A 69,986-nucleotide genomic window follows, 5' to 3' on the forward strand; every position below is an offset into this window, starting at 1 on the left:
TGGATTTTTCTGCCAGCATATTTTTTTTCTCTGCAACCCACTGCTAAATTGTGCTTCCTAGCTGTTTTTATAAAATCACTGAATCAAATCTAACTCTGATTACATCAGAGAAGGCCAGGTACCCTACACCATAACAGGGGGTTTGAAATTTTGACTTGTCTACTTAAAGATCACCAAAATCTGATAACAAGGTCAATTAGGTCCCTGGGTGGGATTGAACCACCAACCTTTTGGTTAATAGCCGTACATACTAACTGATTGCGCCACAGAGACACTTTGCAAAAGTCCATACTGACAAAGGCTAATAAGCATTCATCTAAAACGTTTCCTAGAAAAACTTTAAAAAGTCAATAATCTGGAGAGTTTTTGTAAGATGTTTCTTCCATCAACCAACGAAGAAACACATTGGTACTTTCCCATGATGAGTGAGTGCTTCAGGATCTCTTGAACTTACATGTGCAGCAGAGTACTGCAATGGAAGCATGCTGGGCTCATAACCGAGAGGTAGGCAGATTGAAACTATCCTCTGCTATATGCATTTTTTTTTTTGTTAAAGTAATCCAAAACTGGGATTGATATTTTGTCTCTTTTATTTTTACTTAAAGTACAATAACGTTTACCATTTTAATTTGTTTTAATAGTATATTGACAGTATTGTTTTCTTTCAAAAATCCACTTCATTTTCTTTACCCTATTATTAAAATGGTAATTGACAAAAACAAACTACATTGTCACCAGAAGAGCAATACAAAATGTACAAGTGATATATTAAAATCATCTTTCCAGCTTGAATTTCAATGTTGCATTGGGTCAACAATTTTGTGAGAAACATCTTCACCCTTAAATAAAGATTTTCTTAATTCCTTACCTGTGTGCTAATTAGATATCACCTTGTTTTCACATTAAACAGACTTCCACATGAGAAAGCAGCAAGGATGCAGTGGCGTTAATGTTTCCTGGTGTCAACTTGTATTATTTCAGTAGACATTGAAATGAGGATGCATCTTGCTGCCTTTCCAATGAAGCAAGTTTAATTTAGTAATAGGTGAAAAACCATCCTTACAAAGGTGTTAATCAGAGACTTGGCTTTGTGGACACTTTTCAGAGAACAAATTTGTTAGCATAAAAATAAAGCCAGAAAATGAAGAGCTGTTTAATCACTCGATTGGATTTTTCTGCCAGCATATTTTTTTTCTCTGCAACCCACTGCTAAATTGTGCTTCCTAGCTGTTTTTTATAAAATCACTGAATCAAATCTAACTCTGATTACATCAGAGAAGGCCATGTACCCTACACCATAAGAGGAGGTTTGAAATTTTGACTTGTCTCCTTAAATATCACCAAAATCTGATCACAAGGTTAATTACATCCCTGGGTGGGATTGAACCACCAACCTTTTGGTTAATAGCCAAACACACTAACCGATTGCGCCACAGAGACACTTTGCAAAAGTCCATACTGACAAAGGCTAATAAGCATTCATCTAAAACGTTTCCTAGAAAAACTTTAAAAAGTCAATAATCTGGAGAGTTTTTGTAAGATGTTTCTTCCATCAACCAACGAAGAAACACATTGGTACTTTCCCATGATGAGTGAGTGCTTCAGGATCTCTTGCACTTACATGTGCAGCAGAGTACTGCAATGGAAGCATGCTGGGCCCATAACCCAGAGGTAGGCAGATTTAAACTATCCTCTGCTATATGCGTTTTTTTTTGTTAATTAAAGTAATCCAAAACTGGGATTGATATTTTGTCTCTTTTATTTTTACTTAAAGTACAATAACTTTTACCATTTTAATTTGTTTTAATAGTATATTGACAGTATTGTTTTCTTTCAAAAATCCACTTCATTTTCTTTTCCCTATTATTAAAATGGTAATTGACAAAAACAAACTACATTGTCACCAGAAGAGCAATACAAAATGTACAAGTGATATATTAAAATCATCTTTCCAGCTTGAATTTCAATGATGCATTGGGGCAACGATTTTGTGAGAAACATCTTCACCCTTAAATAAAGATTTTCTTAATTCCTTACCTGTGTGCTAATTAGATATCACCTTGTTTTCACATTAAACAGACTTCCACATGAGAAAGCAGCAAGGATGCAGTGGCGTTATTGTTTCCAGGTGTCAACCTGTATTATTTCAGTAGACATTGAAATGAGGATGCATCTTGCTGCCTTTCCAATGAAGCAAGTTTAATTTAGTAATAGGTGAAAAACCATCCTTACAAAGGTGTTAATCAGAGACTTGGCTTTGTGGACACTTTTCAGAGAACAAATTTGTTAGCATAAAAATAAAGCCAGAAAATAAAGAGCTGTTTAATCACTCAATTGGATTTTTCTGCCAGCATATTTTTTTTCTCTGCAACCCACTGCTAAATTGTGCTTCCTAGCTGTTTTTATAAAATCACTGAATCAAATCTAACTCTGATTACATCAGAGAAGGCCAGGTACCCTACACCATAACAGGGGGTTTGAAATTTTGACTTGTCTACTTAAAGATCACCAAAATCTGATAACAAGGTCAATTAGGTCCCTGGGTGGGATTGAACCACCAACCTTTTGGTTAATAGCCGTACATACTAACTGATTGCACCACAGAGACACTTTGCAAAAGTCCATACTGACAAAGGCTAATAAGCATTCATCTAAAACGTTTCCTAGAAAAACTTTAAAAAGTCAATAATCTGGAGAGTTTTTGTAAGATGTTTCTTCCATCAACCAACGAAGAAACACATTGGTACTTTCCCATGATGAGTGAGTGCTTCAGGATCTCTTGAACTTACATGTGCAGCAGAGTACTGCAATGGAAGCATGCTGGGCTCATAACCGAGAGGTAGGCAGATTGAAACTATCCTCTGCTATATGCATTTTTTTTTTGTTAATTAAAGTAATCCAAAACTGGGATTGATATTTTGTCTCTTTTATTTTTACTTAAAGTACAATAACTTTTACCATTTTAATTTGTTTTAATAGTATATTGACAGTATTGTTTTCTTTCAAAAATCCACTTCATTTTCTTTACCCTATTATTAAAATGGTAATTGACAAAAACAAACTACATTGTCACCAGAAGAGCAATACAAAATGTACAAGTGATATATTAAAATCATCTTTCCAGCTTGAATTTCAATGTTGCATTGGGTCAACAATTTTGTGAGAAACATCTTCACCCTTAAATAAAGATTTTCTTAATTCCTTACCTGTGTGCTAATTAGATATCACCTTGTTTTCACATTAAACAGACTTCCACATGAGAAAGCAGCAAGGATGCAGTGGCGTTAATGTTTCCTGGTGTCAACTTGTATTATTTCAGTACACATTGAAATGAGGATGCATCTTGCTGCCTTTCCAATGAAGCAAGTTTAATTTAGTAATAGGTGAAAAACCATCCTTACAAAGGTGTTAATCAGAGACTTGGCTTTGTGGACACTTTTCAGAGAACAAATTTGTTAGCATAAAAATAAAGCCAGAAAATGAAGAGCTGTTTAATCACTCAATTGGATTTTTTTGCCAGCATATTTCTTTTTCTCTGCAACCCACTGCTAAATTGTGCTTCCTAGCTGTTTTTTATAAAATCACTGAATCAAATCTAACTCTGATTACATCAGGGAAGGCCATGTACCCTACACCATAAGAGGAGGTTTGAAATTTTGACTTGTCTACTTAAATATCACCAAAATCTGATCACAAGGTTAATTACGTCCCTGGGTGGGATTGAACCACCAACCTTTTGGTTAATAGCCAAACACACTAACCGATTGCGCCACAGAGACACTTTGCAAAAGTCCATACTGACAAAGGCTAATAAGCATTCATCTAAAACGTTTCCTAGAAAAACTTTAAAAAGTCAATAATCTGGAGAGTTTTTGTAAGATGTTTCTTCCATCAACCAACGAAGAAACACATTGGTACTTTCCCATGATGAGTGAGTGCTTCAGGATCTCTTGCACTTACATGTGCAGCAGAGTACTGCAATGGAAGCATGCTGGGCCCATAACCCAGAGGTAGGCAGATTGAAACTATCCTCTGCTATATGCATTTTTTTTGTTAAAGTAATCCAAAACTGGGATTGATATTTTGTCTCTTTTATTTTTACTTAAAGTACAATAACTTTTACCATTTTAATTTGTTTTAATAGTATATTGACAGTATTGTTTTCTTTCAAAAATCCACTTCATTTTCTTTACCCTATTATTAAAATGGTAATTGACAAAAACAAACTACATTGTCACCAGAAGAGCAATACAAAATGTACAAGTGATATATTAAAATCATCTTTCCAGCTTGAATTTCAATGATGCATTGGGTCAACAATTTTGTGAGAAACATCTTCACCCTTAAATAAAGATTTTCTTAATTCCTTACCTGTGTGCTAATTAGATATCACCTTGTTTTCACATTAAACAGACTTCCACATGAGAAAGCAGCTAGGATGCAGTGGCGTTAATGTTTCCTGGTGTCAACCTGTATTATTTCAGTAGACATTGAAATGAGGATACATCTTGCTGCCTTTCCAATGAAGCAAGTTTAATTTAGTAATAGGTGAAAAACCATCCCTACAAAGGTGTTAATCAGAGACTTGGCTTTGTGGACACTTTTCAGAGAACAAATTTGTTAGCATAAAAATAAAGCCAGAAAATGAAGAGCTGTTTAATCACGCAATTTGATTTTTTTGCCAGCATATTTCTTTTTCTCTGCAACCCAATGCTAAATTGTGCTTCCTAGATGTTTTTATAAAATCACTGAATCAAATCTAACTCTGATTACATCAGAGAAGGCCAGGTACCCTACACCATAACAGGGGGTATGAAATTTGACTTGTCTACTTAAAGATCACCAAAATCTGATAACAAGGTCAATTAGGTCCCTGGGTGGGATTGAACCACCAACCTTTTGGTTAATAGCCGTACATACTAACTGATTGCACCACAGAGACACTTTGCAAAAGTCCATACTGACAAAGGCTAATAAGCATTCATCTAAAACGTTTCCTAGAAAAACTTTAAAAAGTCAATAATCTGGAGAGTTTTTGTAAGATGTTTCTTCCATCAACCAACGAAGAAACACATTGGTACTTTCCCATGATGAGTGAGTGCTTCAGGATCTCTTGAACTTACATGTGCAGCAGAGTACTGCAATGGAAGCATGCTGGGCTCATAACCGAGAGGTAGGCAGATTGAAACTATCCTCTGCTATATGCATTTTTTTTTGTTAATTAAAGTAATCCAAAACTGGGATTGATATTTTGTCTCTTTTATTTTTACTTAAAGTACAATAACTTTTACCATTTTAATTTGTTTTAATAGTATATTGACAGTATTGTTTTCTTTCAAAAATCCACTTCATTTTCTTTACCCTATTATTAAAATGGTAATTGACAAAAACAAACTACATTGTCACCAGAAGAGCAATACAAAATGTACAAGTGATATATTAAAATCATCTTTCCAGCTTGAATTTCAATGTTGCATTGGGTCAACAATTTTGTGAGAAACATCTTCACCCTTAAATAAAGATTTTCTTAATTCCTTACCTGTGTGCTAATTAGATATCACCTTGTTTTCACATTAAACAGACTTCCACATGACCACATGAGAAAGCAGCAAGGATGCAGTGGCGTTAATGTTTCCTGGTGTCAACTTGTATTATTTCAGTACACATTGAAATGAGGATGCATCTTGCTGCCTTTCCAATGAAGCAAGTTTAATTTAGTAATAGGTGAAAAACCATCCTTACAAAGGTGTTAATCAGAGACTTGGCTTTGTGGACACTTTTCAGAGAACAAATTTGTTAGCATAAAAATAAAGCCAGAAAATGAAGAGCTGTTTAATCACTCAATTGGATTTTTTTGCCAGCATATTTCTTTTTCTCTGCAACCCACTGCTAAATTGTGCTTCCTAGCTGTTTTTTATAAAATCACTGAATCAAATCTAACTCTGATTACATCAAAGAAGGCCATGTACCCTACACCATAAGAGGAGGTTTGAAATTTTGACTTGTCTACTTAAATATCACCAAAATCTGATCACAAGGTTAATTACGTCCCTGGGTGGGATTGAACCACCAACCTTTTGGTTAATAGCCAAACACACTAATCGATTGCGCCACAGAGACACTTTGCAAAAGTCCATACTGACAAAGGCTAATAAGCATTCATCTAAAACGTTTCCTAGAAAAACTTTAAAAAGTCAATAATCTGGAGAGTTTTTGTAAGATGTTTCTTCCATCAACCAACGAAGAAACACATTGGTACTTTCCCATGATGAGTGAGTGCTTCAGGATCTCTTGCACTTACATGTGCAGCAGAGTACTGCAATGGAAGCATGCTGGGCCCATAACCCAGAGGTAGGCAGATTGAAACTATCCTCTGCTATATGCATTTTTTTTGTTAATTAAAGTAATCCAAAACTGGGATTGATATTTTGTCTCTTTTATTTTTACTTAAAGTACAATAACTTTTACCATTTTAATTTGTTTTAATAGTATATTGACAGTATTGTTTTCTTTCAAAAATCCACTTCATTTTCTTTACCCTATTATTAAAATGGTAATTGATAAAAACAAACTACATTGTCACCAGAAGAGCAATACAAAATGTACAAGTGATATATTAAAATCATCTTTCCAGCTTGAATTTCAATGATGCATTGGGTCAACAATTTTGTGAGAAACATCTTCACCCTTAAATAAAGATTTTCTTAATTCCTTACCTGTGTGCTAATTAGATATCACCTTGTTTTCACATTAAACAGACTTCCACATGAGAAAGCAGCTAGGATGCAGTGGCGTTTATGTTTCCTGGTGTCAACCTGTATTATTTCAGTAGACATTGAAATGAGGATACATCTTGCTGCCTTTCCAATGAAGCAAGTTTAATTTAGTAATAGGTGAAAAACCATCCCTACAAAGGTGTTAATCAGAGACTTGGCTTTGTGGACACTTTTCAGAGAACAAATTTGTTAGCATAAAAATAAAGCCAGAAAATGAAGAGCTGTTTAATCACGCAATTTGATTTTTTTGCCAGCATATTTCTTTTTCTCTGCAACCCAATGCTAAATTGTGCTTCCTAGATGTTTTTATAAAATCACTGAATCAAATCTAACTCTGATTACATCAGAGAAGGCCAGGTACCCTACACCATAACAGGGGGTATGAAATTTGGCTTGTCTACTTAAAGATCACCAAAATCTGATAACAAGGTCAATTAGGTCCCTGGGTGGGATTGAACCACCAACCTTTTGGTTAATAGCCGTACATACTAACTGATTGCACCACAGAGACACTTTGCAAAAGTCCATACTGACAAAGGCTAATAAGCATTCATCTAAAACGTTTCCTAGAAAAACTTTAAAAAGTCAATAATCTGGAGAGTTTTTGTAAGATGTTTCTTCCATCAACCAACGAAGAAACACATTGGTACTTTCCCATGATGAGTGAGTGCTTCAGGATCTCTTGAACTTACATGTGCAGCAGAGTACTGCAATGGAAGCATGCTGGGCTCATAACCGAGAGGTAGGCAGATTGAAACTATCCTCTGCTATATGCATTTTTTTTTGTTAATTAAAGTAATCCAAAACTGGGATTGATATTTTGTCTCTTTTATTTTTACTTAAAGTACAATAACTTTTACCATTTTAATTTGTTTTAATAGTATATTGACAGTATTGTTTTCTTTCAAAAATCCACTTCATTTTCTTTACCCTATTATTAAAATGGTAATTGACAAAAACAAACTACATTGTCACCAGAAGAGCAATACAAAATGTACAAGTGATATATTAAAATCATATTTCCAGCTTGAATTTCAATGATGCATTGGGGCAACGATTTTGTGAGAAACATCTTCACCCTTAAATAAAGATTTTCTTAATTCCTTACCTGTGTGCTAATTAGATATCACCTTGTTTTCACATTAAACAGACTTCCACATGAGAAAGCAGCAAGGATGCAGTGGCGTTAATGTTTCCTGGTGTCAACTTGTATTATTTCAGTAGACATTGAAATGAGGATGCATCTTGCTGCCTTTCCAATGAATCAAGTTTAATTTAGTAATAGGTGAAAAACCATCCTTACAAAGGTGTTAATCAGAGACTTGGCTTTGTGGACACTTTTCAGAGAACAAATTTGTTAGCATAAAAATAAAGCCAGAAAATGAAGAGCTGTTTAATCACTCAATTGGATTTTTCTGCCAGCATATTTTTTTTCTCTGCAACCCACTGCTAAATTGTGCTTCCTAGCTGTTTTTATAAAATCACTGAATCAAATCTAACTCTGATTACATCAGAGAAGGCCAGGTGCCCTACACCATAACAGGGGGTTTGAAATTTTGACTTGTCTACTTAAAGATCACCAAAATCTGATAACAAGGTCAATTAGGTCCCTGGGTGGGATTGAACCACCAACCTTATGGTTAATAGCCGTACATACTAACCGATTGCGCCACAGAGACACTTTGCGAAAGTCCATACTGACAAAGGCTAATAAGCATTCATCTAAAACGTTTCCTAGAAAAACTTTAAAAAGTCAATAATCTGGAGAGTTTTTGTAAGATGTTTCTTCCATCAACCAACGAAGAAACACATTGGTACTTTCCCATGATGAGTGAGTGCTTCAGGATCTCCTGCACTTACATGTGCAGCAGAGTACTGCAATGGAAGCATGCTGGGCCCATAACCCAGAGGTAGGCAGATTGAAACTATCCTCTGCTATATGCATTTTTTTTTGTTAATTAAAGTAATCCAAAACTGGGATTGATATTTTGTCTCTTTTATTTTTACTTAAAGTACAATAACTTTTACTATTTTAATTTGTTTTAATAGTATATTGACAGTATTGTTTTCTTTCAAAAATCCACTTCATTTTCTTTACCCTATTATTAAAATGGTGATTGACAAAAACAAACTACATTGTCACCAGAAGAGCAATACAAAATGTACAAGTGATATATTAAAATCATCTTTCCAGCTTGAATTTCAATGATGCATTGGGGCAACGATTTTGTGAGAAACATCTTCACCCTTAAATAAAGATTTTCTTAATTCCTTACCTGTGTGCTAATTAGATATCACCTTGTTTTCACATTAAACAGACTTCCACATGAGAAAGCAGCAAGGATGCAGTGGCGTTAATGTTTCCTGGTGTCAACCTGTATTATTTCAGTAGACATTGAAATGAGGATACATCTTGCTGCCTTTCCAATGAAGCAAGTTTAATTTAGTAATAGGTGAAAAACCATCCCTACAAAGGTGTTAATCAGAGACTTGGCTTTGTGGACACTTTTCAGAGAACAAATTTGTTAGCATAAAAATAAAGCTAGAAAATGAAGAGCTGTTTAATCACGCAATTTGGTTTTTTTGCCAGCATATTTCTTTTTCTCTGCAACCCACTGCTAAATTGTGCTTCCTAGATGTTTTTATAAAATCACTGAATCAAATCTAACTCTGATTACATCAGAGAAGGCCAGGTACCCTACACCATAACAGGGGGTATGAAATTTGACTTGTCTACTTAAAGATCACCAAAATCTGATAACAATGTCAATTACGTCCCTGGGTGGGATTGAACCACCAACCTTTTGGTTAATAGCCGTACACACTAACTGATTGCGCCACAGAGACACTTTGCAAAAAGTACATACTGACAAATGCTAATAAGCATTCATCTAAAACGTTTCCTAGAAAAACTTAAAAAAGTCAATAATCTGGAGAGTTTTTGTAAGATGTTTCTTCTATCAACCAACGAAGAAACACATTGGTACTTTCCCATGATGAGTGAGTGCTTCAGGATCTCTTGCACTTACATGTGCAGCAGAGTACAGCAATGGAAGCATGCTGGGCCCATAACCCAGAGGTAGGCAGATTGAAACTATCCTCTGCTATATGCATTTTTTTGTTTGTTAATTAAAGTAATCCAAAACTGGGATTGATATTTTGGCTCTTTTATTTTTACTTAAAGTACAATAACTTTTACCATTTTAATTTGTTTTAATAGTATATTGACAGTATTGTTTTCTTTAAAAAATCCACTTAATTTTCTTTACCCTATTATTAAAATGGTAATTGACAAAAACAAACTACATTGTCACCAGAAGAGCAATACAAAATGTTCAAGTGATATATTAAAATCATCTTTCCAGCTTGAATTTCAATGATGCATTGGGGCAACGATTTTGTGAGAAACATCTTCACCCTTAAATAAAGATTTTCTTAATTCCTTACCTGTGTGCTAATTAGATATCACCTTGTTTTCACATTAAACAGACTTCCACATGAGAAAGCAGCAAGGATGCAGTGGCGTTAATGTTTCCTGGTGTCAACCTGTATTATTTCAGTAGACATTGAAATGAGGATGCATCTTGCTGCCTTTCCAATGAAGCAAGTTTAATTTAGTAATAGGTGAAAAACCATCCCTACAAAGGTGTTAATCAGAGACTTGGCTTTGTGGACACTTTTCAGAGAACAAATTTGTTAGCATAAAAATAAAGCCAGAAAATGAAGAGCTGTTTAATCACGCAATTTGATTTTTTTGCCAGCATATTTCTTTTTCTCTGCAACCCACTGCTAAATTGTGCTTCCTAGATGTTTTTATAAAATCACTGAATCAAATCTAACTCTGATTACATCAGAGAAGGCCAGGTACCCTACACCATAACAGGGGGTATGAAATTTGACTTGTCTACTTAAAGATCACCAAAATCTGATAACAAGGTCAATTAGGTCCCTGGGTGGGATTGAACCACCAACCTTTTGGTTAATAGCCATACATACTAACTGATTGCGCCACAGATACACTTTGCAAAAGTTCATACTGACAAAGGCTAATAAGCATTCATCTAAAACGTTTCCTAGAAAAACTTAAAAAAGTCAATAATCTGGAGAGTTTTTGTAAGATGTTTCTTCTATCAACCAACGAAGAAACACATTGGTACTTTCCCATGATGAGTGAGTGCTTCAGGATCTCTTGCACTTACATGTGCAGCAGAGTACAGCAATGGAAGCATGCTGGGCCCATAACCCAGAGGTAGGCAGATTGAAACTATCCTCTGCTATATGCATTTTTTGTTTGTTAATTAAAGTAATCCAAAACTGGGATTGATATTTTGTCTCTTTTATTTTTACTTAAAGTACAATAACTTTTACCATTTTAATTTGTTTTAATAGTATATTGACAGTATTGTTTTCTTTCAAAAATCCACTTCATTTTCTTTACCCTATTATTAAAATGGTAATTGACAAAAACAAACTACATTGTCACCAGAAGAGCAATACAAAATGTACAAGTGATATATTAAAATCATCTTTCCAGCTTGAATTTCAATGATGCATTGGGGCAACGATTTTGTGAGAAACATCTTCACCCTTAAATAAAGATTTTCTTAATTCCTTACCTGTGTGCTAATTAGATATCACCTTGTTTTCACATTAAACAGACTTCCACATGAGAAAGCAGCAAGGATGCAGTGGCGTTAATGTTTCCTGGTGTCAACCTGTATTATTTCAGTAGACATTGAAATGAGGATGCATCTTGCTGCCTTTCCAATGAAGCAAGTTTAATTTAGTAATAGGTGAAAAACCATCCTTACAAAGGTGTTAATCAGAGACTTGGCTTTGTGGACACTTTTCAGAGAACAAATTTGTTAGCATAAAAATAAAGCCAGAAAATGAAGAGCTGTTTAATCACGCAATTTGATTTTTTTGCCAGCATATTTCTTTTTCTCTGCAACCCACTGCTAAATTGTGCTTCCTAGATGTTTTTATAAAATCACTGAATCAAATCTAACTCTGATTACATCAGAGAAGGCCAGGTACCCTACACCATAACAGGGGGTATGAAATTTGACTTGTCTACTTAAAGATCACCAAAATCTGATAACAATGTCAATTACGTCCCTGGGTGGGATTGAACCACCAACCTTTTGGTTAATAGCCGTACACACTAACTGATTGCGCCACAGAGACACTTTGCAAAAAGTACATACTGACAAATGCTAATAAGCATTCATCTAAAACGTTTCCTAGAAAAACTTAAAAAAGTCAATAATCTGGAGAGTTTTTGTAAGATGTTTCTTCCATCAACCAACGAAGAAACACATTGGTACTTTCCCATGATGAGTGAGTGCTTCAGGATCTCTTGCACTTACATGTGCAGCAGAGTACTGCAATGGAAGCATGCTGGGCCAATAACCCAGAGGTAGGCAGATTGAAACTATCCTCTGCTATATGCATTTTTTTTTGTTAATTAAAGTAATCCAAAACTGGGATTGATATTTTGGCTCTTTTATTTTTACTTAAAGTACAATAACTTTTACCATTTTAATTTGTTTTAATAGTATATTGACAGTATTGTTTTCTTTCAAAAATCCACTTCATTTTCTTTACCCTATTATTAAAATGGTAATTGACAAAAACAAACTACATTGTCACCAGAAGAGCAATACAAAATGTACAAGTGATATATTAAAATCATCTTTCCAGCTTGAATTTCAATGATGCATTGGGGCAACGATTTTGTGAGAAACATCTTCACCCTTAAATAAAGATTTTCTTAATTCCTTACCTGTGTGCTAATTAGATATCACCTTGTTTTCACATTAAACAGACTTCCACATGAGAAAGCAGCAAGGATGCAGTGGCGTTAATGTTTCCTGGTGTCAACCTGTATTATTTCAGTAGACATTGAAATGAGGATGCATCTTGCTGCCTTTCCAATGAAGCAAGTTTAATTTAGTAATAGGTGAAAAACCATCCTTACAAAGGTGTTAATCAGAGACTTGGCTTTGTGGACACTTTTCAGAGAACAAATTTGTTAGCATAAAAATAAAGCCAGAAAATAAAGAGCTGTTTAATCACTCAATTGGATTTTTCTGCCAGCATATTTTTTTTTCTCTGCAACCCACTGCTAAATTGTGCTTCCTAGCTGTTTTTATAAAATCACTGAATCAAATCTAACTCTGATTACATCAGAGAAGGCCAGGTACCCTACACCATAACAGGGGATTTGAAATTTTGACTTGTCTACTTAAAGATCACCAAAATCTGATAACAAGGTCAATTAGGTCCCTGGGTGCGATTGAACCACCAACCTTTTGGTTAATAGCCGTACATACTAACTGATTGCGCCACAGAGACACTTTGCGAAAGTCCATACTGACAAAGGCTAATAAGCATTCATCTAAAACGTTTCCTAGAAAAACTTTAAAAAGTCAATAATCTGGAGAGTTTTTGTAAGATGTTTCTTCCATCAACCAACGAAGAAACACATTGGTACTTTCCCATGATGAGTGAGTGCTTCAGGATCTCTTGCACTTACATGTGCAGCAGAGTACTGCAATGGAAGCATGCTGGGCCCATAACCCAGAGGTAGGCAGATTGAAACTATCCTCTGCTATATGCATTTTTTTTTGTTAATTAAAGTAATCCAAAACTGGGATTGATATTTTGTCTCTTTTATTTTTACTTAAAGTACAATAACTTTTACCATTTTAATTTGTTTTAATAGTATATTGACAGTATTGTTTTCTTTCAAAAATCCACTTCATTTTCTTTACCCTATTATTAAAATGGTAATTGACAAAAACAAACTACATTGTCACCAGAAGAGCAATACAAAATGTACAAGTGATATATTAAAATCATCTTTCCAGCTTGAATTTCAATGATGCATTGGGGCAACGATTTTGTGAGAAACATCTTCACCCTTAAATAAAGATTTTCTTAATTCCTTACCTGTGTGCTAATTAGATATCACCTTGTTTTCACATTAAACAGACTTCCACATGAGAAAGCAGCAAGGATGCAGTGGCGTTAATGTTTCCTGGTGTCAACCTGTATTATTTCAGTAGACATTGAAATGAGGATGCATCTTGCTGCCTTTCCAATGAAGCAAGTTTAATTTAGTAATAGGTGAAAAACCATCCTTACAAAGGTGTTAATCAGAGACTTGGCTTTGTGGACACTTTTCAGAGAACAAATTTGTTAGCATAAAAATAAAGCCAGAAAATAAAGAGCTGTTTAATCACTCAATTGGATTTTTCTGCCAGCATATTTTTTTTCTCTGCAACCCACTGCTAAATTGTGCTTCCTAGCTGTTTTTATAAAATCACTGAATCAAATCTAACTCTGATTACATCAGAGAAGGCCAGGTACCCTACACCATAACAGGGGATTTGAAATTTTGACTTGTCTACTTAAAGATCACCAAAATCTGATAACAAGGTCAATTAGGTCCCTGGGTGCGATTGAACCACCAACCTTTTGGTTAATAGCCGTACATACTAACTGATTGCGCCACAGAGACACTTTGCGAAAGTCCATACTGACAAAGGCTAATAAGCATTCATCTAAAACGTTTCCTAGAAAAACTTTAAAAAGTCAATAATCTGGAGAGTTTTTGTAAGATGTTTCTTCCATCAACCAACGAAGAAACACATTGGTACTTTCCCATGATGAGTGAGTGCTTCAGGATCTCTTGCACTTACATGTGCAGCAGAGTACTGCAATGGAAGCATGCTGGGCCCATAACCCAGAGGTAGGCAGATTGAAACTATCCTCTGCTATATGCATTTTTTTTTGTTAATTAAAGTAATCCAAAACTGGGATTGATATTTTGTCTCTTTTATTTTTACTTAAAGTACAATAACTTTTACCATTTTAATTTGTTTTAATAGTATATTGACAGTATTGTTTTCTTTCAAAAATCCACTTCATTTTCTTTACCCTATTATTAAAATGGTAATTGACAAAAACAAACTACATTGTCACCAGAAGAGCAATACAAAATGTACAAGTGATATATTAAAATCATCTTTCCAGCTTGAATTTCAATGATGCATTGGGGCAACGATTTTGTGAGAAACATCTTCACCCTTAAATAAAGATTTTCTTAATTCCTTACCTGTGTGCTAATTAGATATCACCTTGTTTTCACATTAAACAGACTTCCACATGAGAAAGCAGCAAGGATGCAGTGGCGTTAATGTTTCCTGGTGTCAACCTGTATTATTTCAGTAGACATTGAAATGAGGATGCATCTTGCTGCCTTTCCAATGAAGCAAGTTTAATTTAGTAATAGGTGAAAAACCATCCTTACAAAGGTGTTAATCAGAGACTTGGCTTTGTGGACACTTTTCAGAGAACAAATTTGTTAGCATAAAAATAAAGCCAGAAAATGAAGAGCTGTTTAATCACGCAATTTGATTTTTTTGCCAGCATATTTCTTTTTCTCTGCAACCCACTGCTAAATTGTGCTTCCTAGATGTTTTTATAAAATCACTGAATCAAATCTAACTCTGATTACATCAGAGAAGGCCAGGTACCCTACACCATAACAGGGGGTATGAAATTTGACTTGTCTACTTAAAGATCACCAAAATCTGATAACAATGTCAATTACGTCCCTGGGTGGGATTGAACCACCAACCTTTTGGTTAATAGCCGTACACACTAACTGATTGCGCCACAGAGACACTTTGCAAAAAGTACATACTGACAAATGCTAATAAGCATTCATCTAAAACGTTTCCTAGAAAAACTTAAAAAAGTCAATAATCTGGAGAGTTTTTGTAAGATGTTTCTTCCATCAACCAACAAAGAAACACATTGGTACTTTCCCATGATGAGTGAGTGCTTCAGGATCTCTTGCACTTACATGTGCAGCAGAGTACTGCAATGGAAGCATGCTGGGCCAATAACCCAGAGGTAGGCAGATTGAAACTATCCTCTGCTATATGCATTTTTTTTTGTTAATTAAAGTAATCCAAAACTGGGATTGATATTTTGGCTCTTTTATTTTTACTTAAAGTACAATAACTTTTACCATTTTAATTTGTTTTAATAGTATATTGACAGTATTGTTTTCTTTCAAAAATCCACTTCATTTTCTTTACCCTATTATTAAAATGGTAATTGACAAAAACAAACTACATTGTCACCAGAAGAGCAATACAAAATGTACAAGTGATATATTAAAATCATCTTTCCAGCTTGAATTTCAATGATGCATTGGGGCAACGATTTTGTGAGAAACATCTTCACCCTTAAATAAAGATTTTCTTAATTCCTTACCTGTGTGCTAATTAGATATCACCTTGTTTTCACATTAAACAGACTTCCACATGAGAAAGCAGCAAGGATGCAGTGGCGTTAATGTTTCCTGGTGTCAACCTGTATTATTTCAGTAGACATTGAAATGAGGATGCATCTTGCTGCCTTTCCAATGAAGCAAGTTTAATTTAGTAATAGGTGAAAAACCATCCTTACAAAGGTGTTAATCAGAGACTTGGCTTTGTGGACACTTTTCAGAGAACAAATTTGTTAGCATAAAAATAAAGCCAGAAAATAAAGAGCTGTTTAATCACTCAATTGGATTTTTCTGCCAGCATATTTTTTTTCTCTGCAACCCACTGCTAAATTGTGCTTCCTAGCTGTTTTTATAAAATCACTGAATCAAATCTAACTCTGATTACATCAGAGAAGGCCAGGTACCCTACACCATAACAGGGGATTTGAAATTTTGACTTGTCTACTTAAAGATCACCAAAATCTGATAACAAGGTCAATTAGGTCCCTGGGTGCGATTGAACCACCAACCTTTTGGTTAATAGCCGTACATACTAACTGATTGCGCCACAGAGACACTTTGCGAAAGTCCATACTGACAAAGGCTAATAAGCATTCATCTAAAACGTTTCCTAGAAAAACTTTAAAAAGTCAATAATCTGGAGAGTTTTTGTAAGATGTTTCTTCCATCAACCAACGAAGAAACACATTGGTACTTTCCCATGATGAGTGAGTGCTTCAGGATCTCTTGCACTTACATGTGCAGCAGAGTACTGCAATGGAAGCATGCTGGGCCCATAACCCAGAGGTAGGCAGATTGAAACTATCCTCTGCTATATGCATTTTTTTTTGTTAATTAAAGTAATCCAAAACTGGGATTGATATTTTGTCTCTTTTATTTTTACTTAAAGTACAATAACTTTTACCATTTTAATTTGTTTTAATAGTATATTGACAGTATTGTTTTCTTTCAAAAATCCACTTCATTTTCTTTACCCTATTATTAAAATGGTAATTGACAAAAACAAACTACATTGTCACCAGAAGAGCAATACAAAATGTACAAGTGATATATTAAAATCATCTTTCCAGCTTGAATTTCAATGATGCATTGGGGCAACGATTTTGTGAGAAACATCTTCACCCTTAAATAAAGATTTTCTTAATTCCTTACCTGTGTGCTAATTAGATATCACCTTGTTTTCACATTAAACAGACTTCCACATGAGAAAGCAGCAAGGATGCAGTGGCGTTAATGTTTCCTGGTGTCAACCTGTATTATTTCAGTAGACATTGAAATGAGGATGCATCTTGCTGCCTTTCCAATGAAGCAAGTTTAATTTAGTAATAGGTGAAAAACCATCCTTACAAAGGTGTTAATCAGAGACTTGGCTTTGTGGACACTTTTCAGAGAACAAATTTGTTAGCATAAAAATAAAGCCAGAAAATGAAGAGCTGTTTAATCACTCGATTTGATTTTTCTGCCAGCATATTTTTTTTCTCTGCAACCCACTGCTAAATTGTGCTTCCTAGCTGTTTTTTATAAAATCACTGAATCAAATCTAACTCTGATTACATCAGAGAAGGCCATGTACCCTACACCATAAGAGGAGGTTTGACATTTTGACTTGTCTACTTAAATATCACCAAAATCTGATCACAAGGTTAATTACGTCCTTGGGTGGGATTGAACCACCAACCTTTTGGTTAATAGCCAAACACACTAACCGATTGCGCCACAGAGACACTTTGCAAAAAGTACATACTGACAAAGGCTAATAAGCATACATCTAGAACGTTTCCTAGAAAAACATAAAAAAATCAATAATCTGGAGAGTTTTTGTAAGATGTTTCTTCCATCAACCAACGAATAAACACATTGGTACTTTCCCATGATGAGTGAGTGCTTCAGGATCTCTTGCACTTACATGGGCAGCAGAGTACTGCAATGGAAGCATGCTGGACCCATAACCCAGAGGTAGGCAGATTGAAACTATCCTTTGCTATATGCATTTTTTTTGTTAATTTAAGTAATCAAAACTGGGATTGATATTTTTGCTCTTTTATTTTTACTTAAAGTACAATAACTTTTACCATTTTAATTTGTTTTAATAGTATATTGACAGTATAGTTTTCTTTCAAAAATCCACTTAATTTTCTTTACCCTGTTATTAAAATGGTAATTGACAAAAAAACTACATTGTCACCAGAAGAGCAATACAAAATGTACAAGTGATATATTAAAATCATCTTTCCAGCTTGAATTTCAATGATGCATTGGGGCAACAATTTTGTGAGAAACATCTTCACCCTTAAATAAAGATTTTCGTAATTCCTTACCTGTGTGCTAATTAGATATCACCTTGTTTTCACATTAAACAGACTTCCACATGAGAAAGCAGCAAGGATGCAGTGGCGTTAATGTTTCCTGGTGTCAACCTGTATTATTTCAGTAGACATTGAAATGAGGATGCATCTTGCTGCCTTTCCAATGAAGCAAGTTTAATTTAGTAATAGGTGAAAAACCATCCTTACAAAGGTGTTAATCAGAGACTTGGCTTTGTGGACACTTTTCAGAGAACAAATTTGTTAGCATAAAAATAAAGCCAGAAAATGAAGAGCTGTTTAATCACGCAATTTGATTTTTTTGCCAGCATATTTCTTTTTCTCTGCAACCCACTGCTAAATTGTGCTTCCTAGATGTTTTTATAAAATCACTGAATCAAATCTAATTACATCAGAGAAGGCCAGGTACCCTACACCATAACAGGGGGTATGAAATTTGACTTATCTACTTAAAGATCACCAAAATCTGATAACAAGGTCAATTTGGTCCCTGGGTGGGATTGAACCACCAACCTTTTGGTTAATAGCCAAACACACTAACCGATTGCGCCACAGAGACACTTTGCAAAAGTCCATACTGACAAAGGCTAATAAGCATTCATCTAAAACGTTTCCTAGAAAAACTTTAAAAAGTCAATAATCTGGAGAGTTTTTGTAAGATGTTTCTTCCATCAACCAACGAAGAAACACATTGGTACTTTCCCATGATGAGTGAGTGCTTCAGGATCTCTTGCACTTACATGTGCAGCAGAGTACTGCAATGGAAGCATGCTGGGCCCATAACCCAGAGGTAGGCAGATTGAAACTATCCTCTGCTATATGCATTTTTTTTTTGTTAATAAAAGTAATCCAAAACTGGGATTGATATTTTGTCTCTTTTATTTTTACTTAAAGTACAATAACTTTTACCATTTTAATTTGTTTTAATAGTATATTGACAGTATTGTTTTCTTTCAAAAATCCACTTCATTTTCTTTACCCTATTATTAAAATGGTAATTGACAAAAACAAACTACATTGTCACCAGAAGAGCAATACAAAATGTACAAGTGATATATTAAAATCATCTTTCCAGCTTGAATTTCAATGATGCATTGGGTCAACGATTTTGTGAGAAACATCTTCACCCTTAAATAAAGATTTTCTTAATTCCTTACCTGTGTGCTAATTAGATATCACCTTGTTTTCACATTAAACAGACTTCCACATGAGAAAGCAGCAAGGATGCAGTGGCGTTAATGTTTCCTGGTGTCAACCTGTATTATTTCAGTAGACATTGAAATGAGGATGCATCTTGCTGCCTTTCCAATGAAGCAAGTTTAATTTAGTAATAGGTGAAAAACCATCCCTACAAAGGTGTTAATCAGAGACTTGGCTTTGTGGACACTTTTCAGAGAACAAATTTGTTAGCATAAAAACAAAGCCAGAAAATGAAGAGCTGTTTAATCACGCAATTTGATTTTTTTGCCAGCATATTTCTTTTTCTCTGCAACCCACTGCTAAATTGTGCTTCCTAGATGTTTTTATAAAATCACTGAATCAAATCTAACTCTGATTACATCAGAGAAGGCCAGGTACCCTACACCATAACAGGGGGTATGAAATTTGACTTGTCTACTTAAAGATCACCAAAATCTGATAACAAGGTCAATTAGGTCCCTGGGTGGGATTGAACCACCAACCTTTCGGTTAATAGCCATACATACTAACTGATTGCACCACAGAGACACTTTGCAAAAGTTCATACTGACAAAGGCTAATAAGCATTCATCTAAAACGTTTCCTAGAAAAACTTTAAAAAGTCAATAATCTGGAGAGTTTTTGTAAGATGTTTCTTCCATCAACCAACGAAGAAACACATTGGTACTTTCCCATGATGAGTGAGTGCTTCAGGATCTCTTGCACTTACATGTGCAGCAGAGTACAGCAATGGAAGCATGCTGGGCCCATAACCCAGAGGTAGGCAGATTGAAACTATCCTCTGCTATATGCATTTTTTTGTTTGTTAATTAAAGTAATCCAAAACTGGGATTGATATTTTGGCTCTTTTATTTTTACTTAAAGTACAATAACTTTTACCATTTTAATTTGTTTTAATAGTATATTGACAGTATTGTTTTCTTTCAAAAATCCACTTAAATTTCTTTACCCTATTATTAAAATGGTAATTGACAAAAACAAACTACATTGTCACCAGAAGAGCAATACAAAATGTACAAGTGATATATTAAAATCATCTTTCCAGCTTGAATTTCAATGATGCATTGGGGCAACGATTTTGTGAGAAACATCTTCACCCTTAAATAAAGATTTTCTTAATTCCTTACCTGTGTGCTAATTAGATATCACCTTGTTTTCACATTAAACAGACTTCCACATGAGAAAGCAGCAAGGATGCAGTGGCGTTAATGTTTCCTGGTGTCAACCTGTATTATTTCAGTAGACATTGAAATGAGGATGCATCTTGCTGCCTTTCCAATGAAGCAAGTTTAATTTAGTAATAGGTGAAAAACCATCCTTACAAAGGTGTTAATCAGAGACTTGGCTTTGTGGACACTTTTCAGAGAACAAATTTGTTAGCATAAAAATAAAGCCAGAAAATAAAGAGCTGTTTAATCACTCAATTGGATTTTTCTGCCAGCATATTTTTTTTCTCTGCAACCCACTGCTAAATTGTGCTTCCTAGCTGTTTTTATAAAATCACTGAATCAAATCTAACTCTGATTACATCAGAGAAGGCCAGGTACCCTACACCATAACAGGGGGTTTGAAATTTTGACTTGTCTACTTAAAGATCACCAAAATCTGATAACAAGGTCAATTAGGTCCCTGGGTGGGATTGAACCACCAACCTTTTGGTTAATAGCCATACATACTAACTGATTGCGCCACAGAGACACTTTGCAAAATTCCATACTGACAAAGGCTAATAAGCATTCATCTAAAACGTTTCCTAGAAAAACTTTAAAAAGTCAATAATCTGGAGAGTTTTTGTAAGATGTTTCTTCCATCAACCAACGAAGAAACACATTGGTACTTTCCCATGATGAGTGAGTGCTTCAGGATCTCTTGAACTTACATGTGCAGCAGAGTACTGCAATGGAAGCATGCTGGGCCCATAACCCAGAGGTAGGCAGATTGAAACTATCCTCTGCTATATGCATTTTTTTTTTTGTTAATTAAAGTAATCCAAAACTGGGATTGATATTTTGTCTCTTTTATTTTTACTTAAAGTACAATAACTGTTACCATTTTAATTTGTTTTAATAGTATATTGACAGTATTGTTTTCTTTCAAAAATCCACTTCATTTTCTTTACCCTATTATTAAAATGGTAATTGACAAAAACAAACTACATTGTCACCAGAAGAGCAATACAAAATGTACAAGTGATATATTAAAATCATCTTTCCAGCTTGAATTTCAATGATGCATTGGGTCAACAATTTTGTGAGAAACATCTTCACCCTTAAATAAAGATTTTCTTAATTCCTTACCTGTGTGCTAATTAGATATCACCTTGTTTTCACATTAAACAGACTTCCACATGAGAAAGCAGCAAGGATGCAGTGGCGTTTATGTTTCCTGGTGTCAACTTGTATTATTTCAGTAGACATTGAAATGAGGATGCATCTTGCTGCCTTTCCAATGAAGCAAGTTTAATTTAGTAATAGGTGAAAAACCATCCTTACAAAGGTGTTAATCAGAGACTTGGCTTTGTGGACACTTTTCAGAGAACAAATTTGTTAGCATAAAAATAAAGCCAGAAAATGAAGAGCTGTTTAATCACTCGATTGGATTTTTCTGCCAGCATATTTTTTTTCTCTGCAACCCACTGCTAAATTGTGCTTCCTAGCTGTTTTTTATAAAATCACTGAATCAAATCTAACTCTGATTACATCAGAGAAGGCCATGTACCCTACACCATAAGAGGAGGTTTGAAATTTTGACTTGTCTACTTAAATATCACCAAAATCTGATCACAAGGTTAATTACGTCCCTGGGTGGGATTGAACCACCAACCTTTTGGTTAATAACCAAACACACTAACCGATTGCGCCACAGAGACACTTTGCAAAAAGTACATACTGACAAAGGCTAATAAGCATACATCTAGAACGTTTCCTAGAAAAACATTAAAAAATCAATAATCTGGAGAGTTTTTGTAAGATGTTTCTTCCATCAACCAACGAATAAACACATTGGTACTTTCCCATGATGAGTGAGTGCTTCAGGATCTCTTGCACTTACATGTGCAGCAGAGTACTGCAATGGAAGCATGCTGGACCCATAACCCAGAGGTAGGCAGATTGAAACTATCCTTTGCTATATGCATTTTTTTTGTTAATTTAAGTAATCAAAACTGGGATTGATATTTTTGCTCTTTTATTTTTACTTAAAGTACAATAACTTTTACCATTTTAATTTGTTTTAATAGTATATTGACAGTATACTTTTCTTTCAAAAATCCACTTAATTTTCTTTACCCTATTATTAAAATGGTAATTGACAAAAAAAACTACATTGTCACCAGAAGAGCAATACAAAATGTACAAGTGATATATTAAAATCATCTTTCCAGCTTGAATTTCCATGATGCATTGGGGCAACAATTTTGTGAGAAACATCTTCACCCTTAAATAAAGATTTTCGTAATTTCTTACCTGTGTGCTAATTAGATATCACCTTGTTTTCACATTAAACAGACTTCCACATGAGAAAGCAGCAAGGATGCAGTGGCGTTAATGTTTCCTGGTGTCAACCTGTATTATTTCAGTAGACATTGAAATGAGGATGCATCTTGCTGCCTTTCCAATGAAGCAAGTTTAATTTAGTAATAGGTGAAAAACCATCCCTACAAAGGTGTTAATCAGAGACTTGGCTTTGTGGACACTTTTCAGAGAACAAATTTGTTAGCATAAAAATAAAGCCAGAAAATGAAGAGCTGTTTAATCACGCAATTTGATTTTTTTGCCAGCATATTTCTTTTTCTCTGCAACCCACTGCTAAATTGTGCTTCCTAGCTGTTTTTATAAAATCACTGAATCAAATCTAACTCTAATTACATCAGAGAAGGCCAAGTACCCTACACCATAACAGGGGGTTTGAAATTTTGACTTGTCTACTTAAAGATCACCAAAATCTGATAACAAGGTCAATTAGGTCCCTGGGTGGGATTGAACCACCAACCTTTTGGTTAATAGCCGTACATACTAACTGATTGCGCCACAGAGACACTTTGCAAAAGTCCATACTGACAAAGGCTAATAAGCATTCATCTAAAACGTTTCCTAGCAAAACTTTAAAAAGTCAATAAACGGGAGAGTTTTTGTAAGATGTTTCTTCCATCAACCAACGAAGAAACACATTGGTACTTTCCCATGATGAGTGAGTGCTTCAGGATCTCTTGCACTTACATGTGCAGCAGAGTACTGCAATGGAAGCATGCTGGGCCCATAACCCAGAGGTAGGCAGATTGAAACTATCCTCTGCTATATGCATTTTTTTTTGTTAATTAAAGTAATCCAAAACTGGGATTGATATTTTGTCTCTTTTATTTTTACTTAAAGTACAATAACGTTTACCATTTTAATTTGTTTTAATAGTATATTGACAGTATTGTTTTCTTTCAAAAATCCACTTCATTTTCTTTACCCTATTATTAAAATGGTAATTGACAAAAACAAACTACATTGTCACCAGAAGAGCAATACAAAATGTACAAGTGATATATTAAATTCATCTTTCCAGCTTGAATTTCAATGATGCATTGGGTCAACAATTTTGTGAGAAACATCTTCACCCTTAAATAAAGATTTTCTTAATTCCTTACCTGTGTGCTAATTAGATATCACCTTGTTTTCACATTAAACAGACTTCCACATGAGAAAGCAGCAAGGATGCAGTGGCGTTAATGTTTCCTGGTGTCAACTTGTATTATTTCAGTAGACATTGAAATGAGGATGCATCTTGCTGCCTTTCCAATGAAGCAAGTTTAATTTAGTAATAGGTGAAAAACCATCCTTACAAAGGTGTTAATCAGAGACTTGGCTTTGTGGACACTTTTCAGAGAACAAATTTGTTAGCATAAAAATAAAGCCAGAAAATGAGGAGCTGTTTAATCACTCAATTGGATTTTTCTGCCAGCATATTTTTTTTTCTCTGCAACCCACTGCTAAATTGTGCTTCCTAGCTCTTTTTTATAAAATCACTGAATCAAATCTAACTCTGATTACATCAGAGAAGGCCAGGTACCCTACACAATAAGAGGGGGTTTGAAATTTTGACTTGTCTACTTAAATATCACCAAAATCTGATCACAAGGTCAATTACGTCCCTGGGTGGGATTGAACCACCAACCTTTTGGTTAATAGCCGAACACACTAACCGATTGCGCCACAGAGACACTTTGCAAACAGTACATACTGACAAAGGCTAATAAGCATACATCTAGAACGTTTCCTAGAAAAACATTAAAAAATCAATAATCTGGAGAGTTTTTGTAAGATGTTTCTTCCATCAACCAATGAATAAACACATTGGTACTTTCCCATGATGAGTGAGTGCTTCAGGATCTCTTGCACTTACATGTGCAGCAGAGTACTGCAATGGAAGCATGCTGGACCCATAACCCAGAGGTAGGCAGATTGAAACTATCCTTTGCTATATGCATTTTTTTTGTTAATTTAAGTAATCAAAACTGGGATTGATATTTTTGCTCTTTTATTTTTACTTAAAGTACAATAACTTTTACCATTTTAATTTGTTTTAATAGTATATTGACAGTATACTTTTCTTTCAAAAATCCACTTAATTTTCTTTACCCTATTATTAAAATGGTAATTGACAAAAAAAACTACATTGTCACCAGAAGAGCAATACAAAATGTACAAGTGATATATTAAAATCAACTTTCCAGCTTGAATTTCAATGATGCATTGGGGCAACAATTTTGTGAGAAACATCTTCACCCTTAAATAAAGATTTTCGTAATTTCTTACCTGTGTGCTAATTAGATATCACCTTGTTTTCACATTAAACAGACTTCCACATGAGAAAGCAGCAAGGATGCAGTGGCGTTAATGTTTCCTGGTGTCAACCTGTATTATTTCAGTAGACATTGAAATGAGGATGCATCTTGCTGCCTTTCCAATGAAGCAAGTTTAATTTAGTAATAGGTGAAAAACCATCCCTACAAAGGTGTTAATCAGAGACTTGGCTTTGTGGACACTTTTCAGAGAACAAATTTGTTAGCATAAAAATAAAGCCAGAAAATGAAGAGCTGTTTAATCACGCAATTTGATTTTTTTGCCAGCATATTTCTTTTTCTCTGCAACCCACTGCTAAATAGTGCTTCCTACATGTTTTTATAAAATCACTGAATCAAATCTAACTCTGATTACATCAGAGAAGGCCAGGTACCCTACACCATAACAGGGGGTATGAAATTTGACTTGTCTACTTAAAGATCACCAAAATCTGATAACAAGGTCAATTAGGTCCCTGGGTGGGATTGAACCACCAACCTTTTGGTTAATAGCCGTACATACTAACTGATTGCGCCACATAGACCCTTTTACTTGCCTTATAGAGCAGCTCTGGAGCTGTTACAGTGCCCGGCTGCTGCAAGAAATCAGCTTGAATGCTTAAGCGGCTGGGGCATAGCCAACATGAGCCCCACACCGAAGGAGGGTGGAGGTGTTTAATGCGAACTAGGGGTCATCCAAGCGCCGCATAAGGCCGCCATGCCCTGCACGCCCCTTTTCTCTTTTCATATGCAGACGAGGGTTGATGTGATGACATCACCATATGCAAATCCATCTGCTGCAGGCCTTCCCCCAGGAATGCTTGCACTAGTTGTTGCATTTGGTTTGTTGTTTGGGGGTGCTTCAGTATTAGGCAGCCTTCTGCCCTCCCATGTTCATCTGAAAATATGTGTTCTCCCTGCAGTTGTTGTCCCCAGATGAGAGTTCCCTTGTGCTGCCTCAGTTGGATCTCCTTCACTTGACAGGGGGGTACCCGAGCAGCAACCCTCCCCAGCTCTAGCCCAACTCCTACTTACCTGCCAGGTGAGATACTATGATCATGAAGGTGCTTCTCCCAGGGCAAGGCTCACCCATTGCACTCTGGGTGTGCTGCTCCTGCGATTTCCCCAAATGTGGGAAACTTGACTGCATAATTTGTGTTTCCCCTGGTCGGCTCTCGTATAATTCAGATCTCTTTGTCTCAGGTCTCTCTCCAGCCTAGTTTGCTGTCTGTTTCCACTTCTCTTTTCTTGAGCCGCTCCCTTCTATGCCCTTGCGCACTATCCTGACTTCTCCCGTCTGCTTACTTTGTGCTTTCCAATGCACAATGCAAACTACAGGTAGTACTGCAGGGCCCACACCCTTTTACTTGCCTTACAGAGCAGCTCTGGGGCTGTTACAGTGCCCAGCTGCTGCAAGAAATCAGCTTGAATGCTTCAGGGGCTGGGGCATAGCCAACATGAGCCCCACACCGAAGAAGGGTGGAGGTGTTTAATGCGAACTAGGGGTCATCCAAGCGCCGCAAAAGGCCGCCATGCCCTGCACGCCCCTTTTCTCTTTTCATATGCAGACGAGGGTTGAAGCCAACTTTGACCCACTGCTTGGATGGCATTACCATATGCAAATCAATCTGCTGCAGGCCTTCCCCCAGGAATGCTTGTACTAGTTGTTGCATTTGGTTTGTTGTTTGGGGGTGCTTCAGTATTAGGCAGCCTTCTGCCCTCCCATGTTCATCTGAAAATATGTGTTCTCCCTGCAGTTGTTGTCCCCAGATGAGAGTTCCCTTGTGCTGCCTCAGTTGAATCTCCTTTACTTGACAGAGATGTGCCTGAGCAGCGGCCCTCCCCAGCCCTATCTCAAATCATACTTATTTTGCATAGGAGATACCATGGTCATGAAGATTGTTCTCCCAGGGTGAGGTTCATTCATTGCATTCTGGGTATGCTGACCCCTGTGATTTCCCCAAATGTGGGAAACTCGACTGCATTATTTGTGGTAGTGGGGGACTGTGTTTGTGCTTTCCTCTGGTCAGCTCTGGTAAAAGTCAGATTTCTTTGTCTCAGATCTTCCTCTAACCTTGTTCTTCTTTCGAGAGTTCCCTTGTGCTGCCTCAGTTGGATCTCCTTCACTTGACAGGGGGGTGCACGAGCAGCGACCCTCCCCAGCTCTAGCCCAACTCCTATTTACCTGCCAGGTGAGATACTATGATCAGGAAGGTGCTTCTCCCAGGGTAAGGCTCACCCATTGCACTCTGGGTGTGCTGCTCCTGCGATTTCCCCAAATGTGGGACACTTGACTGCATAATTTGTGTTTCTTCTGGTCGGCTCTCATATAATTCAGATCTCTTTGTCTCAGGTCTTTCTCCAGCCTAGTTTGCTGTCTGTTTCCACTTCTCTTTTCTTGAGCCGCTCCCTTCTATGCAGTTGCGCACTATCCTGACCTCTCCCGTCTGCTTACTTTGTGCCTTCCAACGCACAATGCATACTACAGGTAGTGCTGCAGGGCCCACACCCTTTTACATGCTTTACAGAGCAACTCTGGAGCTGTTACAGTTCCCAGCTGCTGCAAGAAATCATCTTGAATGCTTCAGGGGCTGGGGCATAGCCAACATGAGCCCCACACCGAAGGAGGGGTCATCCAAGCGCCACAAAAGGACACCATGCCCTGCACATCCCTTTTTTCTTTTCATATGCAGACGAGGGTTGAAGCCAACTTTGACCCACTGCTTGGATGACATCACCATATACAAATCCATCTGCTGCAGGCCTTCCCCCAGGAATGCTTGCACTAGTTGTTGCATTTGGTTTGTTGTTTGGGGGTGCTTCAGTATTAGGCAGCCTTCTGCCCTCCCATGTTCATCTGAAAATATGTGTTCTCCCTGCAGTTGTTGTCCCCAGATGAGAGTTCCCTTGTGCTGCCTCAGTTGAATCTCCTTTACTTGACAGAGATGTGCCTGAGCAGCGGCCCTCCCCAGCCCTATCCCAAATCATACTTATTTTGCATAGGAGATACCATGGTCATGAAGATTGTTCTCCCAGGGTGAGGTTCATTCATTGCATTCTGGGTATGCTGACCCCTGTGATTTCCCCAAATGTGGGAAACTCGACTGCATTATTTGTGGTAGTGGGGGACTGTGTTTGTGCTTTCTTCTGGTCAACTCTGGTAAAAATCAGATTTCTTTGTCTCAGATCTTCCTCTAGCCTTGTTCCTCTTTCGAGAGTTCCCTTGTGCTGCCTCAGTTGGATCTCCTTCACTTGACAGGGGGGTACCCGAGCAGCGACCCTCCCCAGCTCTAGCCCAACTCCTACTTACCTGCCAGGTGAGATACTATGATCATGTTGGTGCTTCTCCCAGGGCAAGGCTCACCCATTGCACTCTGGGTGTGCTGCCCCTGTGATTTCCCCAAATGTGGGAAACTTGACTGCATAATTTGTGTTTCCCCTGGTCGTCTCTCGTATAATTCAGATCTCTTTGTCTCAGGTCTCTCTCCAGCCTAGTTTGCTGTCTGTTTCCACTTCTCTTTTCTTGAGCCGCTCCCTTCTATGCCCTTGCGCACTATCCTGACTTCTCCCGTCTGCTTACTTTGTGCCTTCCAACACACAATGCAAACTACAGGTAGTGCTGCAGGGCCCACACCCTTTTACTTGCCTCACAGAGCAGCTCTGGAGCTGTTACAGTACCCAGCTGCTGCAAGAAATCAGCTTGAATGCTTCAGGGGCTGGGGCATTGCCAACATGAGCCCCACACCGAAGGAGGGTGGGGGTGTTTAATGCGAACTAAGGGTCACCCAAGCGCCGCAAAAGGCCGCCATGCCCTGCACGCCCCTTTTCTCTTTTCATATGCAGACGAGGGTTGAAGCCAACTTTGACCCACTGCTTGGATGGCATTACCATATGCAAATCAATCTGCTGCAGGCCTTCCCCCAGGAATGCTTGCACTAGTTGTTGCATTTGGTTTGTTGTTTGGGGGTGCTTCAGTATTAGGCAGCCTTCTGCCCTCCCATGTTCATCTGAAAATATGTGTTCTCCCTGCAGTTGTTGTCCCCAGATGAGAGTTCCCTTGTGCTGCCTCAGTTGAATCTCCTTTACTTGACAGAGATGTGCCTGAGCAGCGGCCCTCCCCTGCCCTATCCCAAATCATACTTATTTTGCATAGGAGATACCATGGTCATGAAGATTGTTCTCCCAGGGTGAGGTTCATTCATTGCATTCTGGGTATGCTGACCCCTGTGATTTCCCCAAATGTGGGAAACTCGACTGCATTATTTGTGGTAGTGGGGGACTGTGTTTGTGCTTTCCTCTGCTCAGCTCTGGTAAAAGTCAGATTTCTTTGTCTCAGATCTTCCTCTAGCCTTGTTCTTCTTTCGAGAGTTCCCTTGTGCTGCCTCAGTTGGATCTCCTTCACTTGACAGGGGGGTGCCCGAGCAGCGACCCTCCCCAGCTCTAGCCCAACTCCTACTTACCTGCCAGGTGAGATACTATGATCATGTAGGTGCTTCTCCCAGGGCAAGGCTCACCCATTGCACTCTGGGTGTGCTGCTCCTGCGATTTCCCCCAATGTGGGAAACTTGACTGCATAATTTGTGTTTCCTCTGGTCGGCTTTCGTATAATTCAGATCTCTTTGTCTCAGGTCTTTCTCCAGCCTAGTTTGCTGTCTGTTTCCACTTCTCTTTTCTTGAGCCGCTCCCTTCTATGCCCTTGCGCACTATCCTGACCTCTCCCGTCTGCTTACTTTGTGCCTTCCAACGCACAATGCATACTACAGGTAGTGCTGCAGGGCCCACACCCTTTTACATGCTTTACAGAACAGCTCTGGAGCTGTTACAGTGCCCAGCTGCTGCAAGAAATCATCTTGAATGCTTCAGGGGCTGGGGCATAGCCAACATGAGCCCCACACCGAAGGAGGGTGGAGATGTTTAATGCGAATTAAGGGTCATCCAAGCGCCACAAAAGGACGCCATGCCCTGCACATCCCTTTTTTCTTTTCATATGCAGACGAGGGTTGAAGCCAACTTTGACCCACTGCTTGGATGACATCACCATATGCAAATCCATCTGCTGCAGGCCTTCCCCCAGGAATGCTTGTACTAGTTGTTGCATTTGGTTTGTTGTTTGGGGGTGCTTCAGTATTAGGCAGCCTTCTGCCCTCCCATGTTCATCTGAAAATATGTGTTCTCCCTGCAGTTGTTGTCCCCAGATGAGAGTTCCCTTGTGCTGCCTCAGTTGAATCGCCTTTACTTGACAGAGATGTGCCTGAGCAGCGGCCCTCCCCAGCCCTATCCCAAATCATACTTATTTTGCATAGGAGATATCATGGTCATGAAGATTGTTCTCCCAGGGTGAGGTTCATTCATTGCATTCTGGGTATGATGACCCCTGTGATTTCCCCAAATGTGGGAAACTCGACTGCATTATTTGTGGTAGAGGTGGACTGTGTTTGTGCTTTCCTCTGGTCAGCTCTGGTAAAAGTCAGATTTCTTTGTCTCAGATCTTCCTCTAGCCTTGTTCTTCTTTCGAGAGTTCCCTTGTGCTGCCTCAGTTGGATCTCCTTCACTTGACAGGGGGGTGCCCGAGCAGCGACCCTCCCCAGCTCTAGCTCAACTCCTACTTACCTGCCAGGTGAGATACTATGATCAGGAAGGTGCTTCTCCCAGGGCAAGGCTCACCCATTGCACTCTGGGTGTGCTGCTCCTGCGATTTCCCCAAATGTGGGACACTTGACTGCATAATTTGTGTTTCCTCTGGTCGGCTCTCGTATAATTCAGATCTCTTTGTCTCAGGTCTCTCTCCAGCCTAGTTTGCTGTCTGTTTCCACTTCTCTTTTCTTGAACCGCTCCCTTCTATGCCCTTGCGCACTATCCTGACTTCTCCCGTCTGCTTACTTTGTGCCTTCCAACGCACAATGCGAACTACAGGTAGTGCTGCAGGGCCCACACCCTTTTAGATGCCTTACAGAGCAGCTCTGGAGCTGTTACAGTGCCCAGCTGCTGCAAGAAATCAGCTTGAATGCTTCAGGTACTGGGGCATAGCCAACATGAGCCCCACACCGAAGGAGGGTGGAGGTGTTTAATGCGAATTAGGGGTCATGCAAGCGCCGCAAAAGGCCGCCATGCCCTGCACATCCCTTTTTTCTTTTCATATGCAGACGAGGGTTGAAGCCAACTTTGACCCACTGCTTGGATGACATCACCATATGCAAATCCATCTGCTGCAGGCCTTCCCCCAGGAATGCTTGTACTAGTTGTTGCATTTGGTTTGTTGTTTGGGGGTGCTTCAGTATTAGGCAGCCTTCTGCCCTCCCATGTTCATCTGAAAATATGTGTTCTCCCTGCAGTTGTTGTCCCCAGATGAGAGTTCCCTTGTGCTGCCTCAGTTGAATCGCCTTTACTTGACAGAGATGTGCCTGAGCAGCGGCCCTCCCCAGCCCTATCCCAAATCATACTTATTTTGCATAGGAGATATCATGGTCATGAAGATTGTTCTCCCAGGGTGAGGTTCATTCATTGCATTCTGGGTATGATGACCCCTGTGATTTCCCCAAATGTGGGAAACTCGACTGCATTATTTGTGGTAGAGGGGGACTGTGTTTGTGCTTTCCTCTGGTCAGCTCTGGCAAAAGTCAGATTTCTTTGTCTCAGATCTTCCTCTAGCCTTGTTCTTCTTTCGAGAGTTCCCTTGTGCTGCCTCAGTTGGATCTCCTTCACTTGACAGGGGGGTGCCCGAGCAGCGACCCTCCCCAGCTCTAGCTCAACTCCTACTTACCTGCCAGGTGAGATACTATGATCAGGAAGGTGCTTCTCCCAGGGCAAGGCTCACCCATTGCACTCTGGGTGTGCTGCTCCTGCGATTTCCCCAAATGTGGGACACTTGACTGCATAATTTGTGTTTCCTCTGGTCGGCTCTCGTATAATTCAGATCTCTTTGTCTCAGGTCTCTCTCCAGCCTAGTTTGCTGTCTGTTTCCACTTCTCTTTTCTTGAACCGCTCCCTTCTATGCCCTTGCGCACTATCCTGACTTCTCCCGTCTGCTTACTTTGTGCCTTCCAACGCACAATACGAACTACAGGTAGTGCTGCAGGGCCCACACCCTTTTAGTTGCCTTACAGAGCAGCTCTGGAGCTGTTACAGTGCCCAGCTGCTGCAAGAAATCAGCTTGAATGCTTCAGGTGCTGGGGCATAGCCAACATGAGCCCCACACCAAAGGAGGGTGGAGGTGTTTAATGCGAATTAGGGGTCATGCAAGCGCCGCAAAAGGCCGCCATGCCCTGCACATCCCTTTTTTCTTTTCATATGCAGACGAGGGTTGAAGCCAACTTTGACCCACTGCTTGGATGACATCACCATATGCAAATCCATCTGCTGCAGGCCTTCCCCCAGGAATGCTTGCACTAGTTGTTGCATTTGGTTTGTTGTTTGGGGGTGCTTCAGTATTAGGCAGCCTTCTGCCCTCCCATGTTCATCTGAAAATATGTGTTCTCCCTGCAGTTGTTGTCCCCAGATGAGAGTTCCCTTGTGCTGCCTCAGTTGAATCGCCTTTACTTGACAGAGATGTGCCTGAGCAGCGGCCCTCCCCAGCCCTATCCCAAATCATACTTATTTTGCATAGGAGATTTCATGGTCATGAAGATTGTTCTCCCAGGGTGAGGTTCATTCATTGCATTCTGGGTATGATGACCCCTGTGATTTCCCCAAATGTGGGAAACTCGACTGCATTATTTGTGGTAGTGGGGGACTGTGTTTGTGCTTTCCTCTGGTCAGCTCTGGTAAAAGTCAGATTTCTTTGTCTCAGATCTTCCTCTAGCCTTGTTCTTCTTTCGAGAGTTCCCTTGTGCTGCCTCAGTTGGATCTCCTTCACTTGACAGGGGGGTGCCCAAGCAGCGACCCTCCCCAGCTCTAGCCCAACTCCTACTTACCTGCCAGGTGAGATACTATGATCATGTAGGTGCTTCTCCCAGGGCAAGGCTCACCTATTGCACTCTGGGTGTGCTGCCCCTTTGATTTCCCCAAATGTGGGAAACTTGACTGCATAATTTGTGTTTCCCTTGGTCGGCTCTCATATAATTCAGATCTGTTTGTCTCAGGTCTCTCTCCAGCCTAGTTTGCTGTCTGTTTCCACTTCTCTTTTCTTGAGCCGCTCCCTTCTATGCCCTTGCGCACTATCCTGACTTCTCCCGTCTGCTTACTTTGTGCCTTCCAACGCACAATGCGAACTACAGGTAGTACTGCAGGGCCCACACCCTTTTACTTGCCTTACAGAGCAGCTCTGGAGCTGTTACAGTGCCCAGCTGCTGCAAGAAATCAGCTTGAATGCTTCAGGGGCTGGGGCATAGCCAACATGAGCCCCACACCGAATGAGGGTGGAAGTGTTTAATGCGAACTAGGGGTCATCCAAGCGCCGCAAAAGGCCGCCATGCCCTGCACGCCCCTTTTCTCTTTTCATATGCAGATGAGGGTTGAAGCCAACTTTGACCCACTGCTTGGATGACATCACCCTATACAAATCCATCTGCTGCAGGCCTTCCCCCAGGAATGCTTGTACTAGTTGTTGCATTTGGTTTGTTGTTTGGGGGTGCTTCAGTATTAGGCAGCCTTCTGCCCTCCCATGTTCATCTGAAAATATGTGTTCTCCCTGCAGTTGTTGTCCCCAGATGAGAGTTCCCTTGTGCTGCCTCAGTTGAATCTCCTTTACTTGACAGAGATGTGCCTGAGCAGCGGCCCTCCCCAGCCCTATCCCAAATCATACTTATTTTGCATAGGAGATACCATGGTCATGAAGATTGTTCTCCCAGGGTGAGGTTCATTCATTGCATTCTGGGTATGCTGACCCCTGTGATTTCCCCAAATGTGGGAAACTCGACTGCATTATTTGTGGTAGAGGGGGACTGTGTTTGTGCTTTCCTCTGGTCAGCTCTGGTAAAAGTCAGATTTCTTTGTCTCAGATCTTCCTCTAGCCTTGTTCCTCTTTCAAGAGTTCCCTTGTGCTGCCTCAGTTGGATCTCCTTCACTTGACAGGGGGGTGCCCGAGCAGCGACCCTCCCCAGCTCTAGCCCAACTCCTACTTACCTGCCAGGTGAGATACTATGATCATGAAGGTGCTACTCCCAGGGCAAGGCTCACCCATTGCACTCTGGGTGTGCTGCTCCTGCAATTTCCCCAAATGTGGGACACTTGACTGCATAATTTGTGTTTCCCCTGGTCGGCTCTCGTATAATTCAGATCTCTTTGTCTCAGGTCTCTCTCCAGCCTAGTTTGTTGTCTGTTTCCACTTCTCTTTTCTTGAGCCGCTCCCTTCTATGCCCTTGCGCACTATCCTGACTTCTCCCGTCTGCTTACTTTGTGCCTTCCAATGCACAATGCAAACTACAGGTAGTGCTGCAGGGCCCACACCCTTTTACTTGCCTTACAGAGCAGCTCTTGAGCTGTTACAGTGCCCAGCTGCTGCAAGAAATCAGCTTGAATGCTTCAGGGGCTGGGGCATAGCCAACATGAGCCCCACACCGAAGGAGGGTGGAGGTGTTTAATGCAAACTAGGGGTCATCCAAGCGCCGCAAAAGGCCGCCATGCCCTGCACGCCCCTTTTCTCTTTTTTGATATGCAGACGAGGGTTGAAGCCAACTTTGACCCACTGCTTGGATGGCATTACCATATGCAAATCAATCTGCTGCAGGCCTTCCCCCAGGATTGCTTGCACTAGTTGTTGCATTTGGTTTGTTGTTTGGGGGTGCTTCAGTATTAGGCAGCCTTCTGCCCTCCCATGTTCATCTGAAAATATGTGTTCTCCCTGCAGTTGTTGTCCCCAGATGAGTGTTCCCTTGTGCTGCCTCAGTTGAATCTCCTTTACTTGACAGAGATGTGCCTGAGCAGCGGCCCTCCCCAGCCCTATCCCAAATCATACTTATTTTGCATAGGAGATACCATGGTCATGAAGATTGTTCTCCCAGGGTGAGGTTCATTCATTGCATTCTGGGTATGCTGACCCCTGTGATTTCCCCAAATGTGGGAAACTCAACTGCATTATTTGTGGTAGTGGGGGACTGTGTTTGTGCTTTCCTCTGGTCAGCTCTGGTAAAAGTCAGATTTCTTTGTCTCAGATCTTCCTCTAGCCTTGTTCTTCTTTCGAGAGTTCCCTTGTGCTGCCTCAGTTGGATCTCCTTCACTTGACAGGGGGGTGCACGAGCAGCGACCCTCCCCAGCTCTAGCCCAACTCCTATTTACCTGCCAGGTGAGATACTATGATCAGGAAGGTGCTTCTCCCAGGGCAAGGCTCACCCATTGCACTCTGGGTGTGCTGCTCCTGCGATTTCCCCAAATGTGGGACACTTGACTGCATAATTTGTGTTTCCTCTGGTCGGCTCTCATATAATTCAGATCTCTTTGTCTCAGGTCTTTCTCCAGCCTAGTTTGCTGTCTGTTTCCACTTCTCTTTTCTTGAGCCGCTCCCTTCTATGCCCTTGCGCACTATCCTGACCTCTCCCGTCTGCTTACTTTGTGCCTTCCAACGCACAATGCATACTACAGGTAGTGCTACAGGGCCCACACCCTTTTACATGCTTTACAGAGCAGCTCTGGAGCTGCTACAGTGCCCAGCTGCTGCAAGAAATCATCTTGAATGCTTCAGGGGCTGGGGCATAGCAACCATGAGCCCCACACCGAAGGAGGGTGGAGATGTTTAATGCGAATTAGGGGTCATCCAAGCGCCACAAAAGGACGCCATGCCCTGCACATCCCTTTTTTCTTTTCATATGCAGACGAGGGTTGAAGCCAACTTTGACCCACTGCTTGGATGACATCACCATATGCAAATCCATCTGCTGCAGGCCTTCCCCCAGGAATGCTTGCACTAGTTGTTGCATTTGGTTTGTTGTTTGGGGGTGCTTCAGTATTAGGCAGCCTTCTGCCCTCCCATGTTCATCTGAAAATATGTGTTCTCCCTGCAGTTGTTGTCCCCAGATGAGAGTTCCCTTGTGCTGCCTCAGTTGAATCTCCTTTACTTGACAGAGATGTGCCTGAGCAGCGGCCCTCCCCAGCCCTATCCCAAATCATACTTATTTTGCATAGGAGATACCATGGTCATGAAGATTGTTCTCCCAGGGTGAGGTTCATTCATTGCATTCTGGGTATGCTGACCCCTGTGATTTCCCCAAATGTGGGAAACTCAACTGCATTATTTGTGGTAGTGTGGGACTGTGTTTGTGCTTTCTTCTGGTCAACTCTGGTAAAAATCAGATTTCTTTGTCTCAGATCTTCCTCTAGCCTTGTTCCTCTTTCGAGAGTTCCCTTATGCTGCCTCAGTTGGATCTCCTTCACTTGACAGGGGGGTACCCGAGCAGCGACCCTTCGCAGCTCTAGCCCAACTCCTACTTACCTGCCAGGTGAGATACTATGATCATGTAGGTGCTTCTCCCAGGGCAAGGCTCACCCATTGCACTCTGGGTGTGCTGCCCCTGTGATTTCCCCAAATGTGGGAAACTTGACTGCATAATTTGTGTTTCCTCTGGTCGGCTCTCGTATAATTCAGATCTCTTTGTCTCAGGTCTCTCTCCAGCCTAGTTTGCTGTCTGTTTCCACTTCTCTTTTCTTGAGCCGCTCCCTTCTATGCCCTTGCGCACTATCCTGACTTCTCCCGTCTGCTTACTTTGTGCCTTCCAACACACAATGCAAACTACAGGTAGTGCTGCAGGGCCCACACCCTTTTACTTGCCTCACAGAGCAGCTCTGGAGCTGTTACAGTGCCCAGCTGCTGCAAGAAATCAGCTTGAATGCTTCAGGGGCTGGGGCATTGCCAACATGAGCCCCACACCGAAGGAGGGTGGGGGTGTTTAATGCGAACTAAGGGTCACCCAAGCGCCGCAAAAGGCCACCATGCCCTGCACGCCCCTTTTCTCTTTTCATATGCAGACGAGGGTTGAAGCCAACTTTGACCCACTGCTTGGATGGCATTACCATATGCAAATCAATCTGCTGCAGGCCTTCCCCCAGGAATGCTTGCACTAGTTGTTGCATTTGGTTTGTTGTTTGGGGGTGCTTCAGTATTAGGCAGCCTTCTGCCCTCCCATGTTCATCTGAAAATATGTGTTCTCCCTGCAGTTGTTGTCCCCAGATGAGAGTTCCCTTGTGCTGCCTCAGTTGAATCTCCTTTACTTGACAGAGATGTGCCTGAGCAGCGGCCCTCCCCAGCCCTATCCCAAATCATACTTATTTTGCATAGGAGATACCATGGTCATGAAGATTGTTCTCCCAGGGTGAGGTTCATTCATTGCATTCTGGGTATGCTGACCCCTGTGATTTCCCCAAATGTGGGAAACTCGACTGCATTATTTGTGGTAGTGGGGGACTGTGTTTGTGCTTTCCTCTGCTCAGCTCTGGTAAAAGTCAGATTTCTTTGTCTCAGATCTTCCTCTAGCCTTGTTCTTCTTTCGAGAGTTCCCTTGTGCTGCCTCAGTTGGATCTCCTTCACTTGACAGGGGGGTGCACGAGCAGCGACCCTCCCTAGCTCTAGCCCAACTCCTACTTACCTGCCAGGTGAGATATTATGATCAGGAAGGTGCTTCTCCCAGGGAAAGGCTCACCCATTGCACTCTGGGTGTGCTGCTCCTGCGATTTCCCCAAATGTGGGAAACTTGACTGCATAATTTGTGTTTCCTCTGGTCGGCTCTCGTATAATTCAGATCTCCTTGTCTCAGGTCTTTCTCCAGCCTAGTTTGCTGTCTGTTTCCTTTTCTCTTTTCTTGAGCCGCTCCCTTCTATGCCCTTGCGCACTATCCTGACCTCTCCCGTCTGCTTACTTTGTGCCTTCCAACGCACAATGCATACTACAGGTAGTGCTGCAGGGCCCACACCCTTTTACATGCTTTACAGAACAGCTCTGGAGCTGTTACAGTGCCCAGCTGCTGCAAGAAATCATCTTGAATGCTTCAGGGGCTGGGGCATAGCCAACATGAGCCCCACACCGAAGGAGGGTGGAGATGTTTAATGCGAATTAAGGGTCATCCAAGCGCCACAAAAGGATGCCATGCCCTGCACATCCCTTTTTTCTTTTCATATGCAGACGAGGGTTGAAGCCAACTTTGACCCACTGCTTGGATGACATCACCATATGCAAATCCATCTGCTGCAGGCCTTCCCCCAGGAATGCTTGTACTAGTTGTTGCATTTGGTTTGTTGTTTGGGGGTGCTTCAGTATTAGGCAGCCTTCTGCCCTCCCATGTTCATCTGAAAATATGTGTTCTACCTGCAGTTGTTGTCCCCAGATGAGAGTTCCCTTGTGCTGCCTCAGTTGAATCTCCTTTACTTGACAGAGATGTGCCTGAGCAGCGGCCCTCCCCAGCCCTATCCCAAATCATACTTATTTTGCATAGGAGATACCATGGTCATGAAGATTGTTCTCCCAGGGTGAGGTTCATTCATTGCATTCTGGGTATGCTGACCCCTGTGATTTCCCCAAATGTGGGAAACTCGACTGCATTATTTGTGGTAGTGGGGGACTGTGTTTGTGCTTTCCTCTGGTCAGCTCTGGTAAAAGCCAGATTTCTGTGTCTCAGATCTTCCTCTAGCCTTGTTCTTCTTTCAAGAGTTCTCTTGTGCTGCCTCAGTTGGATCTCCTTCACTTGACAGGGGGTTGCCCGAGCAGCGACCCTCCTCAGCTCTTGCCCAACTCCTACTTACCTGCCAGGTGAGATACTATGATCATGAAGGTGCTTCTCCCAGGGCAAGGCTCACCCATTGCACTCTGTGTGTGCTGCTCCAGCGATTTCCCCAAATGTGGGAAACTCGACTGCATAATTTGTGTTTCCCCTGGTCGGCTCTCGTATAATTCAGATCTCTTTGTCTCAGGTCTTTCTCCAGCCTAGTTTGCTGTCTGTTTCCACTTCTCTTTTCTTGAGCCGCTCCCTTCTATGCCCTTGCGCACTATCCTGACTTCTCCCGTCTGCTTACTTTGTGCCTTCCAACGCACAATGCGAACTACAGGTAGTGCTGCAGGGCCCACACCCTTTTAGTTGCCTTACAGAGCAGCTCTGGAGCTGTTACAGTGCCCAGCTGCTGCAAGAAATCAGCTTGAATGTTCTTCGTTGATTGATGGAAGAAACATCTTACAAAAACTCTCCAGATTATTGACTTTTTAAAGTTTTTCTAGGAAACGTTCTAGATGAATGCTTATTAGCGTTTGTCAGAATGTACGTTTGCAAAGTGTCACTGTGGCGCAATCAGTTAGTGTGTTCGGTTATTATCCAAAAGGTTGGTGGTTCAATCCCACCCAGGGACGTAATTTACCTTGTTATCAGATTTTGGTGATCTTTAAGTAGACAAGTCAAAATTTCAAACCCCCTCTTGTGGTGTAGGGTACCTGGCCTTCTCTGATGTAATCAGAGTTAGATTTGATTTTATAAAAAAAACAGCTAGGAAGCACAATTTAGCAGTGGGTTGCAGAGAAAAAGAAATATGCTGGCAAAAAATTCCAATTGAGTGATTAAACAGCTCTTCATTTTCTGGCTTTATTTTTATGCTAACAAATTTGTTCTCTGAAAAGTGTCCACAAAGCCAAGTATCTGATTAACACCTTTGTAGGGATGGTTTTTCACCTATTACTAAATTAAACTTGCTTCATTGGAAAGGCAGCAAGATGCATCGTCATTTCAATATCTACTGAAATAATACAGGTTGACACCAGGAAACATTAACGCCACTGCATCCTTGCTGCTTTCTCATGTGGAAGTCTGTTTAATGTGAAAACAAGGTGATATCTAATTAGCACACAGGTAAGGAATTAAGAAAATCATTATTTAAGGGTGAAGATGTTTCTCACAAAATCGTTGCCCCAATGCATCATTGAAATTCAAGCTGGAAAGATGATTTTAATATATCACTTGTACATTTTGTATTGCTCTTCTGGTGACAATGTAGTTTGTTTTTGTCAATTACCATTTTAATAATAGGGTAAAGAAAATTAAGTGGATTTTTGAAAGAAAACAATACTGTCAATATACTATTAAACAAATTAAAATGGTAAAAGTTATTGTACTTTAAGTAAAAATAAAAGAGCTAAAATATCAATCCCAATTTTGGATTACTTTAATTAAAAAAAAATGCATATAGCAGAGGATAGTTTCAATCTGCCTACCTCTTGGTTATCGGCCCAGCATGCTTCCATTGCAGTACTCTGCTGCACATGTAAGTGCAAGAGATCCTGAAGCACTCACTCATCATGGGAAAGTACCAATGTGTTTCTTCGTTGGTTGATGGAAGAAACATCTTACAAAAACTCTCCAGATTATTGACTTTTTAAAGTTTTTCTAGGAAACGTTCTAGATGAATGCTTATTAGCCTTTGTCAGTATGAACTTTTTGCAAAGTGTCTCTGTGGCGCAATCGGTTAGTGTGTTCGGCTATTAACCAAAAGGTAGGTGGTTCAATCCCACCCAGGGATGTAATTGACCTTGTGATCAGATTTTGGTGATATTTAAGTAGACAAGTCAAAATTTCAAACCCCCTGTTATGGTGTGGGTACCTGGCCTTCTCTGATGTAATCAGAGTTAGATTTGATTCAGTGATTTTATAAAAACAGATAGGAAGCACAATTTAGCAGTGGGTTGCAGAGAAAAAGAAATATGCTGGCAAAAAAATCCAATTGAGTGATTAAACAGCTCTTCATTTTCTGGCTTTATTTTTATGCTAACAAATTTGTTCTCTGAAAAGTGTCCACAAAGCCAAGTCTCTGTTTAACACCTTTGTAGGGATGGTTTTTCACCTATTACTAAATTAAACTTGCTTCATTGGAAAGGCAGCAAGATGCATCGTCATTTCAATATCTACTGAAATAATACAGGTTGACACCAGGAAACATTAACGCCACTGCATCCTTGCTGCTTTCTCATGTGGAAGTCTGTTTAATGTGAAAACAAGGTGATATCTAATTAGCACACAGGTAAGGAATTAAGAAAATCATTATTTAAGGGTGAAGATGTTTCTCACAAAATCGTTGCCCCAATGCATCATTGAAATTCAAGCTGGAAAGATGATTTTAATATATCACTTGTACATTTTGTATTGCTCTTCTGGTGACAATGTAGTTTGTTTTTGTCAATTACCATTTTAATAATAGGGTAAAGAAAATTAAGTGGATTTTTGAAAGAAAACAATACTGTCAATATACTATTAAACAAATTAAAATGGTAAAAGTTATTGTACTTTAAGTAAAAATAAAAGAGCTAAAATATCAATCCCAATTTTGAATTACTTTAATTAAAAAAAATGCATATAGCAGAGGATAGTTTCAATCTGCCTACCTCTGGGTTATCGGCCCAGCATGCTTCCATTGCAGTACTCTGCTGCACATGTAAGTGCAAGAGATCCTGAAGCACTCACTCATCATGGGAAAGTACCAATGTGTTTCTTCGTTGGTTGATGGAAGAAACATCTTACAAAAACTCTCCAGATTATTGACTTTTTAAAGTTTTTCTAGGAAACGTTCTAGATGAATGCTTATTAGCCTTTGTCAGTATGAACTTTTTGCAAAGTGTCTCTGTGGCGCAATCGGTTAGTGTGTTCGGCTATTAACCAAAAGGTAGGTGGTTCAATCCCACCCAGGGATGTAATTGACCTTGTGATCAGATTTTGGTGATCTTTAAGTAGACAAGTCAAAATTTCAAACCCCCTGTTATGGTGTAGGGTACCTGGCCTTCTCTGATGTAATCAGAGTTAGATTTGATTCAGTGATTTTATAAAAACAGCTAGGAAGCACAATTTAGCAGTGGGTTGCAGAGAAAAAGAAATATGCTGGCAGAAAAATCCAATTGAGTGATTAAACAGCTCTTCATTTTCTGGCTTTATTTTTATGCTAACAAATTTGTTCTCTGAAAAGTGTCCACAAAGCAAAGTCTCTGATTAACACCTTTGTAGGGATGGTTTTTCACCTATTACTAAATTAAACTTGCTTCATTGGAAAGGCAGCAAGATGCATCCTCATTTCAATGTCTACTGAAATAATACAGGTTGACACCAGGAAACATTAACGCCACTGCATCCTTGCTGCTTTCTCATGTGGAAGTCTGTTTAATGTGAAAACAAGGTGATATCTAATTAGCACACAGGTAAGGAATTAAGAAAATCTTTATTTAAGGGTGAAGATGTTTCTCACAAAATCGTTGCCCCAATGCATCATTGAAATTCAAGCTGGAAAGATGATTTTAATATATCACTTGTACATTTTGTATTGCTCTTCTGGTGACAATGTAGTTTGTTTTTGTCAATTACCATTTTAATAATAGGGTAAAGAAAATGAAGTGGATTTTTGAAAGAAAACAATACTGTCAATATACTATTAAAACAAATTAAAATGGTAAAAGTTATTGTACTTTAAGTAAAAATAAAAGAGCAAAAATATCAATCCCAGTTTTGGATTACTTTAATTAACAAAAAAAATTCATATAGCAAAGGATAGTTTCAATCTGCCTATCTCTGGGTTATGGGCCCAGCATGCTTCCATTGCAGTACTCTGCTGCACATGTAAGTGCAAGAGATCCTGAAGCACTCACTCATCATGGGAAAGTACCAATGTGTTTCTTCATTGGTTGATGGAAAAAACATCTTACAAAAACTCTCCAGATTATTGACTTTTTAAAGTTTTTCTAGGAAACGTTCTTGATGAATGCTTATTAGCCTTTGTCAGTATGTACTTTTTGCAAAGTGTCTCTGTGGTGCAATTGGTTAGTGTGTAAGGCTATTAACCAAAAGGTTGGTGGTTCAATCCCACCCAGGAACGTATTTGACCTTGTGATCAGATTTTGGTGATATTTAAGTAGACAAGTCAAAATTTCAAACCCCCTCTTATTGTGTAGGGTACCTGGCCTTCTCTGATGTAATCAGAGTTAGATTTGATTCAGTGATTTTATAAAAAAACAGCTAGGAAGCACAATATAGCAGTGGGTTGCAGAGAAAAAAAATATGCTGGCAAAAAAAATCCAATTGAGTGATTAAACAGCTCTTCATTTTCTGGCTTTATTTTTATGCTAACAAATTTGTTCTCTGAAAAGTGTCCACAAAGCCAAGTCTCTGATTAACACCTTTGTAGGGATGGTTTTTCATCTATTACTAAATTAAACTTGCTTCATTGGAAAGGCAGCAAGATGCATCCTCATTTCAATGTCTACTGAAATAATACAAGTTGACACCAGGAAACATTAACGCCACTGCATCCTTGCTGCTTTCTCATGTGGAAGTCTGTTTAATGCGAAAACAAGGTGATATCTAATTAGCACACAGGTAAGGAATTAAGAAAATCTTTATTTAAGGGTGAAGATGTTTCTCACAAAATCGTTGCCCCAATGCATCATTGAAATTCAAGCTGGAAAGATGATTTTAATATATCACTTGTACATTTTGTATTGCTCTTCTGGTGACAATGTAGTTTGTTTTTGTCAATTACCATTTTAATAATAGGGTAAAGAAAATTAAGTGGATTTTTGAAAGAAAACAATACTGTCAATATACTATTAAAACAAATTAAAATGGTAAAAGTTATTGTACTTTAAGTAAAAATAAAAGAGACAAAATATCAATCCCAGTTTTGGATTACTTTAATTAACAAAAAAAAAATGCATATAGCAGAGGATAGTTTCAATCTGCCTACCTCTGGGTTATGGGCCCAGCATGCTTCCATTGCAGTACTCTGCTGCACATGTAAGTGCATGAGATCCTGAAGCACTCACTCATCATGGGAAAGTACCAATGTGTTTCTTCGTTGGTTGATGGAAGAAACATCTTACAAAAACTCTCCAGATTATTGACTTTTTAAAGTTTTTCTAGGAAACGTTTTAGATGAATGCTTATTAGCCCTTGTCAGTATATACTTTTGCAATGTGTCTCTGTGGCGCAATCAGTTAGTGTGTACGGCTATTAACCAAAAGGTTGGTGGTTCAATCCCACCCAGGTACGTAATTGATATTGTTATCAGATTTTGGTGATCTTTAAGTAGACAAGTCAAAATTTCAAACCCCCTGTTATGGTGTAGGGTACCTGGCCTTCTCTGATGTAATCAGAGTTAGATTTGATTCAGTGATTTTATAAAAACAGCTAGGAAGCACAATTTAGCAGTGGGTTGCAGAGAAAAAGAAATATGCTGGCAGAAAAATCCAATTGAGTGATTAAACAGCTCTTCATTTTCTGGCTTTATTTTTATGCTAACAAATTTGTTCTCTGAAAAGTGTCCACAAAGCAAAGTCTCTGATTAACACCTTTGTAGGGATGGTTTTTCACCTATTACTAAATTAAACTTGCTTCATTGGAAAGGCAGCAAGATGCATCCTCATTTCAATGTCTACTGAAATAATACAGGTTGACACCAGGAAACATTAACGCCACTGCATCCTTGCTGCTTTCTCATGTGGAAGTCTGTTTAATGTGAAAACAAGGTGATATCTAATTAGCACACAGGTAAGGAATTAAGAAAATCTTTATTTAAGGGTGAAGATGTTTCTCACAAAATCGTTGCCCCAATGCATCATTGAAATTCAAGCTGGAAAGATGATTTTAATATATCACTTGTACATTTTGTATTGCTCTTCTGGTGACAATGTAGTTTGTTTTTGTCAATTACCATTTTAATAATAGGGTAAAGAAAATGAAGTGGATTTTTGAAAGAAAACAATACTGTCAATATACTATTAAAACAAATTAAAATGGTAAAAGTTATTGTACTTTAAGTAAAAATAAAAGAGCCAAAATATCAATCCCAGTTTTGGATTACTTTAATTAACAAAAAAAAATGCATATAGCAGAGGATAGTTTCAATCTGCCTACCTCTGGGTTATGGGCCCAGCATGCTTCCATTGCTGTACTCTGCTGCACATGTAAGTGCAAGAGATCCTGAAGCACTCACTCATCATGGGAAAGTACCAATGTGTTTCTTCATTGGTTGATGGAAAAAACATCTTACAAAAACTCTCCAGATTATTGACTTTTTAAAGTTTTTCTAGGAAACGTTCTTGATGAATGCTTATTAGCCTTTGTCAGTATGTACTTTTTGCAAAGTGTCTCTGTGGTGCAATTGGTTAGTGTGTAAGGCTATTAACCAAAAGGTTGGTGGTTCAATCCCACCCAGGAACGTATTTGACCTTGTGATCAGATTTTGGTGATATTTAAGTAGACAAGTCAAAATTTCAAACCCCCTCTTATTGTGTAGGGTACCTGGCCTTCTCTGATGTAATCAGAGTTAGATTTGATTCAGTGATTTTATAAAAAAACAGCTAGGAAGCACAATTTAGCAGTGGGTTGCAGAGAAAAAAAATATGCTGGCAAAAAAAATCCAATTGAGTGATTAAACAGCTCTTCATTTTCTGGCTTTATTTTTATGCTAACAAATTTGTTCTCTGAAAAGTGTCCACAAAGCCAAGTCTCTGATTAACACCTTTGTAGGGATGGTTTTTCATCTATTACTAAATTAAACTTGCTTCATTGGAAAGGCAGCAAGATGCATCCTCATTTCAATGTCTACTGAAATAATACAAGTTGACACCAGGAAACATTAACGCCACTGCATCCTTGCTGCTTTCTCATGTGGAAGTCTGTTTAATGCGAAAACAAGGTGATATCTAATTAGCACACAGGTAAGGAATTAAGAAAATCTTTATTTAAGGGTGAAGATGTTTCTCACAAAATCGTTGCCCCAATGCATCATTGAAATTCAAGCTGGAAAGATGATTTTAATATATCACTTGTACATTTTGTATTGCTCTTCTGGTGACAATGTAGTTTGTTTTTGTCAATTACCATTTTAATAATAGGGTAAAGAAAATTAAGTGGATTTTTGAAAGAAAACAATACTGTCAATATACTATTAAAACAAATTAAAATGGTAAAAGTTATTGTACTTTAAGTAAAAATAAAAGAGCCAAAATATCAATCCCAGTTTTGGATTACTTTAATTAACAAAAAAAAAAATGCATATAGCAGAGGATAGTTTCAATCTGCCTACCTCTGGGTTATGGGCCCAGCATGCTTCCATTGCAGTACTCTGCTGCACATGTAAGTGCATGAGATCCTGAAGCACTCACTCATCATGGGAAAGTACCAATGTGTTTCTTCGTTGGTTGATGGAAGAAACATCTTACAAAAACTCTCCAGATTATTGACTTTTTAAAGTTTTTCTAGGAAACGTTTTAGATGAATGCTTATTAGCCCTTGTCGGTATATACTTTTGCAATGTGTCTCTGTGGCGCAATCAGTTAGTGTGTATGGCTATTAACCAAAAGGTTGGTGGTTCAATCCCACCCAGGTACGTAATTGACATTGTTATCAGATTTTGGTGATCTTTAAGTAGACAAGTCAAAATTTCAAACCCCCTGTTATGGTGTAGGGTACCTGGCCTTCTCTGATGTAATCAGAGTTAGATTTGATTCAGTGATTTTATAAAAACAGCTAGGAAGCACAATTTAGCAGTGGGTTGCAGAGAAAAAGAAATATGCTGGCAGAAAAATCCAATTGAGTGATTAAACAGCTCTTCATTTTCTGGCTTTATTTTTATGCTAACAAATTTGTTCTCTGAAAAGTGTCCACAAAGCAAAGTCTCTGATTAACACCTTTGTAGGGATGGTTTTTCACCTATTACTAAATTAAACTTGCTTCATTGGAAAGGCAGCAAGATGCATCCTCATTTCAATGTCTACTGAAATAATACAGGTTGACACCAGGAAACATTAACGCCACTGCATCCTTGCTGCTTTCTCAAGTGGAAGTCTGTTTAATGTGAAAACAAGGTGATATCTAATTAGCACACAGGTAAGGAATTAAGAAAATCTTTATTTAAGGGTGAAGATGTTTCTCACAAAATCGTTGCCCCAATGCATCATTGAAATTCAAGCTGGAAAGATGATTTTAATATATCACTTGTACATTTTGTATTGCTCTTCTGGTGACAATGTAGTTTGTTTTTGTCAATTACCATTTTAATAATAGGGTAAAGAAAATGAAGTGGATTTTTGAAAGAAAACAATACTGTCAATATACTATTAAAACAAATTAAAATGGTAAAAGTTATTGTACTTTAAGTAAAAATAAAAGAGCCAAAATATCAATCCCAGTTTTGGATTACTTTAATTAACAAAAAAAAAATGCATATAGCAGAGGATAGTTTCAATCTGCCTACCTCTGGGTTATGGGCCCAGCATGCTTCCATTGCTGTACTCTGCTGCACATGTAAGTGCAAGAGATCCTGAAGCACTCACTCATCATGGGAAAGTATCAATGTGTTTCTTCGTTGGTTGATAGAAGAAACATCTTACAAAAACTCTCCAGATTATTGACTTTTTTAAGTTTTTCTAGGAAACGTTTTAGATGAATGCTTATTAGCATTTGTCAGTATGGACTTTCGCAAAGTGTCTCTGTGGCGCAATCAGTTAGTGTGTACGGCTATTAACCAAAAGGTTGGTGGTTCAATCCCACCCAGGGACGTAATTGACCTTGTTATCAGATTTTGGTGATCTTTAAGTAGACAAGTCAAATGTTATACCCCCTCTTATTGTGTAGGGTACCTGGCCTTCTCTGATGTAATCAGAGTTAGATTTGATTCAATGATTTTATAAAAACATCTAGGAAGCACAATTTAGCAGTGGGTTGCAGAGAAAAAGAAATATGCTGGCAAAAAAATCAAATTGCGTGATTAAACAGCTCTTCATTTTCTGGCTTTATTTTTATGCTAACAAATTTGTTCTCTGAAAAGTGTCCACAAAGCCAAGTCTCTGATTAACACCTTTGTAGGGATGATTTTTCACCTATTACTAAATTAAACTTGCTTCATTGGAAAGGCAGCAAGATGCATCCTCATTTCAATGTCTACTGAAATAATACAGGTTGAAACCAGGAAACATTAACGCCACTGCATCCTTGCTGCTTTCTCATGTGGAAGTCTGTTTAATGTGAAAACAAGGTGATATCTAATTAGCACACAGGTAAGGAATTACGAAAATCTTTATTTAAGGGTGAAGATGTTTCTCACAAAATTGTTGCCCCAATGCATCATTGAAATTCAAGCTGGAAAGATGATTTTAATATATCACTTGTACATTTTGTATTGCTCTTCTGGTGACAATGTAGTTTTTTTTGTCAATTACCATTTTAATAATAGGGTAAAGAAAATTAAGTGGATTTTTGAAAGAAAACTATACTGTCAATATACTATTAAAACAAATTAAAATGGTAAAAAGTTATTGTACTTTAAGTAAAAATAAAAGAGCAAAAATATCAATCCCAGTTTTGATTACTTAAATTAACAAAAAAAAATGCATATAGCAAAGGATAGTTTCAATCTGCCTACCTCTGGGTTATGGGTCCAGCATGCTTCCATTGCAGTACTCTGCTGCACATGTAAGTGCAAGAGATCCTGAAGCACTCACTCATCATGGGAAAGTACCAATGTGTTTATTCGTTGGTTGATGGAAGAAACATCTTACAAAAACTCTCCAGATTATTGATTTTTTAATGTTTTTCTTGGAAATGTTCTAGATGTATGCTTATTAGCCTTTGTCAGTATGTACTTTTTGCAAAGTGTCTCTGTGGCGCAATCGGTTAGTGTGTTCGGCTATTAACCAAAAGGTTGGTGGTTCAATCCCACCCAGGGACGTAATTGACCTTGTGATCAGATTTTGGTGATATTTAAGTAGACAAGTCAAAATTTCAAGCCCCCTCTTATTGTGTAGGGTACCTGGCCTTCTCTGATGTAATCAGAGTTAGATTTGATTCAGTGATTTTATTAAAAACAGCTAGGAAGCACAATTTAGCAGTGGGTTGCAGAGAAAAAAAATATGCTGGCAGAAAAATCCAATTGAGTGATTAAACAGCTCTTCATTTTCTGGCTTTATTTTTATGCTAACAAATTTGTTCTCTGAAAAGTGTCCACAAAGCAAAGTCTCTGATTAACACCTTTGTAGGGATGGTTTTTCACCTATTACTAAATTAAACTTGCTTCATTGGAAAGGCAGCAAGATGCATCCTCATTTCAATGTCTACTGAAATAATACAGGTTGACACCAGGAAACATTAACGCCACTGCATCCTTGCTGCTTTCTCATGTGGAAGTCTGTTTAATGTGAAAACAAGGTGATATCTAATTAGCACACAGGTAAGGAATTAAGAAAATCTTTATTTAAGGGTGAAGATGTTTCTCACAAAATCGTTGCCCCAATGCATCATTGAAATTCAAGCTGGAAAGATGATTTTAATATATCACTTGTACATTTTGTATTGCTCTTCTGGTGACAATGTAGTTTGTTTTTGTCAATTACCATTTAAATAATAGGGTAAAGAAAATGAAGTGGATTTTTGAAAGAAAACAATACTGTCAATATACTATTAAAACAAATTAAAATGGTAAAAGTTATTGTACTTTAAGTAAAAATAAAAGAGCCAAAATATCAATCCCAGTTTTGGATTACTTTAATTAACAACAAAAAAATGCATATAGCAGAGGATAGTTTCAATCTGCCTACCTCTGGGTTATGGGCCCAGCATGCTTCCATTGCTGTACTCTGCTGCACATGTAAGTGCAAGAGATCCTGAAGCACTCACTCATCATGGGAAAGTATCAATGTGTTTCTTCGTTGGTTGATAGAAGAAACATCTTACAAAAACTCTCCAGATTATTGACTTTTTTAAGTTTTTCTAGGAAACGTTTTAGATGAATGCTTATTAGCATTTGTCAGTATGTACTTTTGCAAAGTGTCTCTGTGGCGCAATCAGTTAGTGTGTACGGCTATTAACCAAAAGGTTGGTGGTTCAATCCCACCCAGGGACGTAATTGACCTTGTTATCAGATTTTGGTGATCTTTAAGTAGACAAGTCAAATGTCATACCCCTTCTTATTGTGTAGGGTACCTGGCCTTCTCTGATGTAATCAGAGTTAGATTTGATTCAATGATTTTATAAAAACATCTAGGAAGCACAATTTAGCAGTGGGTTGCAGAGAAAAAGAAATATGCTGGCAGAAAAATCCAATTGAGTGATTAAACAGCTCTTCATTTTCTGGCTTTATTTTTATGCTAACAAATTTGTTCTCTGAAAAGTGTCCACAAAGCAAAGTCTCTGATTAACACCTTTGTAGGGATGGTTTTTCACCTATTACTATATTAAACTTGCTTCATTGGAAAGGCAGCAAGATGCATCCTCATTTCAATGTCTACTGAAATAATACAGGTTGACACCAGGAAACATTAACGCCACTGCATCCTTGCTGCTTTCTCATGTGGAAGTCTGTTTAATGTGAAAACAAGGTGATATCTAATTAGCACACAGGTAAGGAATTAAGAAAATCTTTATTTAAGGGTGAAGATGTTTCTCACAAAATCGTTGCCCCAATGCATCATTGAAATTCAAGCTGGAAAGATGATTTTAATATATCACTTGTACATTTTGTATTGCTCTTCTGGTGACAATGTAGTTTGTTTTTGTCAATTACCATTTTAATAATAGGGTAAAGAAAATGAAGTGGATTTTTGAAAGAAAACAATACTGTCAATATACTATTAAAACAAATTAAAATGGTAAAAGTTATTGTACTTTAAGTAAAAATAAAAGGGCAAAAATATCAATCCCAGTTTTGGATTACTTTAATTAACAAAAAAAATGCATATAGCAAAGGATAGTTTCAATCTGCCTATCTCTGGGTTATGGGCCCAGCATGCTTCCATTGCAGTACTCTGCTGCACATGTAAGTGCAAGAGATCCTGAAGCACTCACTCATCATGGGAAAGTACCAATGTGTTTCTTCATTGGTTGATGGAAAAAACATCTTACAAAAACTCTCCAGATTATTGACTTTTTAAAGTTTTTCTAGGAAACGTTCTTGATGAATGCTTATTAGCCTTTGTCAGTATGTACTTTTTGCAAAGTGTCTCTGTGGTGCAATTGGTTAGTGTGTAAGGCTATTAACCAAAAGGTTGGTGGTTCAATCCCACCCAGGAACGTATTTGACCTTGTGATCAGATTTTGGTGATATTTAAGTAGACAAGTCAAAATTTCAAACCCCCTCTTATTGTGTAGGGTACCTGGCCTTCTCTGATGTAATCAGAGTTAGATTTGATTCAGTGATTTTATAAAAAAACAGCTAGGAAGCACAATTTAGCAGTGGGTTGCAGAGAAAAAAAATATGCTGGCAAAAAAAATCCAATTGAGTGATTAAACAGCTCTTCATTTTCTGGCTTTATTTTTATGCTAACAAATTTGTTCTCTGAAAAGTGTCCACAAAGCCAAGTCTCTGATTAACACCTTTGTAGGGATGGTTTTTCATCTATTACTAAATTAAACTTGCTTCATTGGAAAGGCAGCAAGATGCATCCTCATTTCAATGTCTACTGAAATAATACAAGTTGACACCAGGAAACATTAACGCCACTGCATCCTTGCTGCTTTCTCATGTGGAAGTCTGTTTAATGCGAAAACAAGGTGATATCTAATTAGCACACAGGTAAGGAATTAAGAAAATCTTTATTTAAGGGTGAAGATGTTTCTCACAAAATCGTTGCCCCAATGCATCATTGAAATTCAAGCTGGAAAGATGATTTTAATATATCACTTGTACATTTTGTATTGCTCTTCTGGTGACAATGTAGTTTGTTTTTGTCAATTACCATTTTAATAATAGGGTAAAGAAAATTAAGTGGATTTTTTAAAGAAAACAATACTGTCAATATACTATTAAAACAAATTAAAATGGTAAAAGTTATTGTACTTTAAGTAAAAATAAAAGAGCCAAAATATCAATCCCAGTTTTGGATTACTTTAATTAACAAAAAAAAAATGCATATAGCAGAGGATAGTTTCAATCTGCCTACCTCTGGGTTATGGGCCCAGCATGCTTCCATTGCAGTACTCTGCTGCACATGTAAGTGCATGAGATCCTGAAGCACTCACTCATCATGGGAAAGTACCAATGTGTTTCTTCGTTGGTTGATGGAAGAAACATCTTACAAAAACTCTCCAGATTATTGACTTTTTAAAGTTTTTCTAGGAAACGTTTTAGATGAATGCTTATTAGCCCTTGTCAGTATATACTTTTGCAATGTGTCTCTGTGGCGCAATCAGTTAGTGTGTACGGCTATTAACCAAAAGGTTGGTGGTTCAATCCCACCCAGGGACGTAATTGACCTTGTTATCAGATTTTGGTGATATTTAAGTAGACAAGTCAAAATTTCAAACCCCCTCTTATTGTGTAGGGTACCTGGCCTTCTCTGATGTAATCAGAGTTAGATTTGATTCAGTGATTTTATAAAAAAACAGCTAGGAAGCACAATTTAGCAGTGGGTTGCAGAGAAAAAAAATATGCTGGCAAAAAAAATCCAATTGAGTGATTAAACAGCTCTTCATTTTCTGGCTTTATTTTTATGCTAACAAATTTGTTCTCTGAAAAGTGTCCACAAAGCCAAGTCTCTGATTAACACCTTTGTAGGGATGGTTTTTCATCTATTACTAAATTAAACTTGCTTCATTGGAAAGGCAGCAAGATGCATCCTCATTTCAATGTCTACTGAAATAATACAAGTTGACACCAGGAAACATTAACGCCACTGCATCCTTGCTGCTTTCTCATGTGGAAGTCTGTTTAATGCGAAAACAAGGTGATATCTAATTAGCACACAGGTAAGGAATTAAGAAAATCTTTATTTAAGGGTGAAGATGTTTCTCACAAAATCGTTGCCCCAATGCATCATTGAAATTCAAGCTGGAAAGATGATTTTAATATATCACTTGTACATTTTGTATTGCTCTTCTGGTGACAATGTAGTTTGTTTTTGTCAATTACCATTTTAATAATAGGGTAAAGAAAATTAAGTGGATTTTTTAAAGAAAACAATACTGTCAATATACTATTAAAACAAATTAAAATGGTAAAAGTTATTGTACTTTAAGTAAAAATAAAAGAGCCAAAATATCAATCCCAGTTTTGGATTACTTTAATTAACAAAAAAAAAATGCATATAGCAGAGGATAGTTTCAATCTGCCTACCTCTGGGTTATGGGCCCAGCATGCTTCCATTGCAGTACTCTGCTGCACATGTAAGTGCATGAGATCCTGAAGCACTCACTCATCATGGGAAAGTACCAATGTGTTTCTTCGTTGGTTGATGGAAGAAACATCTTACAAAAACTCTCCAGATTATTGACTTTTTAAAGTTTTTCTAGGAAACGTTTTAGATGAATGCTTATTAGCCCTTGTCAGTATATACTTTTGCAATGTGTCTCTGTGGCGCAATCAGTTAGTGTGTACGGCTATTAACCAAAAGGTTGGTGGTTCAATCCCACCCAGGGACGTAAATGACCTTGTTATCAGATTTTGGTGATCTTTAAGTAGACAAGTCAAATGTCATACCCCCTCTTATTGTGTAGGGTACCTGGCCTTCTCTGATGTAATCAGAGTTAGATTTGATTCAATGATTTTATAAAAACATCTAGGAAGCACAATTTAGCAGTGGGTTGCAGAGAAAAAGAAATATGCTGGCAAAAAAATCAAATTGCGTGATTAAACAGCTCTTCATTTTCTGGCTTTATTTTTATGCTAACAAATTTGTTCTCTGAAAAGTGTCCACAAAGCCAGGTCTCTGATTAACACCTTTGTAGGGATGATTTTTCACCTATTACTAAATTAAACTTGCTTCATTGGAAAGGCAGCAAGATGCATCCTCATTTCAATGTCTACTGAAATAATACAAGTTGACACCAGGAAACATTAACGCCACTGCATCCTTGCTGCTTTCTCATGTGGAAGTCTGTTTAATGTGAAAACAAGGTGATATCTAATTAGCACACAGGTAAGGAATTACGAAAATCTTTATTTAAGGGTGAAGATGTTTCTCACAAAATTGTTGCCCCAATGCATCATTGAAATTCAAGCTGGAAAGATGATTTTAATATATCACTTGTACATTTTGTATTGCTCTTCTGGTGACAATGTAGTTTTTTTTGTCAATTACCATTTTAATAATAGGGTAAAGAAAATTAAGTGGATTTTTGAAAGAAAACTATACTGTCAATATACTATTAAAACAAATTAAAATGGTAAAAAGTTATTGTACTTTAAGTAAAAATAAAAGAGCAAAAATATCAATCCCAGTTTTGATTACTTAAATTAACAAAAAAAAATGCATATAGCAAAGGATAGTTTCAATCTGCCTACCTCTGGGTTATGGGTCCAGCATGCTTCCATTGCAGTACTCTGCTGCACATGTAAGTGCAAGAGATCCTGAAGCACTCACTCATCATGGGAAAGTACCAATGTGTTTATTCGTTGGTTGATGGAAGAAACATCTTACAAAAACTATCCAGATTATTGATTTTTTAATGTTTTTCTTGGAAATGTTCTAGATGTATGCTTATTAGCCTTTGTCAGTATGTACTTTTTGCAAACTGTCTCTGTGGCGCAATCGGTTAGTGTGTTCGGCTATTAACCAAAAGGTTGGTGGTTCAATCCCACCCAGGGACGTAATTGACCTTGTGATCAGATTTTGGTGATATTTAAGTAGACAAGTCAAAATTTCAAGCCCCCTCTTATTGTGTAGGGTACCTGGCCTTCTCTGATGTAATCAGAGTTAGATTTGATTCAGTGATTTTATTAAAAACAGCTAGGAAGCACAATTTAGCAGTGGGTTGCAGAGAAAAAAAATATGCTGGCAGAAAAATCCAATTGAGTGATTAAACAGCTCTTCATTTTCTGGCTTTATTTTTATGCTAACAAATTTGTTCTCTGAAAAGTGTCCACAAAGCAAAGTCTCTGATTAACACCTTTGTAGGGATGGTTTTTCACCTATTACTAAATTAAACTTGCTTCATTGGAAAGGCAGCAAGATGCATCCTCATTTCAATGTCTACTGAAATAATACAGGTTGACACCAGGAAACATTAACGCCACTGCATCCTTGCTGCTTTCTCATGTGGAAGTCTGTTTAATGTGAAAACAAGGTGATATCTAATTAGCACACAGGTAAGGAATTAAGAAAATCTTTATTTAAGGGTGAAGATGTTTCTCACAAAATCGTTGCCCCAATGCATCATTGAAATTCAAGCTGGAAAGATGATTTTAATATATCACTTGTACATTTTGTATTGCTCTTCTGGTGACAATGTAGTTTGTTTTTGTCAATTACCATTTTAATAATAGGGTAAAGAAAATGAAGTGGATTTTTGAAAGAAAACAATACTGTCAATATACTATTAAAACAAATTAAAATGGTAAAAGTTATTGTACTTTAAGTAAAAATAAAAGAGCCAAAATATCAATCCCAGTTTTGGATTACTTTAATTAACAACAAAAAAATGCATATAGCAGAGGATAGTTTCAATCTGCCTACCTCTGGGTTATGGGCCCAGCATGCTTCCATTGCTGTACTCTGCTGCACATGTAAGTGCAAGAGATCCTGAAGCACTCACTCATCATGGGAAAGTATCAATGTGTTTCTTCGTTGGTTGATAGAAGAAACATCTTACAAAAACTCTCCAGATTATTGACTTTTTTAAGTTTTTCTAGGAAACGTTTTAGATGAATGCTTATTAGCATTTGTCAGTATGTACTTTTGCAAAGTGTCTCTGTGGCGCAATCAGTTAGTGTGTACGGCTATTAACCAAAAGGTTGGTGGTTCAATCCCACCGAGGGACGTAATTGACCTTGTTATCAGATTTTGGTGATCTTTAAGTAGACAAGTCAAATGTCATACCCCCTCTTATTGTGTAGGGTACCTGGCCTTCTCTGATGTAATCAGAGTTAGATTTGATTCAATGATTTTATAAAAACATCTAGGAAGCACAATTTAGCAGTGGGTTGCAGAGAAAAAGAAATATGCTGGCAAAAAAATCAAATTGCGTGATTAAACAGCTCTTCATTTTCTGGCTTTATTTTTATGCTAACAAATTTGTTCTCTGAAAAGTGTCCACAAAGCCAAGTCTCTGATTAACACCTTTGTAGGGATGATTTTTCACCTATTACTAAATTAAACTTGCTTCATTGGAAAGGCAGCAAGATGCATCCTCATTTCAATGTCTACTGAAATAATACAGGTTGAAACCAGGAAACATTAACGCCACTGCATCCTTGCTGCTTTCTCATGTGGAAGTCTGTTTAATGTGAAAACAAGGTGATATCTAATTAGCACACAGGTAAGGAATTACGAAAATCTTTATTTAAGGGTGAAGATGTTTCTCACAAAATTGTTGCCCCAATGCATCATTGAAATTCAAGCTGGAAAGATGATTTTAATATATCACTTGTACATTTTGTATTGCTCTTCTGGTGACAATGTAGTTTTTTTTGTCAATTACCATTTTAATAATAGGGTAAAGAAAATTAAGTGGATTTTTGAAAGAAAACTATACTGTCAATATACTATTAAAACAAATTAAAATGGTAAAAAGTTATTGTACTTTAAGTAAAAATAAAAGAGCAAAAATATCAATCCCAGTTTTGATTACTTAAATTAACAAAAAAAAATGCATATAGCAAAGGATAGTTTCAATCTGCCTACCTCTGGGTTATGGGTCCAGCATGCTTCCATTGCAGTACTCTGCTGCACATGTAAGTGCAAGAGATCCTGAAGCACTCACTCATCATGGGAAAGTACCAATGTGTTTATTCGTTGGTTGATGGAAGAAACATCTTACAAAAACTCTCCAGATTATTGATTTTTTAATGTTTTTCTTGGAAATGTTCTAGATGTATGCTTATTAGCCTTTGTCAGTATGTACTTTTTGCAAAGTGTCTCTGTGGCGCAATCGGTTAGTGTGTTCGGCTATTAACCAAAAGGTTGGTGGTTCAATCCCACCCAGGGACGTAATTGACCTTGTGATCAGATTTTGGTGATATTTAAGTAGACAAGTCAAAATTTCAAGCCCCCTCTTATTGTGTAGGGTACCTGGCCTTCTCTGATGTAATCAGAGTTAGATTTGATTCAGTGATTTTATTAAAAACAGCTAGGAAGCACAATTTAGCAGTGGGTTGCAGAGAAAAAAAATATGCTGGCAGAAAAATCCAATTGAGTGATTAAACAGCTCTTCATTTTCTGGCTTTATTTTTATGCTAACAAATTTGTTCTCTGAAAAGTGTCCACAAAGCCAAGTCTCTGATTAACACCTTTGTAAGGATGGTTTTTCACCTATTACTAAATTAAACTTGCTTCATTGGAAAGGCAGCAAGATGCATCCTCATTTCAATGTCTACTGAAATAATACAAGTTGACACCAGGAAACATTAACGCCACTGCATCCTTGCTGCTTTCTCATGTGGAAGTCTGTTTAATGTGAAAACAAGGTGATATCTAATTAGCACACAGGTAAGGAATTAAGAAAATCTTTATTTAAGGGTGAAGATGTTTCTCACAAAATTGTTGACCCAATGCATCATTGAAATTCAAGCTGGAAAGATGAATTTAATATATCACTTGTACATTTTGTATTGCTCTTCTGGTGACAATGTAGTTTGTTTTTGTCAATTACCATTTTAATAATAGGGTAAAGAAAATGAAGTGGATTTTTGAAAGAAAACAATACTGTCAATATACTATTAAAACAAATTAAAATGGTAAAAGTTATTGTACTTTAAGTAAAAATAAAAGAGACAAAATATCAATCCCAGTTTTGGATTACTTTAATTAACAAACAAAAAAATGCATATAGCAGAGGATAGTTTCAATCTGCCTACCTCTGGGTTATGGGCCCAGCATGCTTCCATTGCTGTACTCTGCTGCACATGTAAGTGCAAGAGATCCTGAAGCACTCACTCATCATGGGAAAGTACCAATGTGTTTCTTCGTTGGTTGATAGAAGAAACATCTTACAAAAACTCTCCAGATTATTGACTTTATTAATTTTTTCTAGGAAACGTTTTAGATGAATGCTTATTAGCCTTTGTCAGTATGTACTTTTGCAAAGTGTCTCTGTGGCGCAATCAGTTAGTATGTACGGCTATTAACCAAAAGGTTGGTGGTTCAATCCCACCCAGGGACCTAATTGACCTTGTTATCAGATTTTGGTGATCTTTAAGTAGACAAGACAAAATTTCAAACCCCCTGTTATGGTGTAGGGTACCTGGCCTTCTCTGATGTAATCAGAGTTAGATTTGATTCAGTGATTTTATAAAAACAGCTAGGAAGCACAATTTAGCAGTGGGTTGCAGAGAAAAAAAATATGCTGGCAGAAAAATCCAATTGAGTGATTAAACAGCTCTTTATTTTCTGGCTTTATTTTTATGCTAACAAATTTGTTCTCTGAAAGGTGTCCACAAAGCCAAGTCTCTGATTAACACCTTTGTAAGGATGGTTTTTCACCTATTACTAAATTAAACTTGCTTCATTGGAAAGGCAGCAAGATGCATCCTCATTTCAATGTCTACTGAAATTATACAGGTTGACACCAGGAAACATTAACGCCACTGCATCCTTGCTGCTTTCTCATGTGGAAGTCTGTTTAATGTGAAAACAAGGTGATATCTAATTAGCACACAGGTAAGGAATTACAAAAATCTTTATTTAAGGGTGAAGATGTTTCTCACAAAATTGTTGCCCCAATGCATCATTGAAATTCAAGCTGGAAAGATGATTTTAATATATCACTTGTACATTTTGTATTGCTCTTCTGGTGACAATGTAGTTTTTTTTGTCAATTACCATTTTAATAACAGGGTAAAGAAAATTAAGTGGATTTTTGAAAGAAAACTATACTGTCAATATACTATTAAAACAAATTAAAATGGTAAAAGTTATTGTACTTTAAGTAAAAATAAAAGAGCAAAAATATCAATCCCAGTTTTGATTACTTAAATTAACAAAAAAAATGCATATAGCAAAGGATAGTTTCAATCTGCCTACCTCTGGGTTATGGGTCCAGCATGCTTCCATTGCAGTACTCTGCTGCACATGTAAGTGCAAGAGATCCTGAAGCACTCACTCATCATGGGAAAGTACCAATGTGTTTATTCGTTGGTTGATGGAAGAAACATCTTACAAAAACTCTCCAGATTATTGCTTTTTTAATGTTTTTCTAGGAAACGTTCTAGATGTATGCTTATTAGCCTTTGTCAGTAGGCACTTTTTGCAAAGTGTCTCTGTGGCGCAATCGGTTAGTGTGTTCGGTTATTAACCAAAAGGTTGGTGGTTCAATCCCACCCAGGGACGTAATTAAACTTGTGGTCAGATTTTGGTGATATTTAAGTAGACAAGTCAAAATTTCAAACCCCCTCTTAGGGTGTAGGGTACATGGCCTTCTCTGATGTAATCAGAGTTAGATTTGATTCAGTGATTTTATAAAAAACAGCTAGGAAGCACAATTTAGCAGTGGGTTGCAGAGAAAAAAAATATGCTGGCAGAAAAATCCAATCGAGTGATTAAACAGCTCTTCATTTTCTGGCTTTATTTTTATGCTAACAAATTTGTTCTCTGAAAAGTGTCCACAAAGCCAAGTCTCTGATTAACACCTTTGTAAGGATGTTTTTTCACCTATTACTAAATTAAACTTGCTTCATTGGAAAGGCAGCAAGATGCATCCTCATTTCAATATCTACTGAAATAATACAGGTTGACACCAGGAAACATTAACGCCACTGCTTCCTTGCTGCTTTCTCATGTGGAAGTCTGTTTAATGTGAAAACAAGGTGATATCTAATTAGCACACAGGTAAGGAATTAAGAAAATCTTTATTTAAGGGTGAAGATGTTTCTCACAAATTTGTTGACCCAATGCATCATTGAAATTCAAGCTGGAAAGATGATTTTAATATATCACTTGTACATTTTGTATTGCTCTTCTGGTGACAATGTAGTTTGTTTTTGTCAATTACCATTTTAATAATAGGGTAAAGAAAATGAAGTGGATTTTTGAAAGAAAACAATACTGTCAATATACTATTAAAACAAATTAAAATGGTAAAAGTTATTGTACTTTAAGTAAAAATAAAAGAGACAAAATATCAATCCCAGTTTTGGATTACTTTAATTAACAAAAAAAAATGCATATAGCAGAGGATAGTTTCAATCTGCCTACCTCTGGGTTATGGGCCCAGCATGCTTCCATTGCAGTACTCTGCTGCACATGTAAGTGCAAGAGATCCTGAAGCACTCACTCATCATGGGAAAGTACCAATGTGTTTCTTCGTTGGTTGATGGAAGAAACATCTTACAAAAACTCTCCAGATTATTGACTTTTTAAAGTTTTTCTAGGAAACGTTCTTGATGAATGCTTATTAGCCTTTGTCAGTATGTACTTTTTGCAAAGTGTCTCTGTGGTGCAATTGGTTAGTGTGTAAGGCTATTAACCAAAAGGTTGGTGGTTCAATCCCACCCAGGAACGTATTTGACCTTGTGATCAGATTTTGGTGATATTTAAGTAGACAAGTCAAAATTTCAAACCCCCTCTTATTGTGTAGGGTACCTGGCCTTCTCTGATGTAATCAGAGTTAGATTTGATTCAGTGATTTTATAAAAAAACAGCTAGGAAGCACAATTTAGCAGTGGGTTGCAGAGAAAAAAAATATGCTGGCAAAAAAAATCCAATTGAGTGATTAAACAGCTCTTCATTTTCTGGCTTTATTTTTATGCTAACAAATTTGTTCTCTGAAAAGTGTCCACAAAGCCAAGTCTCTGATTAACACCTTTGTAAGGATGGTTTTTCACCTATTACTAAATTAAACTTGCTTCATTGGAAAGGCAGCAAGATGCATCCTCATTTCAATGTCTACTGAAATAATACAGGTTGACACCAGGAAACATTAACGCCACTGCATCCTTGCTGCTTTCTCATGTGGAAGTCTGTTTAATGTGAAAACAAGGTGATATCTATTTAGCACACAGGTAAGGAATTAAGAAAATCTTTATTTAAGGGTGAAGATGTTTCTCACAAAATCGTTGCCCCAATGCATCATTGAAATTCAAGCTGGAAAGATGATTTTAATATATCACTTGTACATTTTGTATTGCTCTTCTGGTGACAATGTAGTTTGTTTTTGTCAATTACCATTTTAATAATAGGGTAAAGAAAATGAAGTGGATTTTTGAAAGAAAACAATACTGTCAATATACTATTAAAACAAATTAAAATGGTAAAAGTTATTGTACTTTAAGTAAAAATAAAAGAGCCAAAATATCAATCCCAGTTTTGGATTACTTTAATTAACAAACAAAAAAATGCATATAGCAGAGGATAGTTTCAATCTGCCTACCTCTGGGTTATGGGCCCAGCATGCTTCCATTGCTGTACTCTGCTGCACATGTAAGTGCAAGAGATCCTGAAGCACTCACTCATCATGGGAAAGTACCAATGTGTTTCTTCGTTGGTTGATAGAAGAAACATCTTACAAAAACGCTCCAGATTATTGACTTTTTTAAGTTTTTCTAGGAAACGTTTTAGATGAATGCTTATTAGCATTTGTCAGTATGTACTTTTGCAAAGTGTCTCTGTGGCGCAATCAGTTAGTGTGTACGGCTATTAACCAAAAGGTTGGTGGTTCAATTCCACCCAGGGACGTAATTGACCTTGTTATCAGATTTTGGTGATCTTTAAGTAGACAAGTCAAATTTCATACCCCCTGTTATGGTGTAGGGTACCTGGCCTTCTCTGATGTAATCAGAGTTAGATTTGATTCAGTGATTTTATAAAAACATCTAGGAAGCACAATTTAGCAGTGGGTTGCAGAGAAAAAGAAATATGCTGGCAAAAAAATCAAATTGCGTGATTAAACAGCTCTTCATTTTCTGGCTTTATTTTTATGCTAACAAATTTGTTCTCTGAAAAGTGTCCACAAAGCCAAGTCTCTGATTAACACCTTTGTAGGGATGGTTTTTCACCTATTACTAAATTAAACTTGCTTCATTGGAAAGGCAGCAAGATGTATCCTCATTTCAATGTCTACTGAAATAATACAGGTTGACACCAGGAAACATTAACGCCACTGCATCCTTGCTGCTTTCTCATGTGGAAGTCTGTTTAATGCGAAAACAAGGTGATATCTAATTAGCACACAGGTAAGGAATTAAGAAAATCTTTATTTAAGGGTGAAGATGTTTCTCACAAAATCGTTGCCCCAATGCATCATTGAAATTCAAGCTGGAAAGATGATTTTAATATATCACTTGTACATTTTGTATTGCTCTTCTGGTGACAATGTAGTTTGTTTTTGTCAATTACCATTTTAATAATAGGGTAAAGAAAATTAAGTGGATTTTTGAAAGAAAACAATACTGTCAATATACTATTAAAACAAATTAAAATGGTAAAAGTTATTGTACTTTAAGTAAAAATAAAAGAGCCAAAATATCAATCCCAGTTTTGGATTACTTTAATTAACAAACAAAAAAATGCATATAGCAGAGGATAGTTTCAATCTGCCTACCTCTGGGTTATGGGCCCAGCATGCTTCCATTGCTGTACTCTGCTGCACATGTAAGTGCAAGAGATCCTGAAGCACTCACTCATCATGGGAAAGTACCAATGTGTTTCTTCGTTGGTTGATGGAAGAAACATCTTACAAAAACTCTCCAGATTATTGATTTTTTAATGTTTTTCTAGGAAACGTTCTAGATGTATGCTTATTAGCCTTTGTCAGTAAGCACTTTTTGCAAAGTGTCTCTGTGGCGCAATCGGTTAGTGTGTTCGGTTATTAACCAAAAGGTTGGTGGTTCAATCCCACCCAGGGACGTAATTAAACTTGTGGTCAGATTTTGGTGATATTTAAGTAGACAAGTCAAAATTTCAAACCCCCTCTTAGGGTGTAGGGTACATGGCCTTCTCTGATGTAATCAGAGTTAGATTTGATTCAGTGATTTTATAAAAAACAGCTAGGAAGCACAATTTAGCAGTGGGTTGCAGAGAAAAAAAATATGCTGGCAGAAAAATCCAATCGAGTGATTAAACAGCTCTTCATTTTCTGGCTTTATTTTTATGCTAACAAATTTGTTCTCTGAAAAGTGTCCACAAAGCCAAGTCTCTGATTAACACCTTTGTAAGGATGTTTTTTCACCTATTACTAAATTAAACTTGCTTCATTGGAAAGGCAGCAAGATGCATCCTCATTTCAATGTCTACTGAAATAATACAAGTTGACACCAGGAAACATTAACGCCACTGCTTCCTTGCTGCTTTCTCATGTGGAAGTCTGTTTAATGTGAAAACAAGGTGATATCTAATTAGCACACAGGTAAGGAATTAAGAAAATCTTTATTTAAGGGTGAAGATGTTTCTCACAAATTTGTTGACCCAATGCATCATTGAAATTCAAGCTGGAAAGATGATTTTAATATATCACTTGTACATTTTGTATTGCTCTTCTGGTGACAATGTAGTTTGTTTTTGTCAATTACCATTTTAATAATAGGGTAAAGAAAATGAAGTGGATTTTTGAAAGAAAACAATACTGTCAATATACTATTAAAACAAATTAAAATGGTAAAAGTTATTGTACTTTAAGTAAAAATAAAAGAGACAAAATATCAATCCCAGTTTTGGATTACTTTAATTAACAAAAACAAATGCATATAGCAGAGGATAGTTTCAATCTGCCTACCTCTGGGTTATGGGCCCAGCATGCTTCCTTTGCAGTACTCTACTGCACATGTAAGTGCAAGAGATCCTGAAGCACTCACTCATCATGGGAAAGTACCAATGTGTTTCTTCGTTGGTTGATGGAAGAAACATCTTACAAAAACTCTCCAGATTATTGACTTTTTAAAGTTTTTCTAGGAAACGTTTTAGATGAATGCTTATTAGCCTTTGTCAGTATGGACTTTTGCAAAGTGTCTCTGTGGCGCAATCAGTTAGTATGTACGGCTATTAACCAAAAGGTTGGTGGTTCAATCCCACCCAGGGACCTAATTGACCTTGTTATCAGATTTTGGTGATCTTTAAGTAGACAAGTCAAAATTTCAAACCCCCTGTTATGGTGTAGGGTACCTGGCCTTCTCTGATGTAATCAGAGTTAGATTTGATTCAGTGATTTTATAAAAACAGCTAGGAAGCACAATTTAGCAGTGGGTTGCAGAGAAAAAAAATATGCTGGCAGAAAAATCCAATTGAGTGATTAAACAGCTCTTTATTTTCTGGCTTTATTTTTATGCTAACAAATTTGTTCTCTGAAAAGTGTCCACAAAGCCAAGTCTCTGATTAACACCTTTGTAAGGATGGTTTTTCACCTATTACTAAATTAAACTTGCTTCATTGGAAAGGCAGCAAGATGCATCCTCATTTCAATGTCTACTGAAATAATACAGGTTGACACCAAGAAACATTAACGCCACTGCATCCTTGCTGCTTTCTCATGTGGAAGTCTGTTTAATGTGAAAACAAGGTGATATCTAATTAGCACACAGGTAAGGAATTAAGAAAATCTTTATTTAAGGGTGAAGATGTTTCTCACAAAATCGTTGCCCCAATGCATCATTGAAATTCAAGCTGGAAAGATGATTTTAATATATCACTTGTACATTTTGTATTGCTCTTCTGGTGACAATGTAGTTTGTTTTTGTCAATTACCATTTTAATAATAGGGTAAAGAAAATGAAGTGGATTTTTGAAAGAAAACAATACTGTCAATATACTATTAAAACAAATTAAAATGGTAAACGTTATTGTACTTTAAGTAAAAATAAAAGAGACAAAATATCAATCCCAGTTTTGGATTACTTTAATTAACAAAAAAAAATGCATATAGCAGAGGATAGTTTCAATCTGCCTACCTCTGGGTTATGGGCCCAGCATGCTTCCATTGCAGTACTCTGCTGCACATGTAAGTGCAAGAGATCCTGAAGCACTCACTCATCATGGGAAAGTACCAATGTGTTTCTTCGTTGGTTGATGGAAGAAACATCTTACAAAAACTCTCCAGATTATTGACTTTTTAAAGTTTTTCTAGGAAACGTTTTAGATGAATGCTTATTAGCCTTTGTCAGTATGGACTTTTGCAAAGTGTCTCTGTGGCGCAATCAGTTAGTATGTACGGCTATTAACCATAAGGTTGGTGGTTCAATCCCACCCAGGGACCTAATTTCCCTTGTTATCAGATTTTGGTGATCTTTAAGTAGACAAGTCAAAATTTCAAACCCCCTGTTACGGTGTAGGGTACCTGGCCTTCTCTGATGTAATCAGAGTTAGATTTGATTCAGTGATTTTATAAAAACAGCTAGGAAGCACAATTTAGCAGTGGGTTGCAGAGAAAAAAAATATGCTGGCAGAAAAATCCAATTGAGTGATTAAACAGCTCTTCATTTTCTGGCTTTATTTTTATGCTAACAAATTTGTTCTCTGAAAAGTGTCCACAAAGCCAAGTCTCTGATTAACACCTTTGTAAGGATGGTTTTTCACCTATTACTAAATTAAACTTGCTTCATTGGAAAGGCAGCAAGATGCATCCTCATTTCAATGTCTACTGAAATAATACAAGTTGACACCAGGAAACATTAACGCCACTGCATCCTTGCTGCTTTCTCATGTGGAAGTCTGTTTAATATGAAAACAAGGTGATATCTAATTAGCACAAAGGTAAGGAATTAAGAAAATCTTTATTTAAGGGTGAAGATGTTTCTCACAAAATCGTTGCCCCAATGCATCATTGAAATTCAAGCTGGAAAGATGATTTTAATATATCACTTGTACATTTTGTATTGCTCTTCTGGTGACAATGTAGTTTGTTTTTGTCAATTACCATTTTAATAATAGGGTAAAGAAAATTAAGTGGATTTTTGAAAGAAAACAATACTGTCAATATACTATTAAAACAAATTAAAATGGTAAAAGTTATTGTACTTTAAGTAAAAATAAAAGAGCCAAAATATCAATCCCAGTTTTGGATTACTTTAATTAACAAAAAAAAATGCATATAGCAGAGGATAGTTTCAATCTGCCTACCTCTGGGTTATGGGCCCAGCATGCTTCCATTGCTGTACTCTGCTGCACATGTAAGTGCAAGAGATCCTGAAGCACTCACTCATCATGGGAAAGTACCAATGTGTTTCTTCGTTGGTTGATAGAAGAAACATCTTACAAAAACTCTCCAGATTATTGACTTTTTTAAGTTTTTCTAGGAAACGTTTTAGATGAATGCTTATTAGCATTTGTCAGTATGTTGTTTTGCAAAGTGTCTCTGTGGCGCAATCAGTTAGTGTGTACGGCTATTAACCAAAAGGTTGGTGGTTCAATCCCACCAAGGGACCTAATTGACCTTGTTATCAGATTTTGGTGATCTTTAAGTAGACAAGTCAAATTTCATACCCCCTGTTATGGTGTAGGGTACCTGGCCTTCTCTGATGTAATCAGAGTTAGATTTGATTCAGTGATTTTATAAAAACATCTAGGAAGCACAATTTAGCAGTGGGTTGCAGAGAAAAAGAAATATGCTGGCAAAAAAATCAAATTGCGTGATTAAACAGCTCTTCATTTTCTGGCTTTATTTTTATGCTAACAAATTTGTTCTCTGAAAAGTGTCCACAAAGCCAAGTCTCTGATTAACACCTTTGTAGGGATGGTTTTTCACCTATTACTAAATTAAACTTGCTTCATTGGAAAGGCAGCAAGATGTATCCTCATTTCAATGTCTACTGAAATAATACAGGTTGACACCAGGAAACATTAACGCCACTGCATCCTTGCTGCTTTCTCATGTGGAAGTCTGTTTAATGTGAAAACAAGGTGATATCTAATTAGCACACAGGTAAGGAGTTAAGAAAATCTTTATTTAAGGGTGAAGATGTTTCTCACAAAATTGTTGACCCAATGCATCATTGAAATTCAAGCTGGAAAGATGATTTTAATATATCACTTGTACATTTTGTATTGCTCTTCTGGTGACAATGTAGTTTGTTTTTGTCAATTACCATTTTAATAATAGGGTAAAGAAAATGAAGTGGATTTTTGAAAGAAAACAATACTGTCAATATACTATTAAAACAAATTAAAATGGTAAAAGTTATTGTACTTTAAGTAAAAATAAAAGAGACAAAATATCAATCCCAGTTTTGGATTACTTTAATTAACAAAAAAAAATGCATATAGCAGAGGATAGTTTCAATCTGCCTACCTCTGGGTTATGGGCCCAGCATGCTTCCATTGCAGTACTCTGCTGCACATGTAAGTGCAAGAGATCCTGAAGCACTCACTCATCATGGGAAAGTACCAATGTGTTTCTTCGTTGGTTGATGGAAGAAACATCTTACAAAAACTCTCCAGATTATTGACTTTTTAAAGTTTTTCTAGGAAACGTTTTAGATGAATGCTTATTAGCCTTTGTCAGTATGGACTTTTGCAAAGTGTCTCTGTGGCGCAATCAGTTAGTATGTATGGCTATTAACCATAAGGTTGGTGGTTCAATCCCACCAAGGGACCTAATTGACCTTGTTATCAGATTTTGGTGATCTTTAAGTAGACAAGTCAAAATTTCAAACCCCCTGTTATGGTGTAGGGTACCTGGCCTTCTCTGATGTAATCAGAGTTAGATTTGATTCAGTGATTTTATAAAAACAGCTAGGAAGCACAATTTAGCAGTGGGTTGCAGAGAAAAAAAATATGCTGGCAGAAAAATCCAATTGAGTGATTAAACAGCTCTTCATTTTCTGGCTTTATTTTTATGCTAACAAATTTGTTCTCTGAAAAGTGTCCACAAAGCCAAGTCTCTGATTAACACCTTTGTAAGGATGGTTTTTCACCTATTACTAAATTAAACTTGCTTCATTGGAAAGGCAGCAAGATGCATCCTCATTTCAATGGTAAGTCAACCTTCTTGCCCTATGTTCCCTGTCAACGGATGAAGACGCATCATTATCTACCGCAGTCATTTTGGCCCAATAGATATGCAAGAAGTTTAGATTCCCCTTTCTTTGCAGGTAGAGTAAGGAAAAGGAAGAGGTCTGTAGCCTCTTCAAGATCGCAGGACCAGAGATTGTCCTCTGCTTCTGCCAAATCCACTGCATGACACTGGGGCTTTCTTGCAGGAGCCCACACCAGTGGGGGCACGTCTAAAACTCTTCAGTCAGTTCTGGATTCATTCGGACCTGGACTCGTGGGTTTTACAAATAGTGTCCCAAGGGTACAAACTGGGGTTTCAAGACGTTCCCCCTCACCGATTGTTCAAATTGGCCTTAGTCAGCAGGGAGAAGGTTTTTATTCAAACCTCTTCGTGGTCCCGAAGCCGGACGGCTCAGTCAGACCAATCTTAAATCTGAAATCCCTCAATTTCTTCCTAAAGAAATTCAATTTCAAGATGGAATTTCTCAGGGCAGTGATCTCCAGTCCGGAGGACGGAGATTTCATGGTTTTGGTAGACATAAAGGATGCCTACTTACATGTTCCCATTTAGCCACTGCCTCAAGCTACCTAAGGTTTGCAATTCAGGATTGTCATTACCAATTTCAGACATTGCCGTTTGGTCTGTCTACGGCTCCGAGGATTTTCACCAGGGTGATGGCGGAAATTATGGTTCTCCTTCGCAAGCAAGGAGTCACAATTATCCCGTACTTGGATGATCTCCTGATAAAGGCGAGATCCAGGGACCAGTTGGTGCAAAACATTGCACTCTCCCTGACAGTTCTTCAACAACATGGTTGGCTCCTAAACTTGCCAAAATCGCAGTTGGTCCCAATGACGCGGTTGTTGTTTTTGGGAGTCATACTGTTAGGCGCCGGGGTCCGCTTGATGGTCTGCGCGGCCCGGCGCCTAGCAACTAGAGACGCCGTGCACGTACACCTGCCGGCTCCCTAGCAACGCTAGACGCCGGGCGCGCTGAGCCGCACGGACCCTAGCAACGGGGACGCCACTGGCGGACCGCGTTCCCCGTTGCTAGGCTTTAGGAAATTAAGATATTCACCTGCTCTCTGGCCGTGCAGCAAGGCAGCTGCACGGCATTTATTCTAATCAGCCTTTAGCAGCTGATTGGAGGACTCCTTGTTAAATACACTCCCAGGGCTTCTCACAGACGCCGGTAATAGCTTCCTGCATGCTGCCTTTGTTTGCTGAGAGTCTGTTTCCAGTCCTGCTGTATCCGGTCATTCCAGTCCGCAGAAGTCCGGTATTCGGGAGTTGTCATCTCATCCCAAGAGGTCGTTTGGTTCCCTGGAGTCCTGACTGATCACCGTTTTATATCCAGTGGTGTTCGTGAGTTGCGGCTCTGCCGTGTGTTGCGGCTCAGCCGCTTTACCTTTTATATTTTGTGTTTGGAGCATTTGCGGAGGGTTCCGCTTCCACAAGTCCTCTCTGGTACTTGGCGGTGCCGGGTAGGAGAATTGGACAAGTGGATATTTTGGTTGTCCTTTTTCCTGGCGGTTTCTCTGCACATATTATAGTTTTGAGTTTGCTTAGCCCCTGGCCTGGTTGTTTAGTTAGAGGGCCTCTTGTTATCACCCTGTCTCAGGATTCCCTTTGTCTCTCATTAAGACCGGGGGGCATCGAAGTTGGGCAGACATAATCCGCCCTTCAAACGCGGCTGCCAAGGGCTCAAGAAACCATAGTCTCGCAGGGGATTTCTGACAACACGGGTGAGACAACAGAGTTAGGGCGCCAGGGGCTATTTTCCTGTCCTGCTCCCTTCCCCAGCATTCCGTTCCAGTGCTCCAGTCCTTGCCAT

The 69,986-nt window shown here is 38.2% G+C and overlaps 26 non-coding genes and 1 pseudogene across 26 annotated transcripts; 23 read left to right on the top strand and 4 right to left on the bottom strand.

Moving 5' to 3' along the window:
- Positions 1 to 1,366: 1,366 nt before the first annotated feature.
- On the bottom strand, positions 1,367 to 1,440 carry TRNAN-AUU (transfer RNA asparagine (anticodon AUU)). The gene has a single exon. It is a non-coding gene; the product is annotated as a tRNA-Asn (tRNA).
- A 2,265-nt stretch (positions 1,441 to 3,705) lies between these two features.
- On the bottom strand, positions 3,706 to 3,779 carry TRNAN-AUU (transfer RNA asparagine (anticodon AUU)). Its single transcript has one exon. It is a non-coding gene; the product is annotated as a tRNA-Asn (tRNA).
- Positions 3,780 to 18,892: 15,113 nt separating this feature from the next.
- TRNAN-AUU (transfer RNA asparagine (anticodon AUU)) lies at positions 18,893 to 18,966 on the bottom strand. The gene has a single exon. It is a non-coding gene; the product is annotated as a tRNA-Asn (tRNA).
- Positions 18,967 to 22,402: 3,436 nt separating this feature from the next.
- TRNAN-AUU (transfer RNA asparagine (anticodon AUU)) lies at positions 22,403 to 22,476 on the bottom strand. Its single transcript has one exon. It is a non-coding gene; the product is annotated as a tRNA-Asn (tRNA).
- A 3,985-nt stretch (positions 22,477 to 26,461) lies between these two features.
- LOC134970787 (U1 spliceosomal RNA) lies at positions 26,462 to 26,624 on the top strand. The gene has a single exon (XR_010190047.1). It is a non-coding gene; the product is annotated as a U1 spliceosomal RNA (small nuclear RNA).
- A 671-nt stretch (positions 26,625 to 27,295) lies between these two features.
- Positions 27,296 to 27,459, top strand: LOC134970499 (U1 spliceosomal RNA). The gene has a single exon (XR_010189810.1). It is a non-coding gene; the product is annotated as a U1 spliceosomal RNA (small nuclear RNA).
- Positions 27,460 to 27,611: 152 nt separating this feature from the next.
- Positions 27,612 to 27,774, top strand: LOC134970873 (U1 spliceosomal RNA). Its single transcript, XR_010190105.1, has one exon. It is a non-coding gene; the product is annotated as a U1 spliceosomal RNA (small nuclear RNA).
- A 646-nt stretch (positions 27,775 to 28,420) lies between these two features.
- On the top strand, positions 28,421 to 28,584 carry LOC134970599 (U1 spliceosomal RNA). Its single transcript, XR_010189892.1, has one exon. It is a non-coding gene; the product is annotated as a U1 spliceosomal RNA (small nuclear RNA).
- Positions 28,585 to 28,736: 152 nt separating this feature from the next.
- Positions 28,737 to 28,899, top strand: LOC134970979 (U1 spliceosomal RNA). Its single transcript, XR_010190163.1, has one exon. It is a non-coding gene; the product is annotated as a U1 spliceosomal RNA (small nuclear RNA).
- A 671-nt stretch (positions 28,900 to 29,570) lies between these two features.
- LOC134970500 (U1 spliceosomal RNA) lies at positions 29,571 to 29,734 on the top strand. The gene has a single exon (XR_010189811.1). It is a non-coding gene; the product is annotated as a U1 spliceosomal RNA (small nuclear RNA).
- Positions 29,735 to 29,886: 152 nt separating this feature from the next.
- LOC134970782 (U1 spliceosomal RNA) lies at positions 29,887 to 30,049 on the top strand. The gene has a single exon (XR_010190042.1). It is a non-coding gene; the product is annotated as a U1 spliceosomal RNA (small nuclear RNA).
- Positions 30,050 to 30,720: 671 nt separating this feature from the next.
- Positions 30,721 to 30,884, top strand: LOC134970736 (U1 spliceosomal RNA). Its single transcript, XR_010190004.1, has one exon. It is a non-coding gene; the product is annotated as a U1 spliceosomal RNA (small nuclear RNA).
- Positions 30,885 to 31,036: 152 nt separating this feature from the next.
- On the top strand, positions 31,037 to 31,199 carry LOC134970799 (U1 spliceosomal RNA). The gene has a single exon (XR_010190056.1). It is a non-coding gene; the product is annotated as a U1 spliceosomal RNA (small nuclear RNA).
- A 671-nt stretch (positions 31,200 to 31,870) lies between these two features.
- On the top strand, positions 31,871 to 32,034 carry LOC134970695 (U1 spliceosomal RNA). Its single transcript, XR_010189971.1, has one exon. It is a non-coding gene; the product is annotated as a U1 spliceosomal RNA (small nuclear RNA).
- Positions 32,035 to 32,186: 152 nt separating this feature from the next.
- On the top strand, positions 32,187 to 32,349 carry LOC134970801 (U1 spliceosomal RNA). The gene has a single exon (XR_010190057.1). It is a non-coding gene; the product is annotated as a U1 spliceosomal RNA (small nuclear RNA).
- Positions 32,350 to 33,020: 671 nt separating this feature from the next.
- LOC134970727 (U1 spliceosomal RNA) lies at positions 33,021 to 33,184 on the top strand. Its single transcript, XR_010189997.1, has one exon. It is a non-coding gene; the product is annotated as a U1 spliceosomal RNA (small nuclear RNA).
- A 152-nt stretch (positions 33,185 to 33,336) lies between these two features.
- Positions 33,337 to 33,472, top strand: LOC134971004 (U1 spliceosomal RNA; annotated as a pseudogene).
- A 698-nt stretch (positions 33,473 to 34,170) lies between these two features.
- LOC134970539 (U1 spliceosomal RNA) lies at positions 34,171 to 34,334 on the top strand. The gene has a single exon (XR_010189843.1). It is a non-coding gene; the product is annotated as a U1 spliceosomal RNA (small nuclear RNA).
- A 152-nt stretch (positions 34,335 to 34,486) lies between these two features.
- On the top strand, positions 34,487 to 34,649 carry LOC134970879 (U1 spliceosomal RNA). The gene has a single exon (XR_010190109.1). It is a non-coding gene; the product is annotated as a U1 spliceosomal RNA (small nuclear RNA).
- Positions 34,650 to 35,322: 673 nt separating this feature from the next.
- LOC134970476 (U1 spliceosomal RNA) lies at positions 35,323 to 35,486 on the top strand. The gene has a single exon (XR_010189791.1). It is a non-coding gene; the product is annotated as a U1 spliceosomal RNA (small nuclear RNA).
- A 152-nt stretch (positions 35,487 to 35,638) lies between these two features.
- On the top strand, positions 35,639 to 35,801 carry LOC134970892 (U1 spliceosomal RNA). Its single transcript, XR_010190118.1, has one exon. It is a non-coding gene; the product is annotated as a U1 spliceosomal RNA (small nuclear RNA).
- Positions 35,802 to 36,472: 671 nt separating this feature from the next.
- LOC134970668 (U1 spliceosomal RNA) lies at positions 36,473 to 36,636 on the top strand. Its single transcript, XR_010189950.1, has one exon. It is a non-coding gene; the product is annotated as a U1 spliceosomal RNA (small nuclear RNA).
- Positions 36,637 to 36,788: 152 nt separating this feature from the next.
- On the top strand, positions 36,789 to 36,951 carry LOC134970847 (U1 spliceosomal RNA). Its single transcript, XR_010190094.1, has one exon. It is a non-coding gene; the product is annotated as a U1 spliceosomal RNA (small nuclear RNA).
- A 671-nt stretch (positions 36,952 to 37,622) lies between these two features.
- On the top strand, positions 37,623 to 37,786 carry LOC134970502 (U1 spliceosomal RNA). Its single transcript, XR_010189812.1, has one exon. It is a non-coding gene; the product is annotated as a U1 spliceosomal RNA (small nuclear RNA).
- Positions 37,787 to 37,938: 152 nt separating this feature from the next.
- On the top strand, positions 37,939 to 38,101 carry LOC134970759 (U1 spliceosomal RNA). The gene has a single exon (XR_010190023.1). It is a non-coding gene; the product is annotated as a U1 spliceosomal RNA (small nuclear RNA).
- A 671-nt stretch (positions 38,102 to 38,772) lies between these two features.
- LOC134970503 (U1 spliceosomal RNA) lies at positions 38,773 to 38,936 on the top strand. The gene has a single exon (XR_010189813.1). It is a non-coding gene; the product is annotated as a U1 spliceosomal RNA (small nuclear RNA).
- A 152-nt stretch (positions 38,937 to 39,088) lies between these two features.
- On the top strand, positions 39,089 to 39,251 carry LOC134970880 (U1 spliceosomal RNA). Its single transcript, XR_010190110.1, has one exon. It is a non-coding gene; the product is annotated as a U1 spliceosomal RNA (small nuclear RNA).
- Positions 39,252 to 69,986: the final 30,735 nt, after the last annotated feature.

The sequence above is a fragment of the Pseudophryne corroboree genome, chromosome 11, assembly GCF_028390025.1.
Source record: "Pseudophryne corroboree isolate aPseCor3 chromosome 11, aPseCor3.hap2, whole genome shotgun sequence".
In the NCBI taxonomy this organism is placed as follows: Eukaryota; Metazoa; Chordata; class Amphibia; order Anura; family Myobatrachidae; genus Pseudophryne; species Pseudophryne corroboree.